Raw genomic sequence first — 61,973 nt, 5'->3', positions numbered from 1 at the left:
ACTCTCTATTTTCCCCTTAGCTTTTCTTTCTTCTGCCTCCCCGCGTATTTTTTTGTTTGTTTATTCCCTTCTATGACATCTTTTTCTTTTCTTCCTGCTACTTAATATGTGGCAGAGACCCCCACAATTCTCTGGGACCCCGCTCAGCGTGCTTCGCCTGCCCGTGCTTTGACGGTTTTGCCAACCGCCCCATCCCGGTGCGGGGCAGGTCGGTGGGTGCTGGCGGCCTTACAGAGCCTTGGGCAACTGGCCAGGGTGGGAGGGAAGGGGCCTCCTCTCTGCTACCTGCACCTGCATCACCGCCGACCAGCACCCTTGGTATGACACTGGTTTAGATAATAAGCCTCCACGTGGAAAATCCCTTTTACTTCTGCAAGACGAAGTTACACTGGCATAAGCACATCTGACCGTGCGAGCCCGCTCCTGCATCTGTGGGGGAGAGCACCCAGAAACACCAAGAACTATGGACGCAACCACAAGCACCATGGCCGGTCGCTTAGCTAAGCCACAGAAACTAAACAGGTTAAACCCCTCCATTTAGACCAACTCCAATTGCGGTGTGCATGGCTAGAAAAAACAGAGGAACCCCAGGAGTACAGCAGTAACCCCAGATGTGGGGTTTTGGGGTGAGGGAGGCAGGGTGTCGCTGGGAGGAGAGCGCAGGAGGCACAGTTACCTCATCTTCACCCATCTTCCACCTTCCGCCTCAACTTTCTCCTTGTGGATGCCCGAAACCTCATGCATCCGCTGTGCCTCTTCTCCCATGCTGAGTAGTGGGTTTGCCATCCCCATGCGATGCTCCACAGCCTCTCTGCATCCCCTTGCTCTGCCCCACACAGGCACTCGGTGGGTTACAAACCACCACCTCCGCCCCACCAAGTCAGACCCAGCTACCCAGAACGGGTGCAAAATATCCAGTGTGGGAAGAGCTGCTTTTGGCATTTTTTTGCTGTCCTCGTTTCCCAGTTTGATGCTTCCTCCCAGCTGAGGAGCTGCACTTCTGCCCAAGCAGGCAGTGTCACAAATTATAACTCTCACCTAAGAAGAACCTTAATGATGGGGACTGTTTCCACTTTATAGGATGACACAAAACCAGTGGGCCTGGAATCCCAAGATTCCAGTTTGGGACAACACTTAAGAAGATAAATAAGGAGGCTAATTGTCTTAATCTATTCCATAATTATTTTAATTATTAATCACTTCCTCCTTTGTTGCCTATTACCAGGTCTAGAGGTGGGAGTGTTCCCAAGTCCTGAAGGCAGGCTCTGCCCCCGGCACGCTCCTGTGACTCACCAGGTTCATCTTTATCTCTTCCCATACCTTTCATAACAAGACTTTCTTGAAGCTGCATCATTGCTTCTGGGGATACAGTAAATAGGCTACTGCTACGCACACCAAAGTTGACTCACTTGGGAGAAGAGGTCTTGTTCCTTCTACATCGTTCCCTCCGCAGACGGTTTTGGAGGACGAGAAGGCCAGCTCCGCTAAAACTGGCGGGAGGCTGTTGGGTCAGCGAATGAGTTTGGCTTTTCAGGTGGAGAGTTTTTCCAGCCGTCATATATGAGTTTAAGAAAGGCGCCATAAGGGTTTTTACGCAAGATATTCGCTCTTTGCTGACCTGGCCAAAGGTGATCACATAAAACTTGGGACCTGTTAAGGCAGACCCAGGCTCGGGCTGTGCCACAGGGCACCGCACAGCACTGTCAAGCTGCACCATGGCACATGCTACCGCCCCACTGGTCACCCGTGGTGGCTCCTTGGCAGGCACCCGTCCTGACGATGCTGAGATTCCCCACCCTGGTTTCTGTACGCGGGTATGATGCATTCACAAATAATTTTCCAGGGGAGGTGCCGCTACCAGGCGGTGTGACAGGCGGAGGGAAGGGAAATCAGCCAGGAGGAGAGGAGCAGGGCTGAACGCGCGGAGGCAACGGGAGCCGTGTCGCGGCATCACTGGCACGTGGGAAAGGGGGGGACCGAGAGGGAAGCGCTGACTACAGCGCGAGCAGAGGAAAGGCATGGCAAGAAGCAAAGCAGGGAAGAAGGAGAAGACAGGCAAGGCAGCCGGTGCTCATTCAGCAAGAATTTGCAGCAGGGAGGCCTGTTTGTACGTATTAGCCGGGAACAGTGTGATGCGACTGTGACCTCCATTTTACACCCCACAGCCCTTCTCTGCCTCCTCCTGTCACCCGCAGGCAGGCAGGCAGGCAGTGTCCCAGTGATGGTTTCAGCATCAATAATAGTCACCCTTTTTCTAAGACTAGAAGTATGTAGCAAATAGTAATAATAATAAAAAAACCCCAACAAACAAGAGGAAGGAGTTCAGAACTAGAGATTGTGTAAGTTAAGTGTTGACTATGACAAATGGTAAATGAGGCAGAAACACGCTCTGGGTGGAGATAGGAACGATGTGTGTCAGAGGGGGATGACTGCCTGTGGGACTCTTCTGTTTGGATACAAATCAGATCCTGTGGTCCTCAAAGCTCAATTTGTGACATTTCGCTAATTACAAAAAAAAAAAAAAAAAAAAAAAAAAAAAAAAGAGATTGTAGCGCCAAACTGCAGAAACAGAAAAAAAAAATAAAATTCTCGCTTTGCTCTATGAACAGCAAGCAACTCCAAGTGCCACAGCTAGAGAGGGTGGACAGAAATATGAATTTTACTGGGATGGTGGTGTCCTCTGCCACGCACGTCCCTGGGCTCTGCCTCAGTTCTGCCCCTCTTACGGACAGCAGGACCACGTGGGGCAGAGCGGTGAAGCAGCCGCCCTTTCCTGGTAGCAGGACTAAGCACTGACCAAGAGGCTCTTTGTTGGGGACACAAACAGTAGATATGATTTTTACCCCTGAAAACACAGACAACCTCAAATTGTGGTTCGCTCCCCATTCTTCTACATCTTTTTTCTTTTCTTTTTTTTTTTTTTTTTTAATCTGCTTCTATTTTCAGCTCAGAACGTTAAACAGTGCTGGGTTTTGGCTCCCTAAATAGGCACAGGGGAACTGCAGTGAGCTAGAAAGCCGAATTTTCTCTTTCGCTCTCTGAGGCTGAGTGTGCTTTAGCTTCATGTATTGTGTTGTCAGTATCTCACTGGTATCCTTTAACCTGACAGCAAAAAACTTGCGAGTCTGTGTCTGTTCCTGATGAGGGAAATGCAAAGAGACAAATAAATGCAGACTAATCTTTTTACTTCATAGGGGATCAACAAAGGAAATGTTTCCCTTTTCCCTTTTTATTTCATTTTTACAAGGCTTTCAGCTATTAACATAAGCAGTGTATGCGTACTATAAAAAACTAACATCAGGGCTGCCCTTTAAATAATTACGAGCAAAATGATTGCAACTGAAGAGTTGTAGCATATCTTGTTACTCTACATGAATTATTATGTATATTATCCTGGTTATTCACACATCGTGATAAAGTGGGACTGTTCTCTGAAATTGTGATTTGTTAGCACTTACAGAGATACAAACATCTATAAAGTACGTTTGTTATAAATTAAGTTTACTGAGGTCAAACTAACATTTTGTTGAAAGTTTTCAATTTCCTGTCTCTAATCCAAGGGGCTTTTATATACACCAACTCTAAAACGGGTTCGTATTTAAAAGGCTGACAAAAAGCAGCTTACCAGATTTTCTATATATATTAGTCCCAATTTTTCTCACGCCTGAATGCATCGTGAGGATGACAGCAGTGAAAAGGCCTATGCCATCCCCCAGTCTCGAGTTCAAACTATGCAGAATAAAGGAAAAGGGATCTGCACACGCGTATCTTTCCCTGCTGTTTAAATCACGTGCCTCCTTATCTTGCCCCACTGAAGTGGTGCAGCATTTCTAGGAGAGGCTGATGCTCACCTCTTGTGGAGAGGTGGACTTTCTCATAAACTGGTCCTACAGCAGATTGAGAGCTGTAGTCACCCACAAGGTCGCCTGTGCCAGGACAAGGTATACTGCGGTGTCATAAGGGTTTGGTTTTTTTTTTTTTTTTTAAGTCCTGCTGCCACCCTCTACTGAAGGGATCAATTATAAAATTTTAAAAAGAAAATCTACCTCAGCTAATCGGAGGGACTTGATTCTTTAAGACATTAAGATTAACTGGAGCTGGAGGAGGTTGGGGCTTTGTCTTGTAATGCTCCTGTAATTTTCAAACAGTTGAAGGAATTTTGTGAAACAACTGTCACCGCAGGGAAAAAAAGTGTATGTCTTGAAACACAAATCATGGAAATGATTTTTTTTTTTTTTTTAATTTCTGTCCACCACCCAGAGCTGGTGGACAGAAATAATGAGAGGGAAGAAAATGTACTTCCTAACTGAAATCCTGTAAGAGGCAACAGTTGCAAAATAATTACTTTAAGGTGCGACTGTATGAAGTTTAAAGAGCGAGTCCCAGAAAGTGGATGAGGTTGGAGCAGGATGAAATTAGCAAAGGCTGCTCTCGTAATGATGCTGTGGGATATTACTGCTGCTAAACCATCGCTGTTTGCCTTGGTGATGGATTAACAGCAGTTAACAACGGTCACAGAAAGTCAGAAAACTCAGAAGAGAGAATACAATAAAAACCTATAATATATGCATTTTTTGTCTGATATTTCTTATCCATACACACACAAATACTAGATAAACAAAACTTAATTAACTTAATAAACAAAAACTATGTTTTCATACTTAGTGGACAGATGAGGTATAGGCTGGCAAGCTGAGCTTCTCACATGGTGTCAGGATTTTGTGTTATTACAGTGTCCATACATGTATGTTACGTGCTGATTTAGGGGGAGAGGATGTTACGCAAGCAGCTGTAAGGCTTAGCTGCACACCCCTTTATAGGACACAGCAGCCATTCGAACAATTTTAATTTCATCTGCTGCCTAAGCAATATTGCTATTTCCTCCGTATGTTATATATGTGTTTTCTTACCCATTTCAAATTATAGGCAGGATTATTAGTGCTGCTACCAATAGGGTCACCTCGTGTTTTCAGTACCTTAACACTTTGACAGATATTAACTGTTCACACCGAAATTTTTCAAGCCTGAAGCAGAATAATTTGAAAAAGTTCCAGGTAATACGATTTAGCCGTTTCTGAGAATATGATTTGAGAAATATGTTAGTTTTACTTGTATTAAACCAAAAATCTCACAACTATTTTATAGAGAAGCTCTTAAGATTGTCAGCTTTTAAACTAGGGCCTTGGAAATTTGGCTGAGATGGCATCAGCGGTGCACTTTTTGTCGCTCTTGTGAGTTTACCCAAATCAGAGCAAGTTGCAGTATTTAAAAAGCAGCATCAGTTAGCCGGTGCCGAGCGGAGGCATGCCGGTGCCGAGGTGCCGAATTCAGGCAGTGCCCTCTGCACTGCCTGGCCTCATCGGGACTTGCTCCACAGCTCTGACTCTCGGGTTTGGAGCACCAGGTGCTAGATCCACATACCAATAGTCTCCTATGTGCTCCTGGCTCTCAGCAGTCATAGAATCATAGAATTGTCTAGGTTGGAAGAGACCCTTGGGATCATCGAGTCCAACCATCTACCCTACTCTACAAAGTTCTCCCCTACACCATATCCCCCAACACCACATCTAAATGCCTCTTAAACACATCCAGGGATGGTGACTCAACCACCTCCCTGGGCAGTCTATTCCAATGCCCGACCAACCTTTTTGTGAAAAATTCTTTCCTTATGTTCAGTCTAAACCTACCCTGTTGGAGCTTGAAGCCATTCCCTCTTGTTCTGTCACTAATTACCTGTGAGAAGAGACCAGCACCAACCTCTCTACAGTGTCCTTTCAAATAGTTGTAGAGAGTGATGAGGTCTCCCCTCAACCTCCTCCTCCTCAAACTAAACAGTCCCAGCTCCTTCAACCACTCTTCATATGCTAATAATGGGAGAAGACTGAAGGTGTTTTTACGTGCCCATCACTAGCAGTAGGAGTGGGATTTGGAAGTAGGTATCCAAGAGAAGGTACGTGCAGGCCTGCGGAGCGTCCCAGGACTCAGGAGGTAAGACAGCATGAAGGAACAAGAATGAGGAGAGACTGGAGCAAGGAGGTGATATGGGAGAAAGGAGGCACGTGGGGTTAGGAGGGAAGAGATTCTCTTTGGCTGGGGAACGGGCAAGAGAGGCTTGTGCTGATCAGGTCCTTGCAGTACCTGGTCACGATTCCACGTTTTCAGCCTCCTCGCTCTTCGGCAAGCTCTGTTGCAGAGCTTATCTCTCCTTCCATGCTGGTGGCTGGTGAATACAGAGGGCCCCTGATGCTGCCCGCAGGTCTTGCAGCTCAAGGAGCTGCTCAGGTGTGTCTCTCACAGAACTAAAAGCTCAAACACTGCTTGGCCTGTTCGATAACACTTTTGTTCTTCCTTACACTTTCTTGATTTAAAAAATGACACACTCGAAATCCATCCTACATTAAAGGAATACGAACATTGCAAAATCTCGCTCTCGTCAGCGAGAAAAAAACAATAGAATATTGTCCACAGAAGTGCAATTTATCTTCTATGTGCCTAAACACAATGGTATAAAGTAATTTTTTTTCCCCGCTAACTCCTAAAGGCCTCATAACTAAAACTGATGGTAACGACAGTGAGATTTGATTAAAGACGTACACAATGCCTCCGGCCCCTCCCATGCAAGACTGGCAGATTTTTTTAATCTTAATTTTGAATATGCCTTTTTTTTTTTTTTTTCCTTTTTAAAGTAGGAATTGCACTTCGCTACAATGTCTGGAAAGCGATGAACAGATACAGAAAAGCTGATGAGGAACTACTTCATATTTACAGTTCTAACAGTGCGAAGGCACAGGGCTATGCATTGATTCACAAGGAGCAGACCACTGAGCCCTCACTAGGTACAAGACTAATCTAAACTGTGTCATAAATTCTGTATTTCCAAACTTCTCACTTCTTGAATTTGCTGTATTACTGATTTTTAACACAGTTACTAGTTACAACTTTCATATAAATCTCACACGGGTTTTCCCACTTTCTTGACCCCGTACACATTACTACACAATGATGCAATTCGGACTTTATAAGAGTGAGAACAAAGCTTAGGTAAATGGAGTGTTACCTAATATTAAAATATTTAAATACGAAAACAAGAAAACTCTTAACATGTTCAGCTCCTTTATAGAATGACATGGGAGGAAATGTCACAAGACAAAACAAACCCACCTGATTTTGGACACTCCAGAGATGAGGAAGCTCAGCTGGAGAAGGCCACAACTGCACCTCAGAGCGATGATTCCAAGCGCATTTCGATTTTTTGCTCTGCGTGTCAACAAACAATATATCCATACCACCTTCTTTATCATAAAAAAGCCCACAAAGCCCTAACTTTGCTGGGCTTTGATAGCCCACAAAGAAAGATTGACAACAAAACACTTTTAGCTCAGAGACAGACGCTAATTTCAAAACTGACCAAGATTCCTAAATATTCGGAGATACACAGGCAGAAGATTGATTACTCATTTGAGCTCCTTATGGATAACAACACTCCTACATCATATTGTGATCTTGCTAATTTTAACAATCCTAGTACTTTTAAGAAAGTAAATAATCCTTTAATAAAAGCATTATCGATTTGCCAAGATAAAAATTCCACGTGGCAGGCAGACATGGAAGACAGATTTATTGTGCTCGACAACTATGGAAATAGGGCAGATACCTGCTTTCTGGGGTTAGTTGATGGCTCTCATGGTGCGACAGCTGCAGAAACAGTTGCGGCAGAGCTTCCGCTTCTATTTCTCGACCAGCTTGCTCAAACGGATTCCTCCTACAAGAAGAGCAAGGACGAACAGCGAATTCTAGATTCTTTTGCCACAGTAATCAAGGCAGATTACAGGGAAAAAGAGAGGATTTTCTCCGACAAACCAGGCAACGCTAAGACTGACGGGACCAACGCTTGCGAATGGATTCACAAAGCGTACGCCAAGTCCTTTTGGAGAATGGACAGACTTTTACGACTAGGAAGGAATGAGGTTTCTAAAGTTCGCTGGAGCGGCTGTTCAGCAGTTACCTGTTTGGTGGAAAGAATCCCCAGTGAAGAGACAGACAGCACTGAGGAAGGAGAAAAACGTTCTGAAAACAACACACACGGTCCATCAACCAAGACAGCCAAAGGTGCTGTGGGGTTACTGCACATTGCTAATATAGGTATGTACATTCCACACCAGGACTTTTTTTTTTTTCTCCGCCCAATGAAAAGAGAAAAAAATAAGCTAATCTGGAGATTTGTGGGCAGTAGATATTTGGAGATAAAAACTTGCAATTGCTTTAACTTGACGCTGTGAAGGAAACATTATTGGTATCAGGCAGTAAGTATTAAGCTTCGCTAATAAGTACCTTCAATATGATATTTGAATTAAAGCAGTAAATTTACTAATGCAAAAGACACAGTTAAGAAACATTCCATAATACACAATGCATAGCAGATCTCTGTAAGAGCAGTAAGGACAATTTATTTATTTATTTTTTTAATCAAGAAGTTTAAGGTGTCATCATTTTCGGGCAGACAACCATAAATCTTCTGGTTTTAGATCTGATAAATCCCTTGTGTCGATGAAACATGCCTAAGATAGTCTCAGTGAAACAAATTAACAAAGAGAGTAAGTGCCACCACATTTTGCTACCAGCAAACTGAACACAAGATCTCTGGGGATCATCTAATTATCAATTTCTGAAATAGGAACCTGTCATTATTTACTGTTGTTATGGAAGATCTATTCAGACCTGTTTCCTTATGAAGGAAAACTCTGCTTTGCCTTTCTAGTGCAGAAAAATCAGTTATTAATTACAATCAGAAACAGCGATACATTCCTAACGCATCTCTACCCAGCCCTGCTGCAGGCAACACTAGACAAAGCTCTTGCAGTTTTTAGCGACTCTAGTCATCACTTCTTCCCTCTTGGTGATTTTTGTTACCAGTTAAGTTCTCCTGTGTAGGTAAGACAGCTCTAAGATTACAAGCCAACACGCTTGTTTTCCCATAAAGTACACAAGCAGAATTATATAAAAAAAGCTGCTGGGTGAATAGTTTCAAACGGGTTTGTGTCTACAGCTATTTTCTTCGCTGTCTTCCAGTCTCTGCTTGAAGCACATACCCAGCACTCTTAATACTTTTCTATCACCCTCCCTAGCATTAGTAAGGAATCTGCCAACAGTGCAGCTCTCCATCAACAGGAGCACTCTTTCCTCCTCAGATGAGCGTATTCACAAAACTTGTAAGACTTCCTACAAGATTTGACTGAAATGAATCAAGAGGGTCAAAAGATCAGTAGGAAAAGGGAAAACCATTTGAGAGACTTCATTTCTTCGGGACGCAACACTCCTCCCCCCCCCCCTCCCCCTCCCCCCCCCAAAAAAAGAACATAACAAACCACCAAAAACCAACCCAAAAACATATTCCACATTTGGAAAAATTGATCCCAGATTTAAAAAAAAAAAAAAAAAAAAAAAAAAAAAGTATTTTTGCTTAACAATAATCCTCTGCCATTCTGGGGAACACTATAAACCAACTTGAACGTGTACTGACACGGAAATAACTCTGGTCTACCCCCTCCCTTTCCTCTCCTCTATTCTTCCAATGCTTGTTGCTATATCCGTACTTTCTCTACCTCCAACAAGCATTTTTGCAGCTACCAGAACTTTACTGTTACTGGTATCAAAATTAGTAGCTTAGCACTAGCTCAGATATTCGTGCAGGAGACGCAGTCACGCCTTTAATGGAATACAGGAGTAACTCACACAAAAGCTGTAGTGTTTTCAGAGCTAACAAACACATTGTTTTCACCTTACTGGGGAAGAAACCCACTTTTATTACAATGAGCTTGAGAAGTAGGATTGAAGGTAAAAAATTTGGTAGAGAATTCATCCAACCTAAGTTTTCTCATTCTAGTTACCTGCCTCCATCCTTCCCTCCCAGATGAGGTTTTATGCTGGCTGCAATTAAAGATACTGTAAACTCAAGCTCTGATAATGAGTTAAGGCTTGAAGTTGATCAAAGATACTTGAAGTCTTTTATGATTAAAGTCCACATTTTTGAACCACTTCTAAATGCACATTTATTTAATCTAATACACTTAATTTTCCACCAAATGTATCACATCAAAGATTTGCACAACATCAAGCTTCGCTTTTCCCCCCAGAAATGTGTTCTTACAGCAGTATAGACATGTTCCTTCAGCACCAGGTAAGCAACTGAAGAGGATGGTCAGACATGTGGAGCAGGAGATGGTGGCATTGGCCAGCTTTGTCTTCTTCATTTAGTCCCACATTGATAGGTCAGCTAGTTTTTGTCGATTCTTTTGCCCTGTCTCTGGCTTGCAGGCAAGAGACTTGCATCCAAAAGCAACTAGATTTTACTCTTTCTTGCAGTGAAATTGTTCCACATGGGTTATATTATGCCCTTTGTTAGGCTTACAGCCGGTGGTCTTACTCCAAGGGTTCAAAGGAAATTTCAGTCAATCTTCCAGCTCTCCATGGAAATCAGGAGGAGGGAGCAAACATAGGGAAAAATTCACACAGTGTAACTTAAGGCATCTACATTCCGCAATCTATAAAAAAGGTGTCCCCTTCAGTTTGATATTCCGAATCACCTTCTAGAGAAATCTGCCTTCACACAGACTACACTTAGCTGTCTCCTACACTAGACACTGCCTGTACTGCCCAAGAAACACAACTACTGTATAAGCAGTGTCTACTTATAAACGCTTTTCAGAGATCTGTGCCCTAGTCTAGCCAGACGATATTAAAAATACAATATAAATGAACACACTGCCGTGTCTTGAAAGCTACCATCCCACTCAAGTTCCTGCTGTAAGACATCGCTTTTGCCCTTCTGCCAACACATGGGAGCAGACCAATCAGCTCCCTAACACAAAAAATGGTCATCTCCCAGATCAGCATAGCCACAGAGGATCTCAAACAATACATCACTTTGTTTCAGGGCTGCTTTCCTTTAGACTCTGCAGTCAAGTCTGAAAAGACTAGTCACGTGTAGTGTTGCAATTGCTAACATTTTTCATTCTCACCCTGCAGATTTCAGAAGTGTTGAGGGAAAGGTAAAGCACCTATTCCTGTTAAAGGAAAGAAGTTAGTCCACGACTTCTCATGCTGACTGTGAGAACTCTTGCTCCCTTGGGTCCCTTAATCAAGGAAGAGATTTAAGGCATCATGTTAGTACAGTGAACTGTAAATTCTATAGGATGTCCAATTTATTCTCAGGTACTATAAATTTTATACTGACAAAAATAGTCTGAACCTGAAACTTCTTTATGAGTTCATTCAGCCATAATATTTTGAAAGCACACTTTTTTCTGTAGGAGAGTTATTTGAGAAAAATATGCACTCTTGCCTAAAGAACATTCAAGGTGCAATATTTCTATCAGACTGCACTTTAAGCTGAATGAAATGTCACTTAAGACTCTTCATAAGAGTTTAGTTGGAGTCAGAAGAATAAGGTTCTAGAACAGTCTTCTGAATAATCGGAGGGAGAAAAAAAAAAACACAGAAGACTTTGCAGTAAAATAGAAGCAGATTCACTGATGGACATATTGTTGCCTGTGGCAGTAGATAATTGAACTATGACCTCAATTTTTTTCCCAGTTCTTAGCGAAAGGCTGTTAACATAACAGCAGTATCTTACAAAAAAAAAAAATCAGGATGCTATAATTTAAAATACTATCTTATTTCAATTTTAGGTAATGCACACGCAGTCTTATGTAAAAACGGAAAGAGTCACTGCCTCTCAAAAGAGCACAGCACTTCTAATGTAAGCGAGAGAAAACGCATACTTCAGAATGGTGGAAACATCAGCACTAAGGAACCAGATGGATTAGTAGAGGGCTACCTGAGAACTACAAGGGGTCTTGGCCATCACGGAGATCCTGTACTGAAAAGATCTGTTATACCTGTACCTCATACCATATCCGTCCCTATCGATGATACATGTCAGTTTCTTATTTTAGCTTCTAATGGGCTTTGGGAGGTTTTAGATTACAATGAAGTACTTGCATTAACTCTAACAACATTCACTCATTATTTGAGAAGGTATGAATGCGTTCAACAAAATGGAACTTCTCCATTAAAGTGTCAGTATTTGATGCCTCTCACTGAAGACAACTTAAATGACACAAAGGCTATTAAAGATCTGCAAGATGGAATAGAGATACTGTATTCCAATAAAGACATTTTTCTCACTGACTCAAAAGGCAACCTGAAACAAAATAAGCCAAAACATTCTAGGGGGAACTATTCACAAAGTGAAGATGGAGTTCCTAAGGAAACTGATGACCACAAAAATCAAGCTGATCCAGGACTGTCTCTTTTCAGTAACAATGAAGTAAGTTCACAGAATAGAGAGATAAACCAGTCAGATTCCAGCACACAAGGTGGCTCTGAAGAACCAAAACAGTTTGAGGACAGGAAAGTTTATCTATGTAACCGTTTTCAACTACAGACTGCAGTGCAAGAAGAAACAGACAGTGACACTTCTGGTGCAACAGGTCCAACTTGCACTCATAAACAGCCGCAAAAGGATGTACTGGCAATAGGGTCTAAAAACACAAAACAGCCCCCAAAAGACATAAAAGCGTGCCTATCTAATTGTGACTCAGGTCCACGACTGGCAGAAAACATGGACTCCAAGATATTTTGTGGCAAACTTGCAAGTTACGCTGGTCAAGAACTGCTAAAGAGTCTGTCACCAGTAGGTTCCCAACCACCACAGTGGGAAGATGACACAAAAACATACTTGTCCAGTTGCAAATCACAATCTGCAGGAGGAGGCAGAGTCACCTCTGAGACACTCTACGACAACGCAGCAAGCTACATTAGTGAACAACTGGTAAAGATTGCACTAGCTGCAGGTTCAAGAGACAATATTACTGTTTTGATTGTACTTCTAAATGGATGCGATAAAATACCCAATTACCTCAACATTTAAAAATTTATCATAGGATAACTGGAATGCCACGGTACATACAGTACAAGCTTATGTTTAGCTGTGTCATGTATTTACTTATAAACATCTTAAATGCTGACCCACACAGTAAATCAGACATTTTGACTAGAACTGTGCAAGTGCAATAAAACCTTCTGAAACTCTCAGTAAGAAACAGTAATCAAAAATCTTTTTTTTTTTTAAACCACTTTATTCAAACCTGAGCACCTCAATATAAAACTAAACACTGGTGAACTGTTATTTTCCTTGCTAAACCCAGATTACCGCAAATTTTAAATCTGCACAAGTAAGTTTCTGCTATCAGTTCAACATTTAAATAGACTAATTCATCTCTTCTGACACACTTGGTAGATTTCATATAATGAAAATAACTAAAAGAATTAGTGCAATATACTGGACAGATCAAAATAAAATGTACTTTGGAAAACAAAGTTGCAAAGTTCATTACTGACAGACAGCAGTACTTATGTTACAGATACAGGAGCATCATTTATTACTGTTCTAGCCATAAAGGAAGAACTTAGAACCCCCTTTGATTAGAGAGGAAAAAAGTTAGCCTTAAGTAACTGTACATTCTGTATACCTTTAAGCAACTTTTAAATATTACAGAAAGTATTAAACAAATGTAGACTACAATGCAGAGTACCTATTTACAGTACATTAATATCCAAATTTAAAACCAAGTCGGATGTACATAATCGTTAGTGCACTATTTTTTTTCCTTAGGGGAAAACCATAAACTGTAATGGCCAGCAATGATCAAAAACAAGAAAGAACTCACAGACACCAAGTTTGTTGTGGTTTTACTTGAAGAGCTCTTACAGTTTGTAGAAGACAAAAAAAAATCCTAAGTCATAAAGTTTAATTTACTGGTCTGTACCCTCTGAATAGATTAGAAATGAAGTTAAACTTGATTTATCACTAATTCCTTTAGATAACTAACTGGGTTGATATAATTTACATACAGTGTACCAACTAAAACTCCACTTTCCTCCAAGCATAGAATTCTTAAAATTGTTAATGCAAGTATTATTTGTGATTAAATTATTAAACTATGGAATGTATAACTAAACAGTAGACACCTGCAGAAACAACTGGTTGCATCAATACTGTGAATAAGTTTAAGTAATTTTTAGACCCTGGTTTCTAAAAAGGTTTTAAAGCACAATTGAGAATTATGAAAAGGCCCAATTCTATTTATTTTAACAGTAATCAGTAGTGAGGCTACAGGAACTGGCCAATTAGGTCCACAGAGAGTAGTTCTTCTACATCCCTAATGGTAAGTGATTTTTAAAACCTTTCAGCTGAAGGAAGTTTATTCCGATTCCATCTCTCCTCTACTGCTGAAACATTACAGCCAGTGGTGGAAACATGCATGTTAAAATTTTAGGTCAAAAGAAAACTCTGTATCATGAACTTGACTATTATCATAAGTCTCTTCGCTGTTCAGAAGCTGTACTGCGCCAGGTTAAGCACTCCAATTCCATGGTTATTAACAGTTAGGAAGCAGAATATTCAGAACAGTTTAAAGCAATTGATGTTTTAGTTACTACAACATTGACTCTTGGGTGATTGTGTGGGTTCAGTAAGGTCTACTCCTCTTCCTCTGGCAGAGTTGGCTCCTGCATTCTGTGGTTCATTCTTGGGCAATTTTTTTGCTATAAAATAAACAGGAAATAAGAGTTAAAACTGAGATGAACTAAGATTTCATGACCTGAGTACACAAGCAGTCAACACTTTATTACTCTATAAGCGTATCAATATAATCACTATAAAATCCAATTCGATTCAGTGTGTTGGTAATAAAAGAAGTTAAGACACTTAACTTCTTAATGATTGACTACCTTATCTATGATTTTCAAGACTGAAATGCATTAGTAACTTGAGCAGTAAAACGTGTCTGCACAGGTATGCTATGCCAGCAAATGATGGCTCCTGTGGGAATCCACCGACACAGGACAGGCTTTAAGATCAGGATGTTAGCGCAGAAAGATACAGAAAGAATAAACCAGGGACAAAACACAGACAGAAATGGATCAAACTACTGCCCAGCTATCTAGGCAGATTAAGCATTTGCAGAGAACATATAAAACAGCCCTCAGCACTAGATCAAGTCTCTCCTCTCTTTTTCAAGCTGTCTCTTCTCTTCAGCTTTTATTAGTCATTTGACTGTGGTAATTTCTTTGTTGTCCTTGTAGCTCCAACGTACCTTCTCAGACCTGACATGAAAAATAAGGGTGACAAATGATGCCCTTCTGAGCAGTAGCTCCTGCTAGCTTTCTTTCCATTAGAAAATTGCTAAGTTTGACATAAAAGGACTTCCATGGGGCTGTCCTGCATATGTTACTGGGACCCAACAACCTTCCCAATTCTACAGTTTGGCTGCATGCTTCGACCCCAAACTAAATTACTTTGGCTAGCTTTTAAAAGAACAAGTTTTCCTAAAACAAATGAAATGCAAGTATAACAGCCCGAAAACCAGCACAATACACATCAACAAGATGTCTTGTGGTACTAGAAGATGTCAGGGTGCTAGGTAACCTCATCTGGGGCCCCTTTCCAGTGAAAGGTTGGGACAGATGACATTCTGAGGTCCCTTCCAACCTGGGCTGTTCTATGATTCTGTGACAGAACCCAAGAGTTCACGTGATACTAAGCTGCTGAGTCAGTACAAAGCACCAGTAGAAAAATACTTTCAGAGCACTGTTGGTTTGGATTCTAGATACATTCCAGAACTGTAGATTAATATGAACTTTTTCAACTGGAAATTCCAAATGAGCTCTAAAGCAGTCAATTTACAAGCAGCTGTAGCTTTCATCCTATAATTCTGCCCATGTTCTATTTTTTCATTTTCTCCCATTTTTGAAGATCATTTTTACACATGGTCCTTAGAACTACATCCATATCCATGTTGTGCAAAAGGCCATTCCAAGTTCCATTCAATACTTATGTCCTTGTTAAGATTTCCTTTCAGGATCCATCGCTGCACAGATTTTGTTCTGATGCACCGAAAAAGCTGAATTTCGCCCATCAATGTGAAAGAATACTCACACAGACAACCAATCTTGCAGACAAAATACCCAGGTACTAAATGGGCATTGTTTTCTCAAATTTACTTTGTATACTTCATTAAAATATGGAGAGGTTAAAATTGCTGATACAACACATTACAATGAAATTATCAGACTTTGGGGATTCAAATTTATTTTTTTTTTTAAACAGGATGCAAACTGCACTTTTAAACAAATTAATTTTAAGATTTCACCAGAACAGTGTAATTGAGCATTTCTGTATCATTACATGTAGGCCTATCTTGAGCATCTATGAGAAAAATATACTTTGTACCCATAGTTATGTGTCGTCGTCCCTCCCCAAGTATTTATAGTTAATATGAAGAAAGTATTTGTTATAAAGTGTTGCTATAGTGATAATTTAATTTGCATCTGCTGGAAGTCTGAACCACACCACAAATTATCTTCTGCTTTACTGATTTGGAAAGCAAGAAGATAAGAGAAACATATAATTTTGACAGCAGTGCTGTTTTTGACAACAAGAAGTGGGATAGAGAGGTCACTGTAGTGCAAAATGCAAAACATTTAATAAGGTTACTTGACACTACACATTGCTACACAGAGCCACTACTGTGATTAAGGTTATTAATAAATAGGTTGGTGACCCACCTAAAAATGCATCGTTTCTTTTTCCTCCACTTTCAAATTGCTGATTAGATACAAAATTGTATTTCATTGCTATCAATGGAATTCACAAAATTTCTTCATAATTTATACTATTACATGTTAGCATCTTTACAGAAATCCCTAAGATTATGTTAGGGCTAAAAATATATTAGTAAATTTACTTTTCACACGAAGTGTCCTTTGCTTATACTTGGACACTGAATTTAAGCACACATTGTCACCTTTGGGACAACTTTTGGATAGCTCCATTTGGAATTCAAAGAAAATTTTAACACAAAAGTGTATTTAACAAATATTTTGTTTAGACTAAAACAAATACTTTTTTTAAGCAAGTTGGTTATCATTCTCCCATTTTGAAATGTTTCCAGCTTCAATTACCATTGTCTCATTCCAGGTTTTGCACCTATCCCAGGTAGACTGAAATCTACTGCAAACATACCATCAAAAGGCACACATTTACACACTTTCACTTACATTCTTATACTAATATGATTAACAAATGCCAAGTATATCTCATGATTAAGAAAAGCTGTGTAAAGCTTTTTTATGGTTACCTATACCACAGAAAAGTTTAGTTGTTATAAAAAAAAACCAAAGCTTGACTTTGCTTGAACTTGAAGCAGCACGAGTTTTGATCATGAAATCAAAACAAATACACAAAATATGCTGACAGAGTTCAAAAATAACCTATAGCTTAGCTATTCCAAGTTAATTCAAGTTTTTTGGCACTTGACAGAAGGTCGGTGCCATTGTGCTTCAAGTAAGTTTATCTGACTTCTGAACGTCAAAAAGGATCTGAAAGGACCTAAGGAAAACTTCAGCGCCAGAAATAATTTAGGTGAAAAACAAAGATCTTGGGCTAGGAAGATTGTGATGGTATGTATATCAGGAAAACCATTCCCTTAAATTCTCGGTTTGTTCACAAACTCACCAATTGCCATGAATATTTCATTTACGTTCATAGATGTTTTGGCAGATGTCTCCATGAACAATAAGCTGTTGTCATCTGCATAAGCCTGTGCTTCCTGAAAGTTAAAATAAGAATGCATTACTTCACTTAAAAAAAATAAAATTAAAAAAACACCCATTCATTACACATTGTACTTTTATTGCTACTAAGGGACAATTTCAAAACCATTTTTCAAAAGTTTGTTGAAACACTCCTGACAACGTATTATTCATCAGCTATGAAGAAGTAATGATTCCATCAGCCAGCTAAACATTTAGAAATGCAATCTTAAAAATCCTTATACATCTTAAAAATATCCAGATCAAAAGATCACAGGCAAAGCTAAATAATAAATAAAAATATTTATTAAAAAGACAACCCTGATCCAGAACAACAGCTGTGATAGCAAGAACGAATAAGCTCCAGAACGTGCCATCAAGTGTCAGAAAGTCTATTATTACCCTGGAAAGAAGGCAGTTTGTGAACTATCTTGACTCTTTCAACCTTTGAGGCAGATGGATCAGAACAGTTTTGTTATCCTGACAGAACTTCACAATTATAAAGTAAGTAAGCAGTATTAAGCATCTTGATGCATTATCTCCCTTTCCAGTCTGCATTTTCATCTGAAATACGTTGTTTATAAAGTTTCCTATTTTTGCCACGTCCTGTTAGCCAATTCAGCTGAGAATCTCCAGCTTCTTATGATTATGTAACTGCCTTTGCATTCCATTGGAAACCTGCAAAAAGCCAAACTACAGAACAACTATGATGAAAAAAAAAAAATCTACAGCGTTCTATATTCATTTAAGTAACATCTTCTAAGATCTATATAACTACATCTGAAATAACACATTAAGAAATAGCTAGAAATCTAAAACATGCTTTGCAGTGAGAAAAGATTGTCAAGCCTGCAAGAAGCCCCTCAACCCACATGAGCAAAAAATGAACATTTGAAAAATACCAAGACTGTAATCATATAAAAAATAAAGGTCGTTGGTAATTAAATTTTATTGAGTTTGACTGCACACATGTACAAAACTTTTTAACTACTGCAATTTTTCACAACACACAAAGGTCTTTTGAGACAAAGCTTTATGTTACAATGGACATGGAAGTAGAAAATTAGAAAACTGAGTTGTTGAATTATGGCAGAAAAATATCTAAAACACTGCTAACCTTCACAGTCTGACTCCTATAGTTACAAAAGGATTCATTACTATACACAGCAGTATCTCACCAAATACAGATTAAAACTGTAAGAATTAATTACTAATAAATACGACCTTCATTCAAATTCAACCAATCATGAATGGACCAGAACAGCCTGCAGTAAGTTGCATTTGTTTTGGAAACTATTTTCTGATGACTTTGTTAAAACTTTCTAGAAGATAAAATATTGGAGCGAGCACACAGATATATCCACTAAACTAAAGAGAACGCCATGAAAAGAACAATTAAAACCTGAACACTGCTTTAGCAGTATAGCCTAAGAAAGTCAAGCATATCAATCAGCTTTGTATCATATAATAATCAAAATTCTCCTGCTGACAAGTCAGAAAGAATGGTTTGCACTGAGAGTTACTGCTGTCTCATCCATTGAAACTCTAGTTACCGGTAATTTCAGGTAGAAGACAGGAAGAGGTCACATCAAAGAAGACATTCAATTAGCCTTAAAGGTATGCAAACAAATTAGTTATTCCTCAAAGCCAAACTTAATTATTCAAGAAAAGTCTACTGCTACATATCACTTGTACAGAAATAGATTTTTCACTAGCATGTATAATTTAATTAGTCTCAGCTGACGTTTATATTTAACACCATGACCTCTATAACAACTAGCTAGGCTATGCATACAAGCTCCTCATAGGTTTATTTACTTTCTATTCCAACAAAATACTATTTCTATAAACAGAAGTTATGTACATACCTGGAAATCCACAGCTCTTTTGTTAGCTAGATCAGCTTTGTTTCCTGCTAAAGCTATTACAATGTTAGGACTTGCTTGTCGCTGAAGTTCTTTGACCCAATTTTTCGCTCTGGCAAAGGACTCCTGTTAATGATTGCAAAATGATGCAACTGAGTTTTATCATCCTTTTGTACTTGCCTATTATCCCAATCTCTGTTATCTATACTTCAAGCAAAAGGCCAATGCAAGGCTGCTACCTTTGTCCAAAGGCACACTCCAACTTGCCAACTGAGCTTTTAAAATGAAACATCCCTTAGTTCTCAAATGTGCTTTAGTTGGGATAATGCTGAAGAAGTAAGTATAGAAAGATCTTTATGTAGACAGAGTAAGGAAAGATAAGTGGTTAAGAGAGTAAACGGGAATTTTAATTTCTCTTCTAGAAGAATAAAGTTTATGAACAGCTATATCGAAAGGGTCTCAAAACACTAATTACTGACCGCTGTTCATTATGGTACAGAGCTTCTGGGTTTTTTTGAAGGTTTTGGTTTTTAAGTCCCATTTTACCAAAACCAAGTGAAGCTTATCTGATCTAAGTTCAAATAAACAGAAATCAAATCACCTTAGGTTTTGGCTTGTGTTACTGTTCCAATCCTTACCCATAACTTGCAATAATACAATATGAGAAGAATGTCTTCACAATCAGAAATAAACTGCCACCAGCAACGCGGTGAGAGCAACAGCTCAATTCTGGTGAACTGATTTAAAGGTGGGTTTGAAACACTTCTACAATGGAATTCGCTTTCTTCCTCTTTCTTTTTTTTAATACAGTAAAAAAACCCTAGAAATGGTATTTTGGCAAGAAAAGTTTACAAAGACAATTTTACATTATGTAGTCCGAATGAAATGAGCAACCTGATCTAGTGAAAGATGCCCCTGCCCATGGCAGGGGGACTGGACTAGATGACCTTTAAAGGTCACTTCCAACCCAAACCACTCTAAAACGATGAATTGATTCAAACAAGTCAGCAAGAAAAATTAAGGAAAGATCAAGGCAAGACCGCTAACTTCTAAATCCCCCTTTTGCATCCCTAATATCGTACTTACCTCATTTGTAATGTCGTATACCACTATAGCTGCTTGTGCTCCTCTGTAGTACATAGGTGCTAAACTGTGGTACCGCTCTTGCCCAGCTGTATCCCAAATTTCAAATTTTACCGTTGTATCGTCGAGACATACAGTCTGGGTTAGAAAAGCAGCTACAAAAAAAATATAGGTGCTGAATCCAGAAGTCTGCTTATATCTCTATATTCACATAAAATTATGTTCACAGAGATACAAACATGATTTCCTTAAACAATTTAAGCCTGTTATTAAAATATAGCAGGTTTGAAGCAAGCATTAACTGATAGACTCTAACTCCAATCAACACAGAGCAGTTATTCGAACAACCAGTCTTTCCTCAAGTTAAAGACATAAGAAAGCAATAACTGGAAAGAATTCCCTTTGGATTTTTTGGGTTGTGTTTTTTTTTTTTTTGTAATAGTGAATCTGAGTAACCACAAGCCCTTTCTTAAGCCTTCTAGATACATCTCATCCTGCTTCAACAGACTCTACAGAGTACCAGCAATAGCATCCCATCATGCTATAATCCAACAGTTCAGGTATTTACAGTTCTACACATTTACATTACTTGAATAGTAGCTTAAAGCCTTGATTTTCAGCTCCTGACAACTCCACCTTAGCTAATGGGTATGGAAGAGAAAATCACTTCTCAAAAGCTCTTGTTCTTAAAGCAGCCATATTTTTGACTTTGCAGGTGATCTCAAGAATTAATTTTAGCATATTTCTGACAGCCTGCATTTTCAGGAAAGCTTGCATCCATTGCCACTACAGTTGAATGCATTACAATAAATAATGGTCTTCTAACTACAGAAAACAGTAAGTAACTTGATTCCAAGTCTTCAAACTGTTACTCCTAGTAAGGATTTTCCATTCAGATTAAGGTACATATTAGAAATATGGAAGTGAGCACCCAGACAATATAGAAACCCTTATTACAAAACTAAGCTAGAATTGCAAGAATTTCTTGCGGGGGAGAGGGAAGAACCCAAAACACTGAAAAGCAAGATCTCCTTCTACCGGGTTATTTTAACCCTTTGAGTTTTAACTCAGCCATCTGTTCTACCTTAGCTTTTGAAGTTTAAAAGTAAGTACACAACTATTACAGCGGTCTGACAAGCTGCCTTGATTACCTTCTCTAGAGTCATGTTGTTTGGCCAGTTATAGTACATACACAGCAGAAAATGCAACAATTCCAAGAATTTAGATGAAAGCTTGAGCAATCCAGCATAAATGCTTGGAGTTGTTTTTCCAGTCATGAAAGACATTTAGTGAAATACTGTGGACTGGCTTGCCCTTGCTCCTTCCACAAACAACAAAAAAATATTAAGACCTTCTGCTCGATGAAATGCTAAGGAAGCCCCCTACTTGGCTGAACCGGGGACTCTCATCACTAAGGATACTAACATATTGTGGCTGATTTAAATCAAACGTCTGAAGAGGCACTGACCCATAACCTTTGCATACCTAGGATGCTACCCTGTCCCACATGCTCCAAGACATCATAGCCTATGAATCATTCCAAAACTGCTGCAACTTTCAACTCATTACAGTAAACCAAAAGCAAATCAGTAAAGGACACTGTAACCAACACACAGGAGCTGACTAGTTAAGTTGTCAGGTTTTCTGCTTCAGGGGTATTAGCATCCATCACAGATGAGCAGGCAGGTTGGAAGTGGTACAGGTTTTGGTGTTCCAATGTTAACTCACCATAAATCTCTCTAAATGCTAAATATCCAAGCATTGGTAAAGCAGGCTCCTCTTGGTAGCTTCTTAAGCAGCCCAGAAACAAAATAAAGAGAAAAAAGCCATACATCCTGAATCAGACTAAAGGCTTCCTCCTTAGAACCAGCTCAATATTATATTTCTCCAGGGCAGAGACAACGTTAAACAAGTGGAACTTGAAGTTCATACAGGCATTATTCTGTTCAACAGAAGAATGTACCTACACTCCATAAGTGAAGGGATGTACTCAGAAGGAGAATGAAAACAAAGGTTTTATTCTATGACATCCTCCTGTTTTTGTTGAAAGGAACACTTCAACCAACGTAAAATGCCAGATAACTTCTGCAAACAAGGTAACTTTCTTCTATCTTGCAAGGCAAGACAATTAATTGACAATTAATCAGCTGTGTTAATTATCTGAAAGCCTATCACCTTTAACAGCCACACTTTTGTCTTAAGCAACTACCAGGCTTTACTACACTAGTCTGAAGTGGCAAAACCACACCACTACCATCCAACATGTCTGCCTTTAACTGCACTCTCTTTCAGATGTTTTTATTCAGATTCACAATGCACATAAGCCTCTCTTTGTTAAAAGGCCCTTTTGTATAAAAAAAAAAAGCCTTAGGCAACTACAAGCTACAGAGTTAGACAGCTTTCTCTATAGAAAACTTTTTCTGAATCCCAACATTGCGGCATTTAGTATCTCTTAGCTGTATTATATGGTATTTCCTTGTTTCCATTTTATATAGAAGAGACGCAAGCTAATACAGAGATTACACTAAATTCTATTTATCTGAACTTGAACTGAAGCTTTTGTTCAACCTTCGTATAGACGCTAAGACCTATCCTAAAGACATTATAAAACACACAAAGCCAAAAGTAAGCATTATTAAGACTGCTAAAGGAGAAAAGAGGTTCTCCACTTATGCTGACAGATATTACAAAATAAATACATGTAACAGCTAGAAATAGGGTAAAAACTAATACAATAAAGTTCAGCTTGTATTTATTTTTGTAAGCTTTGTAGATTTTTTACATTTCGACAATGTGTGTAAAGACACATACAGACCACTGAAAGGGCTTCAATACGTAAATATTACAATGAAACATGAAAACACTGATTCATGCAAGCAGCAACAGGGACTACTAGAGAATATTTACCAATCCATAAAATCCATATTTTGTTTGAATCTGTATGACTTTAGGTAGTTTTAGGATAAGTTTAAATTTATCCAAGGAGGAATACAGCTCAAAGCACAAACAACTTCAAAAGGGGGATAAAATCTGTTCACAGTTAAACAGATTTTTTTTTTTTTTTCAATTCTAGTAGCCAGCACCTGTTTTGTTTGAAGTCACAAAATGTAAGAACAGCACATTAAATTCTGCGATTATTAACAAAGAAAAGTATATTCAGAAATGTAGCAAGTTCTCTCAAACAAAAAGCAAAGCCAGGATGCACAAATAACAACACAACCTTTTTGGAAGATGCAGCACTTCTTTTTCATAGAAAATAAGTTCTTAATTCTTATTAAGCAGTTATTTCATGCATTAAGCATACAGTACAATTAAAATAGCCACACATCCACCCACAAACAAAATGTAACATCAAGCCCAGTTTTCAAGACTACGCAGTTCAAGTACACATTTGCTTTCTCACTTGACGTGGATGTTTACTACAGCCTTGTGCCAACTACAACTTTTACCTACCTATGTCTCAATTAGAGACATAGGGCTTAGATTTGATCCTTGCTGTCAATGACCCATTCTAGAAGTGCCGTTACATTCAAGGTTGTCAAGGGCAATATGAACTCAGCGTGAAACAAATCAACAGGGTAACTTTCTCACCTCCAATTGTACTTTCTTGAAACTCATGAAACTGTCCTTTTACAAAACGAAGCACCAAACTTGATTTGCCAACTGCAGACTCTCCTAAAAGTACTAGTTTGAACTGGCAAATTTTATTTCCAGCATTTGGCCCATTGGGTCTTGTTGCTCCTCGATTAGCCATGCCCAAATTAGAAAGAAGTCCTTTGTTTCAAGCTCTTGAAAGCAAGTTCCAGGATTCAGATCTCAGTGGTGCTTCTGCCAGTAACAATCTGTTTACGAAAAGACAGTGGGTGGTATTAGATTTACAAACCAAGTAAGAAAAATCTAATTCACTAATGCAACACGGATTACATATAACTTGTTCTAATATTTACCAAAGTCAATAGTCCAGAGTACAACTGTCATTGCTATTAAGATGTCAACTATAGACCAAATCTATAACAAATGAACGAGTTATCTTCTTCAATACCTCAACTTCCCATTAAAGTTTCAAATTAGGACATTGAAATCCAATTATGTTTCTTCTTGCAAGACTTCAGTCTCTTACTTAACATATCAAGACTGAAGTATAACACAACAGATTCAGACTTTCACAGAATTGGTGAAATATCAAGTGACAAGAAATAATTTTTTCCCCATAATGTTGCTATTGTTAAGCAATATTCCAAAGTCAGCGCTGCTAAAGTATGCTAAAAGATTGAGTAAACTGGGAAAACTCAATCACCACATCAAGTTTTTTTGCAAGTATACTTCATCAATTCACTTCAATCACATATGTCAAATGGAATTTCCTTAAATAAATGTACAGTAGATCTCGATGTACAAATCATTAATACTTTCTCTAGTTAACAACTGTTCTTTGCAAAGCAAAAATACAAAGCCTTCCATATGTAGAAAAATGGACTGTCCTGACTAGTAAGGATTCCAAATCACTTTGTGCAAGCCATCAGAGAACTATCATATGATGATAAATTGGTAATAGTAATACGTTCTTGCAGATCAATAGACACAATAGAGAATAAGTACGAACAGTGTATTCCTTAGTCTACATACTCTTCTTTCAAATGCCTTAAAAAAATAAATCATAGTATTTATTCATATGGACAGGGAAGCCGTCAGACTCCGCTGGTATCACTTCTGAGCCTAAGGTTTATGATTTTACTCTTAACAGTAGAGATTAAATTTTTCGGCAGGTAGACATTGCTGTATGAAAGACTGGAATAATTTTCTGTATTCTCTTTCCTCCCAGTTCCCAAAACAAAATTCCAAGTCAGTCCACAGGAAATACACTGAAGTGACTGGCACTCAGCTCTCAGCAAAAGAACTATCTGCTTCTGTACTTCTACTAAACAACAACAACAACAAAAAAAAACAAACCCCAAAACAGCCTATAACTTTGTCCTACTCCAGTTGATTATTTGCTTGAATTTTGCGCATGTGTTAGGGATACAGCTTTTCTAGCACCTAGAATGCAAGCAAGTTTGTTTGAAGCACATTCTCCTAATGCAGAAAATGGCTTTAATACATATGTTGCAAGTGGTAAGCAAACCTACTACTTTCACATGACTTCTTGCTCTTTCTTCCTCATAGTAAAGCAACTACATTTTAAACCAAGCACCAATCTTTAGCCATCTTCCCATTTCAAACCACTTGGCAGATATCAGGCACTTGAGCATTGCTGTTTAGTACACACCTAGCTCAGACACTAAGCCTTCATTCTCCTTCCTAACTCTCCTTTTTGTAAACTCAATGCAAGCCCTGATGAATCTTCTTTTCTGGAAAGTGCTTCTAGCACTCTAGCAGAACCCCATCCTCCACTAAGATACACCCTTACAAAGTAATTTCCATGCGATAAATGAGAAGGAAATCTCAGCATTATTTCCTCACAAACATAACAGTTGAAAAACTGATATTTTATTTCTCACTATAAACAGAACTTTACTATACGCCTTAGAAAAAAAAAAAAATATTTTCAACATCTTAATAACATTCCTGTTTGGACATGTTGCTTCTTTTCCCATACCTCTAAAAATAATTTGGGTTCTTCCAGGTAGGATATTCCAGTTCTGTATTCATCCCTTGCTACCCTGAGTTTGTGTCCTGTTTGACTACTATGATATCCTTAAATAAACTGATTTTTTTTTTATTTTAGTTGCACAATGTTATCTAATAAATATCTAATTTTAGATGTATGTTCTTACAAACATGTGAAAGAAAGTATATCACAGCAAAAGAATGTTTCTATGAAGCAGAAAAACCCCTGTCATTATTATTAAGTACTATTATAATTACATATTAAAATTCTTACTCATTAAATTAATTTTGGGTGAATATTTTAGAACACTGGAACAGATCCAGTGATTTTTAAAATACCAGACCTTTCATCCTTACAGCATAAAACAATTCATGCACAGCTAGTGTGTTGGTTCTCAAGCAAGACTCCCCACCTCCCCCCGTTGAACACGTGCTGCTGAAATATGCTTCAGAAGTTGAAGGGCAATTTGCATAAAAGTGGACCAGTAAGAACAGTTAATCTCTCCCTAATTATACAACAACAAAGAAAGCAGCAAGGCATAGCCAAAATATAGGTAGGTCAGAATACTGTCAGCCATTTGTTTACCTTTTCCTTTTGAAAAGTAATGAAGACAATTAGGTTATTTCTGTTTTAAAATCAAATAACTCTGTTTGCTGTAGCATTCTATTGTGTTTGGATAACCATGAAGTAATTTTAACCCTTTAATTTTAATTCATCCCATGTTTTTCTAGACTCTGCAGCATTAATAAAGTCATAGGGGCTACATCCAATGACCATGCTCTTTGGAGCAAGTGCTTCCAGATGACACACTGCGAGGAAATCAACCCACTACACTGGTTACTCACTATGACTACTTTTTTGCTTACTCTCTCCCATATTGAGAACAAAAGGAGGCATGATAAAAAAGCAGGCAAGATTGATTTAACTCACATAAAATCTATTTACTTCAACTGGCCATTTACAGCTTTTAGTTATTCAGATTTATATCACTTACAAAACAGTAAAAACTACCCCTTCCAAAACTCCTTCAGGACCCAAAGCTGAAACAGGTTGTCAAGAAAAATACCTAATTCAATTTTTATAAATACCCAAGCTACAAGAAGCCGCAGTTATCTCAGAACTTCAAAGTTTACACCCTTATAACCACCCTCCCCAGAAATTATTCTAGACACTCAGACACCATATACAAAAATAACCAGCTGTCAAGCTGGTAGAGATCATACTACCTGTGAGAAAGGCCATCAAGTCCCAGAAACATACTGCAAACATCATTCATTCAATAGTCACATCAATATATCTAATAATTTAATAGAAAAACCTGTCACAGTCATCACACCCACTTTTAAACAGCTCACAATAAAAAAATGCAAGACTGAAAACTTGATAGAGCACATCCAGATGATTTTGATATATTTGAAAAGTCACTAACACCTTCTATAAATGTAATGGAAATCATTTTTTGAAGTTTCAGATGATATTGAAACTGCTCAGTAAGTTCACAACATGGCAGTATACAAACATGGAAAACAAGGAAAAGATTTTCGCAACCTGAAGAGAAGCAGTTTGACATAGCCATTACAGAATGTTTTTGGCCTATTCTTTTCACATTTGTGTGTTGAACACGGTGCCTCAAAAGGATTTAAAATTAGAGTTCAAGGCTACAAACTCCACACATTCTCCATGTCTCAGGCCTCATTCATTCTCTGGTTCCATAGGTCATCTGTAAAATACTAGCCTTGAGAATCATACAAAAAGCACCACACAGAGGACAGGAATATAACACTCAGTACCCTACACACATACACTGTAAAATCCGTTTTTTGACAATTGGTTTCAAGACAATTCTGAACACTTACTTCAAGGACTTAGCAGCCATGCCTATTTCTTACCCTTAGCTTTGGTGAAATGTTCCAGGAAAAGACCCACTAACATGCTCCCCCCCCCCCCCCCCCCCTTTTTTGTATGCTAAGTAAAATTTGCAATCTATTGATATGTTTGGAACATGCAAAGAAAAAAAAAAACCTTGAAAACACATTTTCATTCATCTACACAAAAGCACATACATGACTTTGACTTGAACCAAGCTCTTAAACTGATACATGAAAGTTGTATAAGGGAAATACTTGTATAAAAATGTGCTGAGGAAAATACTCTGGAAGTTTCTTACATGGATGGCTTCATATGGATAGAAATGAAGGAGACTTTCTTACTTTTATGGAGTTTAACGTGAAAACTCCATCATATATAAAAAGGCAAGGCCCACTTTGCAGTCTTGGGCACTACAAATACATAGGTCCTTCTGATAAGTAGGAACTTTCACTTTCCTCATGAATATCCCCCAAAGGGACAGCAACTCCATGCTGAAATGCCAGAACAACAAAGTTTGGAGCATATTATTAGGACAGTAATTCAGTTAATCCTACCAAGCAATTTACCAGATGCTGGGTATTCTCATCACTTTAGAACAGAAACTTAGATGCTCCTAGATAGTCTTTGTTAATGGGTTTTATTTACAGAAGAGAAGAGTCGTAAGTATTTTAATAGATCACCACGCAAACTTTATTATGTTTGAGTCTGCGTACAAAATAACAAGTCACAAACTCACTCACAGTTTAATGGCATAACTCACAGTCATGTAAGTGTTCAGATCAGTGCCTATTTTAAACTACAAGAAAGCCAATACAGAAGTATCAAAATAACACTGGTGACAAAAGCCAGCCTACTAAAGAGATTAAGACAGCTAACACTGTTCCTACAATGAATGTGATTAAGTGCATTATCAAATAAATACAATAACAAAAATTCATGATAAATTTAAAGCCAGAACATTCCACCACTTTTATATTTCAGAACTAATGACAGTGCTTCTTACCATGAATACATTTACTGTTGTGGTAACTTCTAATAAACTTTCTCACACTTCATGAACTGAGACAGATTACTTAATACTGAGGTTGCAACCATTATCTACTTCAAATTTGTTTATACAGGACTATCTTGAATGTTTTAAAAAGCAGTATTTAAAAAGCCTTATTTATTAGGCAGTCCCACTAACCAAGTTTTTTGTTATTCCCTTCCAGGTTTGGCAGAACTAGTGTGGCATCTTACTGCAGTGTTCAAGACAGTGACATGCACAACTCTCAAAACATTTGTCATGTGTAAGCCAGTTTATATTGAAACATGAGACAATAAATTAAACAAGTAAATCAACACAGTCACAGCAAAAAAATCATAGCCTTTCAATTAAAGACAATAATCATCTTATAAGCTCATGTCAATGATGTGTAGTACCAATTGCTTTCAGATAAACTGATTTATCATACAGGAAATGTAAGTAATGATGACTGTACTACCATTGTCTTTAGCCACCACACTTCAACTAACATCTACCTTTTCATCTAACATTTCTTATTACAGGATAACAATACACACATGCAATCTAACCTGCCTGCAACTCTGAAAAGTCACTACCGAATTGGAAAAAAAAAAAAAATACACCATGCTTTTTATTTGGTCTGAATATTATGTGAAAGAAACTGCTTAATTACGGCTGCTTAATTAGCTGTTCAGCCTCTCTATCTCATCTCCTGGCTCCGAAAGAGGCATACGGTAGAAAAAAAAAAACAATCATCAAAAGGCTAGGAAAATCAGCCTTTCATGGCCCTATTGTTTGAAACATTTTGATAGCTCTTAAATAATTCAGCTCTCCTCTAAAACATAAGATAGCATAGGTTTGTCCCTCCACCATACTGTAGCTTTATGTCTAGTTCCAGTTAAGTCTTATATACAGCATACCCAATATGCTAGGCCTGTCGTGATCCCCCGGATGGCGACGTGTTTTCCGAGTATTTTACTTCCCACCTTACTCGCCGCAAGTGAAAGGGAAAGCGAGGGACCCATCTCCCAACCTCCCCTTCCATATCTCACAAGCAACTCGAAGGGAACAACCCTGCCCTTGCTCAGGTAACTCACTGCAGGAGAGCCCGCACGCAGGGGATGATCCCCGCTCTCTCCTTCTCGCCGCGGTCCCGGGCCCAACCTCTCCAACCCCCGCCGCCACCACCTCCCCTCCCCCGCGGCTCCCTTCCAGGCGCAGGAATAAGGGGAAGTGGGAAAATCGGGGGCGCCATTTTGAGACGGGAAGAGAGAGCCCAGCCTCTCCTGACGGCACGCCGGGCTGCCCACCCTCGGCAGCCCGCACCACGGCCCAGTGTTCCCGCAGGGCCCGGCGGCGGCGGCGCCCGGGGAGGCGGTGGCCGCCGGCAGGAAGCCGAACAACAGACGCCCGCCTCCCCCCATCCGCCTCGCCGCCGGGGCCCCCCCGCCCAGCCAGCGCGGCCCCCTCGGCCCGCCACCGCCTCCTCACCTGGCCGGGCCGCGGCGGCCGTGCGCGGAGGAGGCGAAGCCGGGCGGCAGCGGCGGCGCAGCTACGTCTGTCTGTCTGTCTGTCTGTCTGTCCGTCCGTCCGTCCGTCTCTACGGCCGGCCGGCGGGTGAGCCGGAGGAGGGGGAAGGGGGGGCGGCTCCTCGGCGGAGCGCGGGAGAGGGGTGGGGGCGAGGGGGGCGGGGGCGCAGCCGTACCTCACCCAGCCCGCCGCCGCCGACTTCCGCCGCCTCTGCCCCGACCAAAACACACACACACACACATACATACACGTACTTCCGCCGCTGCCGCCACGTCACGGCCCGCACGCGGCATGCGCTTCCGGTTCGCCCGCCTGTCACGTGACCCATTTTCCTTCTCACCTTCACCCCCCTCCTTTTGTTTCCTCTTCCGCCCTCCCTCTGCCTGGCCGTTACTATGGCAACGCGGGGGGGGGGCTGGAACCTTTTCCATACCCCCAACCGCCCTTCACCCCCCGCAACGGTCGCCACGTGCCAGCCCGCGCGGAGGCCTCTGGGAGAGGGGAGAGGCGCGAGGCGGGGGGAGGGGGCGCCGCCGGCGGCGGCCCGCGGCACCGGAGCGACGCGGGGCTTGAGGGAGAGAGGGCCGGTCCCGTCCCCGTCCCTGTCCCCGTGCGCCCCCAGCTTGCCTGGCTGTGTTTTGTAGCCGAGGAGCAACTAGAAAGGCGACCCCTCAGCAGGGTGGGAGCTGGTTCCGTTTGATCCGCCAGCTTTCCCGCTCCTCCTGCTTTTCCTCGACGGCGAGGAGAAGAGGTTGTGGGAGCGACCGAGCGCCTTCCGTGCCCGTCCTCGAGGGACTGTGGGTGCAGCGCAGCCTGAGGAAGCCGCTGAGGTGCCAGGGGTGGGAGCTGGGTATCGCGGGCAGAAGAGTCCTGGTTTTAATGCTTTAAAAGAACCAGTTTTCAAAGCTGTTAGTCAAATGAGTTGAAAAGAAGGAACTACACAGGAAAATCTGAATTACAGCTGGGAGTTTACCCAACTTTTTTAAAACTGAACAGCCGCTGATAAAGCCTTAGAGATAGGCTCGTTATTGGGAGAGCGCTAAAACTTAACAGGTTGCTAACAGAACAAGTCTCAGTGGCTTAGTAGGTGGATACAACCAATCTGACAATACGTGCAAATATTAAAAAATACGCCTTACTGTAGAGGTTGTTGGACATACATAATTGGTTTTCTGTGTTACTGGCATATTTTGTGAAGCCAGTGTAACCCTGTGTGCCTTTTTAATGTTGATAACTGAGGAATAATGCTGAAAAAATTAAGGATAATTCAGGGATGACCTTTAGGAACAGTTAAAAGACTAGAAAACTTGCCTCACAGTGGAAGATGCAAAGATCTGCTGACCTTGTCAGAAAGAAGGGTGAAGGTCACTTGGTCACAGACTATGAGTGGGCTCTATAGGAAACAAAACAGTGACGGTAACTGTTTCCTCAGTCTAGCAGATTTAACAAGGTCTAATAGCTGGTATTTGAGGAAATGAAAAATGGAACCAGTAAAGACATTTAAGTTTATCAATAATGGTATTTAATCATTGGTACAATTTAATGAAGATTGTTTAGATACTCCATCACTGGAAATACTGAATCAAGATGTGATGTTGCTGTCTTCTCAAAATATGCTTTAGTTCAACCACATGTATTTGAAGTAAAAATTGAGTTAGGGAAAGCCTATGGCCAGTGTTATACTAGAGCTGAGGCTCCATTATGCCATTCATTCATAAAATATATGACTTTAGCGTTGTCCAATCAATCCTCTTGCCAATGCAGGTTCATATTCTCCTGTTGTTGCTGCTACTTTAGAAATATGCTGAGAACAGAAAGGAAGGTATAATCAATCATGTCACAGCCTTTTTTTTATCATCTCCACTTTTTAGTGCTACTTTAGATATATGTCATTACTTGTATAACTATTGTAGCTGATGGCCTTGTAGAATGAGAGGAGAATTGACGAAATCTCATGTCTGCCTGGTTTTGTGTTTTCCTTTTTCTTTGTCTTTTTCTCCTTTCCTTAGAATGGACATATCAATACTTTAAAAATCACTGAAGTGAATGGAATAAAACCAAACTGTTCTTTTTCTTTTCGTCTTCTTCAATTCTTGTTTTCCATGTAGCTGAAGTATTGCTGTGTTATCAACACTGTTTTAGCCACAAATCCAAAACACAGCTCCGTATGGGCTGCTAGGAAGAAAATTAACTCCATGCCAGCCAGACACAGTATATACATGAACAGTTTTGGATGAAAAGAATGAAAATACGGCACTGTGAATCTTCAGAATGACTTGAATTTAAAGGCAGTTTAGAGATTAAATGCTCATGTCACACATGGCGTTTCATGTTTCACTTCATCTACTGAAATGAAGAGCCACTGACGGAAGGTATGATCCTAGTCCATTTCCATTTCCAGCTGCAAGCTTGCACCTCTTGAGTAACTTGTGATACCCTACAGCTGCAGAGTGAGTTGGATCAAGTGCTGATGTAATGCAAAAATTATTCACCAAAAGACATAGTTTTGTAGTGGCTTAGCTGACCGAACCAACTCAGCTGTGGCTGCAGGCTGACTGGATCTGGTGCAGATGAGAATAAAGGGGTACAAGTTCAGAGAAGACAAAGGGCCAAGAACCACCTGTTTGACAGTAAGCTTTGGTTAGGTGTAATGTGAAACCACATGCTCAGTTTACACAGGAAGAATGAGAGAAAATACAAAACATAGTGAGTGCAGCAACATTCAGAAAAGGAGAACCGTAACTTTCCATATGTAGGGATCATATATTCTATACTTTTAATATAAATAAATATATAAATACTTTGAAAAGTCAGAATACTCTTTCAGATTAGCAAATGTATCTGAAATTCAAGGCTGAATTGAATTTTTGGTGCAGGAATTATATTAATGTAATATAGTTGCACTAATAAAAAGGGGGGAAAAGTGGTAAAGAATGTATTACTTTCACATGAGAGATTAGAGATTTTTTTTTCTCTTCAAAATCCTTTGAGCAGACTTAAACTGCTAGCATGAATGCAAATCTCACATGTGTTTTGCCTGTTAAGTATATAGGCGTTTCATGTTTTGGATCATGTGATGGATACACTCTGGGACTTGGCTCCTATGACAGCAGGGCTACAATACTGGTGTGCTGCTAGAAAGCACGTTACACACTTTGGGTTCCTACTGGCTAACTCACTCCCTGACTGCAACTCGGAGCTATAGGATGTCTCTTTTGCTTTGTGAAACTCCCCAGTTGTTTATAGCTGGTTGATACTGACATACGGGGTCAGCAAACAGCAAAGATTCGCCGTAAATGTGTGAAATAGAGGCAGGAGAGCGTGCGGCAGTAATCAAATGACCAAGTTCCAGTTAACGGTATTTTGGGCTTGTCAGCTCTCTGTGAATGTTAGCGGTGAAGAAGAGTTTCTTCTATTGTAGTCTGGACAAACAGCTGTTTAAGAAAACTGCTGAAATTGCCTAGATAGCCATAGCAGTGATCATGTTTTCATATGTTATGTCATCTTGGGTCATGTGTCAAATACCAAAAGCGACACTGTGTTGGATGGTATAAACAAAAAAAATAATAATGTTAGTGGGTCATGATTTCACCAGATGGATGTTTATTTCAGCATTTCTCTGCATACTTTAATAATATGCTCTGTTCAGTCTTTTTGTGTTTAAATTTGACTCTAGATATGTAATAATAAATGGTAGTTGATTTTAGAGGATGTGCAGAATCTCTTTATTCTGTTTGAACTTCCCTTTTATGTGTCTTTCTGCTTTAATATCCTTTTTTTCTGTCTTTCGTCTATCTCTGATTGTGTTCATTTTCTCTGTACACCCATTGATTTGGTCATATCATAGCATTTAGAACGTGTGCAGCACAGAAAGCAGTAATTTTCTATCCATAAATGAGTTGAATAAAAACCATGAAAGTAACCAGGCAATAAAAACAGCAAAGTGTATCAGCATGGCTAATGTCCTTCAGGAGTTTCACAAAATTTGCAGCATTTTACATCAAGTTCTCTGGCCTTCAGAGACCTTAAGGAATTTACAAACTTGGTGCTTTTACTGCCATCTATGCCAGCACCATAGTCAGAATGAGAACTGTGTTGCAGAACATGGGGTCTTTGTGCTTCGTAAAGAAAGTAAAATGCAAGGTTTTAAGCAGTTTCCATTCCTCGGTTTTAGCCTGAACAAGACAGAAAAAGGCACTATATTGTGGGAATTGCATATCAGCAAATAGTGGTAACTTTCAAATGACAAGCACTGTTTAATAAAAAAGTACTGCTGTAGAAGGCAGTATTTTGTTCAGCTTTTTCCAAAACAGATTTCTCTAGAGATCTGATTTTTTTAACATAGGAGAGAACAAATTCATGCTGTAGTCAAGAAAGTGTTAATATTTTTTTCTAAAATAGACTTCAATTTTTTTGTTATTTCATCAGCATATCTTGGAAATGTACAGACCCTTCCTACCCTACAAATATTCTTCCTTTACACCAACTAACTTTGAATCTAAGAAGGAATCAACGTGACACTGATTCCTAAAATGAGCAGAATTTTAGGGAGGAGGGGCAGCTTTTTTGTTGGATACACCTCCATGGAACTTTGAGTTAACATTTGTATCTGCACTGTGGGCTTAAGAAAATACCTAGAAAACAGAGGTAAGAAAGTTGAGCTTTTACTACCCTTTCTCGTATTGTGTGTCTATCCGTAATATGCTCAGAATTCATTTAGCCTGGCTTTTACCAGGCTGAATCCTATCTGCTTTTAATGCGATTCATATGAAGGCAAAATCTTTCCAAATTCATCCACTACTATTTTAGTTTAATGTCTGCGACTTCAAGAGTCACATTTTAAAGAATATTATTTTTTTTCTGGTAGGGTGTGAAAACATGGATGCAGTTTGTACAGCTTAATAGTAGAGTATTTTTTATATAGGTGAAAGAAGTGTATTATTTTTTACCTTTTTACTGGCCAGTTTTCTACAGTATCTACACTGCGATTGTAATTTATAATAGAAGCAGCTCCTGCAGTTAAAAATGTTTTCCTACTTCTTTGGCACCTGGGTGCATCTCTCATGGAAAGCAGCCAGTGAGGCATTTCCTTCTTCCACAAAGAGGCGAGCAGATGAGAGCATTTCTAAGAGCAGGTTTTTGGTCTGAGGGGGGTTAGGGCCTGCTTCCAAGAGATGTGTGAAAGGTAGCTTAAAAGAAGCATGTATATTGCTAGTAGGTTTCAAATTGATTCACAGGGACCTACATCTCCACTGAAAAAAAACCCAGAGGGGCAAAACAGAGAAGGCTGAGGACTTCTGCTCTACTTGCTTCTGCAATAGTCATTCTTTTTACATGGCCAGGTCCTATTTTTGTACTTTGGAGACAACCCACGCCGTAGGGGCTGAGTGGATTCTTTCAATTAGCAAGTGTAGCCACCTGCTGGGGGAAAAAAAATGTAAAAATGAAATAAATCAGGAATAACAGAATGTACAAAAATGGTAATGCCTTGAGCACAGGTAGATAGCTAGCTAGAAATACAACAAACACAAGAATATTCAAGTCCCAGTTTCCTGTGCCCTGCTATTGCCATATAATTTTGGTGATACTATACTTTGTTCTTCTGTATAAATAGTTCCCTCTTCTGACAGCTTTATATTTACCCAGTTACTCCTCTCAATCAGATCAAATCCATCCCTGATTTCTAACACCTGCAGTTTTGTTCAAACCACGATTTAGCCTTTACTAGATAGAAATTATGCCAGACAGATCACAAGGGAAGACATAACTGATAATTTTATTTTATTTATTAAACTACCAACAACTATTGCTTTATTTAGCGGGAGCACTCTAAACTTTAAGTAACAACAAATATGACTGAAGTAATAATGAACTGAACATGTTAGGAGTTTATGAGAGCTTCTTTAATTCCCAAGTAGTCATGGATGTTCTGTATTAGGGGTGTTGTACAGCTGTGTCTGCAGTGGAAAAACACACCTGTTTTTGAAAAAGGATGCCAGCAACTGCCACAGGTAGATAATAGCTAAAGATGACATATGTTACCTGGGGAAGATTAAGCTATGTTCATACGTGCAAGAAGCTAGCTGACCATAGTGCTGATATGCACTGTCGATGCCTCCGACAGCTGTAGCAGGCAGTCAGGCACCACTACTGCCTGGTGGTCCAGTCATCAGAGAGCAATCATTGCCCAAACCTCTCATCTTCCATTTGTAGGAAAGGGTCACTGAGAATTCCGTTTTAATTTAGCTTCCTTAATTTTAAATCCTTATCCGACAAATGTTAGAGCCGAGAATAAAATGGCAACAGCTGGCAATGTTTGCTAATTAATTACAGGTAAGGTCTGTATGTTTATCTAAAATTGGTTTTGCCATGATAGGATTATAGAGAATGGAGCAAGATGTGACTAAATTTAGATGTTTTGCTGGGAAGAAGGGGAGCGTTTAATGAAATGTCACCTGAGAGTAGAAGTCTTTGTAAGAGCTGAGGGGCTTTTAAACAGCAGTGAAACTTTTTCAGCCTTACCCACGCTGCTTTTCTGAAATAATCCGCATCTGTTTCGAAGGGCAAATACAGTGGTTTAGATATATGATGTGTTGACTTATTTAAGAGGAACAGTAAGAGCGTTCACGTGTCCTGATCCATGGGTAGTGCTGACAGGCTTCTGCCACCCACCCTCTGTGCCGCTGCCTAGATGGGAGTTCCAGGTTTCTCTAGAGGAACTAGAGAAGTCTCAGTATAAAATATTTTATTAATATGTTTATATACATGACATTTGTGAAAGGGGCTGTATTTTTTATTAGAACAATTAATAAAGATTTAAAGTTCGAGCAGACTTTTGACTGTGTAAGACCTTCTTTCAAGCCAAAGATGACTCAACTCGCCTGTCTGAAAGCTGGTAGATTTTCAAGGGCTTTAGGTAATTGGTCTAGGAAACATACATCTGCAGTTGGACCTTCATTATTTTCTTAAAGCATGTCGGTTACAAAATAGCCTGAGTGCAATTTGTTTCCTTTCTCCAGGGCGGGGTGGGGGGAGTGGGGGTGGATGATGGGTGCGAGGGAGATGGCGGGAGGGCTGTGAAGGAGGGGAGGACAGTGGGTGCCTGGTGTGAGGGAAATGGGCAGGAGGACAGTGGATGATGGGTGTGAGGGAGACGGCGGGAGGGCTATGAGGGGGGTAGGAGGGTGGGTGCCGGATGCGAGGGAGATGGCGGAGGGTTATGAGGGCGGCGGCTACGCCGCCTGTCTTGAACGAGCGCTCCCATCGCTGCCTCCGCCGCCGTTATCGTGCGAGCGGGGCAAACGGCCGCCGCGGCCGCCTACCGCCATGGCGGGGCAGCTCCGGCCCGTCTACGAGGGGAGGTTCACCGACAGGTCTCCCGAGCTGTCGGCCGTGAGTGCCTCCGCCGAAGGGGTCTCACCGGTGCCGCAGCGCCCTTTGTGGGGCTGCGGTCCCGCCGTGGGCTGAGGGAAGAGGCGGGAGGAGGGGCATCACGTGGGGCAGGCGGGCAGGCCCATCTCGCTGCGGTCCCCTCTCTCCCCAAAAATGCCTTTCCCCTTGTATCAAAACGGGGACAGTTAGACAACATTTCGTGCCAGGTGTCTGATCCCAGTTTGATGAGTTGTGCTTATTAGTACAATGGGTTCGGTTATGCCTTGTTTTTTGATTGTATTGCTTAGGCTGGAAAGTTGCTTCCCACTGGCGATACAGCTGCGAGTTGCCTCACTGAGGTTTTACCCAGGGTGAGTTGGTTTTTCAGTCGCTCCTTGTGAAACTTTTGTAGTAATTTCCCATTAGTAATTGTGCTTTGAGACAGGCCCTAAAAGAACCCCAAACAAACAAAAAAGAAAATCAGGGAAACCTTGGTCGTTTTTTTTACATCCTTTCTCTTTAGGAACTTTTTTTTTTTTTTTCTTCAATGTTAGTTTTTGTCACATGGGATCATAGAGAATAACTCGTAGGATTGTAAAACGCTAGTGGCAGTTATTTTTCACACTGCACGTTTTACAAAATAAACCATGCTTGCTTAGATGGGACTAAACAGAATTGTTTTAGAAAGTTTTTCTCTCGTAATACAAGTATAGTGATTATTATTAGGAATTATTATTATTTCTGATGGAGGACCTTCTTCATTATCAAGGATGCACCTCAGAATTGTGCATCCCACTGGCCCTTCCCCATGCCCCTGAAGAGTCAGAGGGTACTGAGACACAAACGGATCCCTTAAATAGCAGCTCTCCCTTTAAATGGGTACTTAAAAAAAAAAAAACAACTTAACTGTGGTTAAAATAATTTCTGAAATTGCTTCATTGATGGTGGAATTGTGAATCAAGTTAAAGGTTTCTGAAGTTGATAAATGTAACATCCACTTTTCATGAAGTACATGTGAAGAAGCTATTATCCATCTTAAAAATGGAACCTGAGAGTTGAAACTTAGCAACTCTCTCGTTACTTCTGTTGCTCGTTTGATAAAATTTAGGCTGGGCTATGTTGACCTTATGCTCAGAATATCAGCATCTGCAGGAGTGTACGCATGTGTTACAGCCCTCAAACCTCCTCATGTTTTGTTTTTACCTCTGTGGAATCACACTGAAATGGCTGCAGTACATTTTCTTTTCATTAATATGTTGTGAAGATCTGGTGTAAAATTGTTTTTGCTTTGCCTTATATATAGCCCATTACTCCAATGACCGTGCGAAAGTTTCGAAATACAACAAATCCAGCTCCTGGTGTTGAAACAATATTCTACGGCAGAGCAGATGATCCTGACATTGCAGCTCACTTGACACATGGCATAGAGTCATGTTCTTCACTCAGTGTAAGAATGTGACTAATTTACTTTTGTTTAAGAATGGACAGCTTAAGAATGTCCTTAATAAGAGCAACTTCAAGAGCAATTTTGTCATAGTCAGGGATAAAGGTACATAGCCGAGTGATTTACACTGCGGCATTTCACCACTGTTGTAAATTATCTGAATTCTGAGGTCAGTTCATAGGATTTAATTAGCATGATTGAAATAGGAAAACACTTGAAGTTCAGTGACTTTTATTAAATAACTTTTGCAATGACTACTGAATTATTAATTTCAACTTTTAAGTTAATGAACAGTCTCCTACCCACAAATTTTGCTGCTTTCTTTTCTGGTTGCAGAGGTAAAGCCTGTTGAGCTCTTAGCAAGAGAACTGCTATCTGAGAACATGCGTATAGTTCAGTATAATTATTATGTATTCTTTCTTACCTTTGGGTTGAAACTGATTTTGTTAGCTAAAAAGTGACGTTTTGAATATGTCAGACTATTTTGTGTGTATTCTTTACTTTTGTAAAATTATTTTTGTAAGATGTAATCAAACAACTGAAGAGATCATTGGTGATTTTATCACATAGTTATCATTCAAATCTCTAAAGATACCAGTTGTATTAGCAAAATATACTTTTATGATGCATTTCATCAGCTGGGCTTGTAAATTAATAGTTTTCAATTTTACAGATGAAGAAGTTGAGGCAAAGAGGAGTTCAGGTCTCAAAAATAAGTCTTCAGGTTGAAACACCTAAGTCCTGATACTAGAGGATGTTGAGTAGGACATTTATTAGGCGTATCCAAAAAGAAAAAAATCAGGTTCTTGGTGTCCCTCCTCAGACGGTTTATGTTGAATGGGTTGATTTGTTTAGCCTGTACTATCTGTTGAAGACTGTTTCACTTTGCATTATTAATTAAATATTAAGTGGAGGAAGAGTTGGAATCCTAGGGTTTGGATCAACTGTATTTGCAACTACTGTTTTCAGTATTTCTTTATATAACATTCAAAAAGAGTCTAATAATAAACCCTCTCTAGAGTCCCCATTACTTTGATGGGTAGCCTGAAAAATCAGATTATTTGGGAAGATCAAAATACCCTGTTTTGACATTTTTGGAAACTTTTGGTTTTTTAGACACCCCCTGCTCCCCCCCTCCCCTTAAGTTGACCCGATTTTAGTAACATCTATTGACTCAAGACCAGTGTGTACACTGAGAAGAAAAATTGTCCAACCTAGTGCTAAGATTTGAAAACCCTGCCAAAGTAATTTCTGTCGGTGTGTCATTTTAGGATGCAATATTAGTGTATATCTTGAAATACTGTCTTTATATTCTCCATCAGCAGAATTGGGAGTAACTGTTTAGAGAACAGATAGCCTTAACTGCTACACAATGGATGTTTTTAATCAATAAGCACCAGGAGACTTCATTCCAAAGATGTTACAATCATTTTCACACTGAAGTTTTGGTCGTATTGTAATTTGATGGTAGTTTCTAATATACGTTAAGAACAGAAATGATGCAGTCTGAAATGTTGTAAATTATCAAGTGGAAAAACTTGCACAAAATAAAAAGTTCTGTCTCACAATATGTATTTTATTTAGCTGGAGATTTAGCATAGCATTGATTATTAGTGGTCTTCTTTCAAAATACAGTTTTTTTTAGCAAATTGGTAGATAAAATTATGTCATTGTAATCACATAAGATCTCATTAGAACACTTACAATCAAACTTTTATTCGTGTGTGAGGGGAATAGCCATATTGATGTGTGAAAGATGAAAATTTACTGGTTTTCCTGCCTCTTGTGTTCTTTGTGATGTCTTTAGGCAGCTTCACTGATAAATCCACTTCCAAAAACTAATTTTCAACAAAAAATACAAGACAGAAAAGAAGCAATCTACTTTAGTAATCGTCAAGCTCCCTTGGGCAGATCACATGATCAGTCTTCGATGTTACCTAAAGGCTTGGATGTAATTAATACTACATTTGGAACAAAAGTCATCCAAGGTAGGAAAATTTAGCATTAAAACATATTTCTTCTAAAAAGAAGATAATCTCCAATTTAGTATCTAGCACATATTCTATGCTTCCAACAATTCCAGCTTAATAGAAAAATTATTATTATAGCAGTTATTGAAAGGCATACAAATGTACTAGTCTTTTTTCAGTTATGATGAAGGAACAAGCAACTGAGAACATTTTGTAACTAGTAGGGGTTTTGGCTCTGTTCCAGATCTGTCTTTGTAGATTTCCTTGGAGAACTGTTTAGGTAGCTGACAACTTACCTTCCTGTTCCCAACTATTCTGATAGGTCTAATAAAAGATATTACCTTGACCTGTGAATCTTTCCTCCATAGGTTGGAGCAAATCACATATGTGTTGACCATGTAGCTCTCTTGCAACAGTTATGTTCATTTCAGTTTCTGTGATTATTTTTTTTTCCCTAGTCTCATGTCATTATACTGTAAGATTCCTATAGATTGACTAGAAATGTGGTAAGAAGTATCATTCTTCCACAGTATTAGCATCTTCTATAACAAGATATTGTTTAAAATTAAGAAACAACCAAACAAAACACCTATCCTTCACCTCCCCCAACCATATATTTATTCCTTACTTTCCAGACGTATCAGCCGGAGAGCTCATAAATCCACCAAAAACTTTTGAGGAAGTGGATAAAGACTCCAGAGAAGGACATGATCTGTACATTGTGTCCCACAATGATTATTATGTGGGTAAGTTCAAGGGCTGATAAGAAACCGCATGAAAAGTTCTAATATAAATAAAGGTTCTTGTTGTTCTTTGTGTCTTCAACACATTGTATGCTTTTTTTTGAGATATAAACTATTAACTTTTACTGCTGTATTAATTTAATGCATTAATGAAGGAGTTGGAAGCGTGATTTTTTTTTTTGGGTGCTGTTTGAAAAGCAAAGTATTTCCAGGAAACTAGAAACTCATAGATGCCCTGGTTGCTTATTGAGTTTGGTGTTTATGTCATTGAGAGCAATCAGGCTTAAAGCCACAGACTGTGAGCCCAGCCGATTCTAGTACTTTCACCTCTAGTTCCTCTCTTTTATCAGGATCCAAACTTACCTTCAGGGCAGCTAGACTTTCTGATGGGGAGCTCAGCATCAAGCTCTGGTTACAAGGAATTTCAGGCTGCTCTCTGGAATGCAGGTTCCTCAGGCTGTGAGTCTGTCCCACAGCCTCTGTCTCTGCCCTTCCAGTGGGCTGTTCCTCCACTGCTTCAGCCTCTGGGGCCTGTACTTGTGTGAAGTGGTCTGCTCAGGGATGGTTACCCTTTATCTTATGGGTCTGCACAGGAAGAGAGTGACAAAGAGCACTCTGAAATGAAATACATGTGTTACTTTTGCAGCCACTTCTATTTTCGCCAATTCCATCATTTCCACAGACTGTCTTGTATTGCTGCTCTATAAGACTAGTATTATAATAAAATTGCCTATTGCGCTAGTACCAACAATTTTATAGGTGTAGACCAAACAGATAAGAAACTGCAATACAGATATTTCAGTTGTAATAATATAAGTTTTGCATGGAGGAAGTTACGTCAAAGTGAAATTACACTACTGTGTACTCTCATTGAAAAATTCTACTGCAAGTACTATTGGTATGAATTTATACTATTGGTATAAATTGGTATAAACTTGTAATTTTATTTCCTCATTTCCCCACCTTCATTAGGTGTTTTAGTGGAATTATTCATTATCTGTTCCTGTCTCCTTTGTAACTTCTGTCCACAGGATCATGGAGAGGCCAAACCAAAACCAGACAGACAGCAAAAAAAAAAAAAAAAAAAAGTCAACTGTGTGGCCCAGTTTGAATAATAACGTAAAATTTCCAAGCTTCCATACAGTCAGAGGAAGCCCTTATTAGAAAGCAGGCATATTTTTTGAAAGTTCAAATTACCATTCGTTTCAAAAGGTGATTGAAAAGAGCAGGAAGAAACAGAATGGCATTTTTTTCTGTGACAAGAAATATGTGCTTGCAGCTCACACAGAGTTCTTATGTGATATTCTTTTATGTGAAACTTACGTTTTACAGGCAAGACTGGATTAATAGATTCATGAACAAGTAGGGTAATGTCTTGTTTACAGTGAAGTCAGTGGCAAAATTTCCATTGAAGTCAACATAGCCAAAGTATACCTGAAAGTGCAGCACCTCAAAACCCTTTATTTTCCTGTCAGCATTTTTTTTTTTTAACAAATAATAAATTAAATGGTATGTGTCTCTGCTGAGGTACAGACATTATAAAGTGATTTGTTTGCCTGACTCTCACTACTTAGGCTATCTGGTATTTTTTCGTTAATTCTGTTGAGCTTGTCTTTAGTCAGACATAAAAGGAGATCCAACTGTTCTACCACCGAAGCAGTTTTTGCTTTTTATTTAGCCTTTTATCTTCACTTTTGACAATGAGATTATTCCTAACTACTTAATAAACATGGGGAATGCAGATTAGTTATCTTTAATTGAACAGAATTGTTAATTAGTTATTTGATTTTGTTTCTTCATTTTTTTGGTCTTAAGAATGAAGATACTTAGTGCATTTTTCTTCCTGAGGTGTTTTATACCGTTTGAAATGCTTACTTTTTCCACAGGGGAAGCAATAAATAGGAAGTATGACTCGCCAAACTTCAGCAAGTCTTTTGTTTATGGAATAGAAACCCCTCACTTTGAAGATGGGCGAACTGTAGCCAAATCATTAAATTGGCTCTGTGATCTGCAATCGTAAGTTGCAATGAGCTAGCTAGTTAATTAGTGGTATGAGTTATCAAGAAGAATCTTCATTTTTAAGAATAATTTTACATCTTGCTGATCCCATTCCTAGCTATATTGAAATGAATAGAAAATGCAAGGAGTAATTTTCAGAATAGTTTATCCAAATCAGTTCTACCATACTATAACAGCACTTGGCATGTCTTTAGCATTACTTAAAGACATCTTTGATTTTAAAGAGCAAGATTTTTCAGTTACTAAATTTGTGTTTGTCTTGCAGAGGAGTTGCTGTTTCCTTCTAACATATAATAATATTTTTTAATACTACTGAATAATTGTTGAATATTGTTAAACAAATATGTGTGAGAGTTATTTTCATAATTTGCAGGAAGAGAGCAGCAAAAATTGTATCAAAACGGAGTGATGATTTCAAGGAAAAATTTCAGCCTCAGCTTGGAAAAGTCCTTGATCCGTAAGTAAGCACAGATACTGTCCAAGAACAAAATTCACTCACATTTGCAGAGTCTCCAATATCTTTTTCTGTCTTGGGTAAAAATTATAGTGTGCTTAGTGCTTCCGCTGCAGCACTCAATTACAGAAAGGCACTTTCTACTTGCCCTAATTAGGCTGATAAGCATGCAAGTTACTAATGAGGGCTGTATTGTGTCTATGTGGTAAAGTTAAATCTTACTGTTTAAATGGTCTATATCTGAATTGATCATATTTGCACCAAGCAAATTACAAGCACACTGTAACACTTCATTTTTTTTCCCCTGTCCTTTACAGTTAGGAAGATTTAACAGAACTGAAATGTCTCATCTATTGTTTGGAGATTTGATCATTTTACTTTGACACTATTTTTCGTCACCTTTATTACATTACCTGTATTCTCACTTTATTACTTCCTTGGAAAAGGACAGGGAACTAAACTGTGTTATTATCTACCAGCATATATCAATCTCAGTTGAATAATTACTATTTTTCGTAAACCTCAGGTGATCTGGAAGAGCTTTTTAATTTTACAAAACAGTGCTTAGAAGAGCTACAGTAGTCCTAAGGTACAGTGTGGTCAGGATCCAGCTGTGCTACAAATCTAGGGTTCCTCAATGTATGCAAAGACTCTCTTTGTAGATGCTCTAGATTTCTGCAAAATTGTATCTGAAGACTCAAACATTATTGACTTTGATAGCAAAATTTAATTTTAAGCTCAAGATCACAGGCTTAAGTGACTCTGGAGAACTATGCCCATAGTACCTGTAGGGAGTGAACACAAACGTGAGCCAGTTTCTCCTTTCCCATTCACTGCATCCTAGCTCACTGTGAAGGAGACCTGGAGTGTGAGCAACATGAGGCAGTACGATCCATCAGGGAATATGGGTTGCAGTGCAAGCTCAAACTGCGCACTAATATTACAAGACAGATAGAAGCGAACCTAATTTTATTTAGTGACTTTTACACCATCCACATCCTATGTGTAATATCAAAGTGATAAAATACACATAGTAGTTTTTAGATCACAGTGCTTCCATCTCTGTGTGGGGTTTTTTGTTTGTTTTGTATTTTAGAACAAAGCACTGATTCTCTTTTCAATTTTGATGGAGATCTCTGATTCACGTAACAGTTTTAGTTATTAAACATAGAGATAAAATTAACATTGCATCTTTTTCAAATTAAGAAATAAACAAACAGTTCTTTAATGTCACTGACAGCATCTTAATTTTCTAGTAAATAAAACTGGGCCAAGTTTTCCAGGTGGATATTGGCTTGGTTGCTGGTTTCGGTAAACAAAAAATTCCATGTTAAAAAGCATGTGAGATGTGATTCCATTTTCAACTTTAGCCAAAAGTAGTTTATTTGGAAACATTATATCAGTTGGAGATCTGGTTTGTCCCAAACATTCCTAGTATTTGACTAGTATGTTGTGAGGACTTTTCTCACTCGTGTCTGTCATTGTCTTAGAAAAAAAATATTTTAGCATAGAATGTTTTTCCTTTTAATGAGTATAAATGTTCAAAAAGTTAATGTTTACATTTGGTTGTGTTATATTAAGAACAGCAAATGTTTGAAACAGATTTCTAAAGAGATGCTTTTTTGTAATGGCAACTTTGAAGCAAAGTACTGATAAACAAATTTCAGGTGAGCGATGTTTATCATCTGTAATTACATAATAGATAATCATGTAATTTTATAATAATAGCATAGGGTTTATTAAACTATTTGACAATTAACAAAGAAATGTCCTTATTGACAGTATAGCAGAAACTATGAATGTTCCCCCAGGCCATACATTTGGAATGTTACTCCGTCCAGATGAATATGGTAAGTTCAGGGGCAGAATAAAATCTTATCTTGTTGATGAAACTATGCTGAAGTAATTACTGTTGGTTGCATAGTGTATAATTTTCCTAAAATCTTGAGGCAAAATACAAAAATGTAGCAGTGACAGTAAATTTTTTGGAGGAAAAAATTGAGAAGAACTGAAATTGCTAGTGGAAAAAAAGAAGAATTTCAGAAATAAAGAAACTAGTTTTTGGGTGATCATTTTTTTTTTTGTATCTTTGTTTTTATTTTTTTTAAAGCCTCTGCCTCTGAATGTAAACAAAATGGGACACATCAGAAAACTCACATTGACATCTAAGTGACAAGGTTAAAATGGCTATTTAAATATGTGTCTTTCCTCGCAATGATTTTTCCAGCACTTCTGTAAAAAGAGTAAAAATAACAAGCAATAAGTAAGAATAATAAATTTTGAAGGTAGCAGAGAGACAGAAAACAGACTGAAAATAAAAATTTATAAATTTTTATTATGACAAAATAGTCAACTCAAACAGCCGATGTTGGGATTGGCGGTGTTTTAATATTATGTTTAATGACTGTGGAATACAGTGCATAGTTAGGCAGCAAAAAATATAAGTGGTTCAAAGTTATTTAATTAGTCAAAACCACAGAAGGCTTGTTCAAATTCTGTATAAGCTTTTATACATGCTTTACTATGTAGGGTAATAAAGTTAAATATTTTAAATGTGTAGGTATGCTTGTCCTATATAAGGAACAGCAGAAGGAACCAAACAAAAAAAATCATTGTTAACAAGGAGAAAATAATGCATGTACATTGCTGTTAGAAGGGGATTAGATGAGCTACTGCTAGTTGTTGCTGGACTGTGAATGAACTTGCACTCTAGAAAGTGACCTTGGTGTCTTGGGGACTTGGATGAAGACTGTAGCTCAGCATACCACAGTGTTTAAAAATGCTAATAAAGTTAGGATATGAAGAGCAACACAAAAATGGTACACTGTCTTTCTAGAAATCAATGGTATATAATTATCTAAAATATTAAAATGACTTTTCCATTGGTTCTTGTAAGTATCTTGAAATACAACAGACCGGACGTGATAGATTAATAATACATGTTCTTTTGCTCTCAGCTATCTGGACATCAAGTAACTCTTACTGCTGTCAGAAGCTTTTGGAAGCAGTGGATAGATTTGTGAAGCTAAATTAAGATGTTTCAAAATTTTTTATATTAAGTGCATGTGCGTAGAGAAATCATCATACGGACCATTTGATCTTTTAATGAAATGGCCGTATCAGATGTTCAGCAGTGCTGAAATTCAGCATCTCGAAACCGAAATTCTCTTTTTCCTTAAGACTGTAAGCCATTTTTCAAAATGTCAATTTTCTGTATATGTGCAACTAATTGAGGAAATGTTTATTTTTATAGGAGTTGGGGATCTTCTTCACTGCCGGGTTCCATGTGAGTTCCTCCGTGGTAAAGACAAAGAGAGAGCTATCTTGGCAGCAGTTCGGCAAAGTTTGAAGAAAGCTAACTATGAGAATTTTGACATGTTGCTAGAAGCATTCAGGCATTACGATAAGGTTAGTGCTTTGAAAAAATAGAAATGTAAAGCAATGTGTGACATTAGCGCTCCTAATGAAGACATGAAGAAAAACAAGCATAGCAAGGCAAATACAGGTGAAGACTATAAAGACAAGGTAACTTCATAGTTATTGTATGTTTAATATACTGTGATATGCTATGGAATTAAATGCAACAATATTTGGAGCCTTTCACAACAGTATTTGGAGTATCCAAGTTAACAGCAAGCTATGGACTTGTGAGCAGGAATAATCTTAGCATTTTTTGCTCTTCAAAATTTGGTATTTCTTCTTAACAGAAATACCATTAAAGGGATTATGTTCATATTTCCTTCCAAGCTGTACTTTTTGACTGAGTCACCAACCATCAGAATTTGATATCTTTTCTTTTTTTCTCTGTGGAAGAAAATTTATAATTGACATTTCGTATATAACATTAGTTGCAATGAATACAGAATGATTGATACCTTACTTTCAAAAGAAATCTTGGCTTTGCCTCAACATTTATGATTAGATTGTTATCTGATCACAATACCCTGTCACACTAACTTTCTTTTAATCTCAAATCACTGTATTACTTGTTGAAAATTATTTATTGACACTTTTATATTCAGATATTTAATTTCTAAATTACTCAGGGTTTCTTTTTTTGCTCAGCATGTTACTCTTCTGAAATAATGTACATATGGGTATGTGTTCCTTGTGGTGGAGCCTTTTTATAATGGCTGTTCTAACAACTTTTTTGTTTTATTTATAACAGAATGGTGATGGAATGATAGACAAGGATGACCTGCGAAAGTCCTGTTTACAGCTTAATCTGAATCTAGATGATGAGCTTCTGGATTCCTTGTTTGACTATTGTGATTTGGATAAAGATGGTCTGATTAATTATCTGGAGTTTGCAAACTTTCTCAACTGGAAAGACAAAATGGCTGTTAAAGAATTTGAAGAAAAAATAATTACAAAAGGTAGATGGCTTATTACTGGGAAATTGTGGAGATGATCTTATTCTTACAACAGCTATTGAAAGGACTTTGCTGGTGTAAACTAGGTGCTCCTTTAGAAGGGTAGGATTTAGAGAGTGCATTTAGTACTTGCCTGCCACCAGCAGAGCCTCAGATACAAATGTATTTCAGAACCCTGGAGTTCTGGAGTTGTGTGTTGCATGTTGAAAATGTCCCATAAATCAGGAGAAAGTAAAAAATCTCATAGAATCATTATCACATATGAAGATTAATTATGTTATCTACTTTATAATTTTTCAAGGATTCAAGCAACATTTTTCACGTCTTAGTCTATAATGTGCTGATTATAAATCCTGGCTGTACCATAACTTTTGTTTATGGGGGAAAAACTAGGTGCTCCCATTCTGCCTGAAGACACAAAGACAAATGATGAGCCACTGCTGAAGCAGGAAGATCTTGTGTTAAAAGAACCGGGAAGCTCAGAAAAAACACCAAAAACGCTTACAAGATCAACAGATCATGTTGATCATGCAAATTATCAGACAACTTCTTCTCAGTATAATGCTGTAGTAGGTGGTCTCCCAACAACCTGTAAGTACAGTGGACTGTACTTCTCACTTCTGAACATTATTTAAGACAAAATCAGGAACAAATTTAAAAAGTATTGCTACAGGTTCTACTAATGTACAATAGTGAATGAATTTATCTAAAACAATTTTTTTAGGATTGTGGCTTGGAAGTTGGCATGGCTTGGATGTTTGGCATGCTTAATCCATTCAAACCAAGAAATTTAAACTAGGTGTCTGAGAAATTATGCTAGTAATTTTAGGAGAAAAATATCTTCTTGGAATCACCAAAAATGTTTTTAGCTGGAAGTACTGGATAAGTACTAGAATATTACTGCAAGATTTCCTGTTGTCCTGCTTCATGATGTAGCTGAAGCTAGGAATTCTAAAAACATGGAAAAAGAGATGAGGAATAAAATTATATAAGTTCTTATTGAACATATGTGAGATGAAGTATCACATTTTTTCTCATTTCACACAAAATGTTTTATCTTCCCTGGCACTATCTTTACATGCTGGCTTTTCCATGCTACCTGTTGATTGATTTCCACAGATTATCCAGTGTGTGGTGTTCCAACTATTCGTTCCGATCTTCCTGCTCCTCGAATTCGCCGCATCAGTGACAGAACTAATTATGGTGATGAGGGCAATGCTTATGCATTATTGTTCCCTTCTGTCTTCAGTCAAAAGGGAGTGTATGAAAGAGACTTTTTTAAAACAAGACCAAAGGCAGAGGTATAGCGCATTTCTTCAGAATATTCTACCAAGATAAATGTACCTCTAGCCATGCGGGAATGGAAAGTCATATTATCAAATAACAGGTTGTATAATTCATTGTTGCAACATCACCACCTTTCTTTACATCCATTCAACTATCTGAAAAATATGTACTGTTCACATTTATAATTATTCATAAAGGTGGCAGATATTAATTTTATTGAGATGCAACTTCAATAAGTAATATAAGGAAGTATGTCAAGTTGTTGCTACTCACATGCTTAAATGCTGTGTCAAATGAGGGTTGGTAATTAATCTAGGGCTTAAGGGTCTATGACTCATCATTTCTGCAGTGTGAGAAGAGCAAAGTAGTTGTGGAATTTCCATCCTTGCACGTATTCAAATTTCTGAGCAAGGTCCCAAGCAATATGATTTAACGGTAAAGTTAGCCCTGCTTTGATTACATGGTTGGATGGATGATCTCCAGAGATCTCTTCCAATCTAAGTTATTCTATGATTCTGTGAGTAAAAGTCTTAAAAAGCCCCACAAGAATATTTTACAGGTTTGTAAAACTAGTTTCTATCACAGAGGGATGTTCAGTGGAAAAATTTAACCAAGGTGTCTCTCCTAAAAAAAACTTGCAGGTTTTGCTAATAGCAAATTCAACAAACTGCTTGAATATACTTTTAAGCGCTTTGCTGAGTCGCAGACATAGGTTCAATTCTACAAAGGACTTGTATGGTGATAGAGGCTATAGGGAATCACACACCAATGCTGTGCCAACTCATATTTCTGAAGAGAAAGATAGGACATGAGACTGTAGAGACTTACATGGGGACTCCATGTTTTTTCTATCAGATATCTCTGGGGGCTGCTACCACTCTTTTATCTCACAACCCAGGGTTCCTCCCACATAAATACTAAAACAACTTTGCTGCTTCTTCAGTATTATTTACTCTTTTGCTTCTACATTTGTATGCATTTTCTAATGAAAAAATATTAAGAGATAACTTAATTGCCTGAAATACAATTTATGGGACAATTGTAACAAAACGTGAAATTCCAATCTAAAATGAAAAAGAAGCCTTGACAACCTCTATGTCTCTACTAGTCATTTTATTAAATATTCAGTCACATTTGGAAGTGGATCTGGAACTTGAGTGTATATTTTACAGAAAAGAATGTTGCTAATTAGTGGCTGGGGATGTAAAAGGTGTGGTGTCATGTTCTATACATATCCATAAAATGGCTTGTCAGAATGTTATGAACATTTACCATTTTATAATCTAGCTCTGAAGCAGGAAATGTGTGCATGCAGAATATAGGTAGCAGTAAATAGAATTCATGCTTCATTGAGAAGCCCATTATACCTGTCAAGCACTAGATAGAACTCTTCTCTGAAGTTATAATGTGGCCTGAGATGTCATACTCCATTGTAGACTATATAGGCTATACAGAGTTCAGTATAGAATCACCTCTGAGCTTGTTAAATCACCCTATAGTTATGAAATGGACTCTTTCAGTAATTTAGTGATGGTCTGATTTATTTTGAGACAAAGCATTAATATTTTCAAACATGTAATAGCTAATGAAACTATTATATGAGAGCCCAGAGTCATTTAATACTTCCAGTTTTTGTATAGGCCTATAGAAATGTATGCGAATTCTGACTATAAAGCAGTTTCATGAGGTGACTCTTCATGTTACAAAAGAACAAAATAGTTCTAGGGCCTGCTATTTTCTTCACTGGAATTTGTCCTATTCTATTGAAGAGAATAGAAGCTGTGTAACTGAATAATAGTGTGTAATTTATCTTCAACTGATAGGTAAGGGTCAGTTTAACCGCGTCTGCACACTTGATAGTCTGGAGTTTAGTCAATGATTATTTTATGGCTGTTGATGAGCCAGGACAGAGTTGTATTTTAATATGGTGAAGCCAAGTTATGTGAGCATGTAGTACTTTATGGTCTCTGCAGTGGTAAGCTGTAATGTAATATTGTGTTTAGTTTAACTTAAATTTCACTAGCTTGTTGAAGTCATTAGATCAAATCTGGTTTCTTTTCCTCATGAGTAATATTATTGATTTAACTGAAACAATACCTATGCTTAAAGAAACAAAAATTAGTCCATGTTTTCCTCCTGTAATTCCAGCTGGCATAAACTGTCATAGATTTATTGGCTAACATGAAGCTGCAGATTTGCTGTAGTGTGAATCAGGCCTATATTTATACAACAGACTGTTTTAGAGAAAGATGAGAAACAAGGTTGACTTGACTGTGTTAAAGGTCTTACTTTATCAAAGCATTTATTAAATCTCCAGAGCATAAATATAACACACATGCACACACACAATACAAGTGAAGAAGCCAAACGTTTACTAATACTAACAAAAGCTCAAGTCATGTCAATATTCTTCTAATACCACCTTCCTCTCATGAGTCAACAGGTCAGTGTAATGAGGCATGCAGTAGGAAGCATCCAAGTGAGAAATTACGGGGAAAAAATATTTCTGCTGAATTACTTTGGTGTAAAACTATAGCAAGACCCAGAGTTGATGTGAACCATTTCATTTTAGTCACTTCATCCATTTATCTATACCAATTTAAGATCTTGCATATAGTGTTGTTGCTGTGAAATGCAGACAATGATTTATGTCGATAACTGCAAACAGCAAAAATAAAGTGGATAAAAGAGGACTCAACTTCGGGCTTTAAAAAAACATTTACTTTTCTCTGCTTCTGTGTTTGATTTTTCCAATGTGGAAGTTGCATCAACATTACTTGATTAACTAAAGACAATTTTGTACACCACAGCTTTCATCCCAATAAGATTCAGATTTACTTAAATAGGAATTTCTTTGGTTAAGGATGCAGGATGTGGTCTGTAGATTTTATTTAAGAGTGGGAAAATATTCTTTGGCAAATAGAGACTGGTAATATATGCAAAAGCCAGAATCTATATAGTTTAAAGAAAATGCTGACCAGAATTACATGAATTGTATTATTTTGTAGATTGCACAAATTTTCCGCAACATTGGCGTGAACATTTCAGATGAGAGGTTTGAAGAGATATGGAAGCAAGCCTGTTTGGAACATCAGAAAGATGAGGTTTGTGTAGAATCCATCAGGAATGTACTGGATGAGAGACATGGATCACATACAAAAAACAGTTTCTAATTCTAGTCTTTGGGCATTGCATTTATTTAAATTGACATCAGTCATAATTCTGATGCTGAATACAATAAACATTTTCAATAATGTGTGTTTACTGAACTGGAACTCACTGGTCGTTGTCTTTTTGAATAGCGGATTCACCACAAATATATCAGTCTTACTGCTATCATTGCAGGTAGTAGGAACTGATGTCCATAGGAATAAAAGAGGATAAAGCATGTTTGTAAATGGAATGAAAATATTTATCTTACAGTCTTTATTTTATCTTTTTTATGGTGCTTCTGAGTCTAAATAATAATACTTTGAACATGGACACATTTTGCATTTTTGAATATTTTTTTTCACTTAAAGGGAAGGACACTTTTGAAAATACTTAAGATAATTTTTTCAGATATGCAAGGCCTCTTAAAGATTAATATCATACAATGGCATCTTGCCTTGCTTCTAATGTTCCATAATTTCTTGACAACAAGATGGTAGCTAACAGAGATCTGGTTGTGGTAAGTTATTTGTTTAAAAATTAATGTAAGAAAGTGCTTTATAGTAAGATGCTAAGGAAGCGACATAGTCATGGGTGTGGGATCTAAAGCGTTGTCATGAAATACACTCCATAAGAACCAATGGATTAAGAACTGCAAAAATAAATGCCCAATTGTGTGGCAGAGGGCTAATATTCTTTATGCCATCTTATGGCTATTAGGTAGTAGTAGTCAGTTTTCACAAACAAGAAAAAAGAATGGATATTTAGAGATGGATGTGCACGTTACATAAAAACACAGGCTAGTTAGTCAGAAAAGTTTGGGAGAGCTTTCAGAGAGCTAACTGTTCACCTGTGACCAATGCAACTTCTTGTGAAGAGGGGTCTTCATAAATGAAAAGCACTTGAGGATTATTATGAAAATCTCAATGAATATATATGAATTCATATAAGAATAAACAATAGAAAGCAAATAATACTAATTGTGAACTGGAATGTTCATGCTTAACTGACAGTACTGAGCTTGGTACAAAAAAAATGGAAATTCTTCGGTATTGACAGTGAGAATGATTACTATTAGACTTTTTCATATTAATTGAAAAGAAAAGCCCTTGCTCAATGTAATCTTAACATAAGGGATTTCAGGAAGGATATCACTTTGTAACCTATTGGTGCTTTAAATACCTTAGTAAGATTTGGAGGATGTGGTCAGCCAAAGGTTTTACTGAGTTCTACAACGTAAGTAAAGGTTCTACATATCTTAAATACTAGGTATGCATGTGTAATGCCAGCTTAAAATTTCATTGTAGCGCTTTACTCACATGATTGTTAAGATTCCTCTTTAGCCAGTGTTCTAGGAGCTTGTAATTTACTGGCTTGTTACATGAGATCCACAAGACAGACCCTTTTGTACATTATTGTTGTAGTGCTGATAGTAGCTGTCTCACATCAAGTAGAAAGAATTTGCTTTCTGGTATCTCCAGGGAGCAGGTGGTGGAAATGCTGCTTGATGAAGGCAGCTTCTTTCCTGCTGTGAATGAAAGTTGTTCTGCGCTGTTGTTGCCTTGCCTTCCCATCCTTCTGGAATGCAGTACGTGCACTGGGAAGCATGCAGGAAGCAGACTGTGACTGTCCCAAGTGAAATCATGACAGAAAGATAAATGTACTGCTAATTTCAATTGAATTTATTATGTCAGGATGTCACTACCTCCACTGAAATTCTCTGAAGCTCCTCTTCTGCTCATATAAGGTAGGAAGGAAGAATCCTTTACCTTTGTTGCTGTGTGCTTCCAAAAGCCTTGGGCAAATTCTCCGCAACATTGGTGTGAACATTTCAGATGAGAGGTTTGTATGTTTTTCTCCTTCAATAGAAAGTTTTAGATGAAAGATTTAAGCTCACTTCAGGGAAAAATAAAAAAAAAAAAATTACCAGATCTCTGTGTGTATATATATATATGAGATCTGTTGTGTTTGTTCAGCAGCTGGAAATTCTGTGTACCCTATGTTTTGAACCTACTGTAAAAATACCCACTTTCATTCCTCTGCTTTCAGTAGAATCTCTCCCTTTGTCAGTGAAATGGAATTAACATTATACTTGGACAGTCTGCTAAATAAATCCAGAATAAAGAGGACTGATAAATCATGCTTTAGGTTTTTTGCCAGCATGTTTCTAACCGCAGACTAAAGGTTTCCTTTTGAGCTTGGGTTTGAAACTGGAAGTGGTTTTCACCTAAACTTACCTCTTCTGAAGCTTTACAGGATTAATCACTGAACAGAGCTATGAATTCTACTTGTAGGTGCTTATTTTTTATCAAAATATACATAGGAGGCCCCTGAAAGATTTAATTGCTGTGACACAGACAGTTAATTCTGTGGAGTTTCCCAATATTTTTGTTTCCTTTTGTTAAATGCTTTATGCCCACAGAGTTTTGGTGCAAATTTTTGTGTTTCATTTCTTCCCAACATGTGTGAATTCAATGACATATTTATAGGCTTTAGAGCTGCAAGTTGCGTTCTGTGATTTTTATGGTTCCCTTAATGTATTCCAATTGACAGAAAATAAAAAGGTTGCTTTCTTCTATATTGCAGCATGATTACCTTTATTTAGGTACGGAGTGGATTTAACCGGGACAGCACACTACTTTCACTAACCTGTGGGCCGTATCCAAGGCAAAGTTTTCCAGAAAGGGTTAGCAAAACAGCCTTCACTATGACTCACAAGCCATGCATTCTAGGAGCAACGTACAAATTTAGTGCTTGAGTGAATTTACCTGTTAACTGTTATATTACAAAAACACAGAGATTGTAAATACGTTGACTGAGACTTTGTGGACAAAACTAGTAAACAGCAAATCCTGACGAAGGTAAATATTTTGGTAAAAGTCAGTGAGTTCTAGACATTTTGGGCCAAATTTTCTTCATAGAATTTTCATAAAAACAGACACTGGATAAAAAACACAGCGCATTCAGATATTTGCACATTATTTCTCCATTAATCTCTGTTTCACTACAACAATTATTCCAAAGAATAGCATATTTAATAATTATGAATTTTTAATTCCTTCTATCAAATGAATTGAACTCCTCTTGAGTTCATCTTAGAGCAGATGTATTGGTTTCCAGGGACAGAGCAGGGAGGTCTTTATTTCTACAGAGGTGGAGACCAGTGTTTTCTTCTGCCCAAAAGCCATGCCAGGGATCCCTGAGAACACTTACCTGTAAAAGATAAGGCTGAAGATTCGAATGTGGAAAAATATTTGTTATTCTTTCTGTATTTCTGGCTTTTAATCTTTAGAATGTGGATATTAGCGCAGAGAAGCGCACAGCTAATATGACTTATTTGGCAGTGGCTTGTGCTACGTAAAGCAGATGTTGGACACAATTTTTCTTTTTACTGTTGTCTAACGGAAAAATTCGTCTGTGCAATGACTTGTGTTTGAGATGCTGGAAGATCCAGGCCACTGTCTTCCATAGAAATGTATGTATAAATAAATGTAGACCTTGCCTTGATATGATTACTACATAACTTTAATATATGTCTTAAAAAGACTAAGTATGTTTTTTCAGTAAATTAAGAATTGCTGGTTTCAGCGATTTACCTGACTCAGGTAAATTTCCTCGTCCTGGAACTCATTCTTAGAAGAGAATGGCCAGTTTTATTTGTTTGGTTGTTTTGGTTTTTTTTTTTTTTTTAAACAACTGTATACAATTATTTGGGTGCTAAATAGAATGCTAATAACCCTTTATGCTAAGAAGAATACTTCAAATCGATGTCTAAACAGAAAAGGAGGTATTGGGGCACAGTGCCCAGAAATATGATTTAATTCTTCATCTTGCCAAAAGATATAAAGAGATAGGATGTTTTTGGAGTGGCTTATACGGCCTAATTAGTTGGTGTTTGCCATTAGGAGGTATTTCTTTGGAAACTGGTTATTTGCATTTGACAGTCTATCAGTGGGCACCATCTGCCTGTGTGGTTTCACCTTGCTGAATGGCCAGAATGCTTTTCTAGCAGATCGGTATGAGTTTAGGCATGCCAAAGAAACACTAAATTCTACGTGGTTGAGTAGTTCGGATAGGATCTATATTTCTTTGTTACTCTTTATATTAATTTTGAAAATGCCAATATAGATTACACAAACCTGGAGGAAAGATTTTGGCATCTTCGATCCGGGTTAATCTGCAAAGGGAAACGTAGTCAAAACAGCCTTCACTGCGTTCAGATTTGCTAAGACAGGTGCTTGTTGATTTCTGCCAAATGTGTGGGACCTCTCTGAGCAGACTGGAGTAGATGGAGAACTTGTGCATCCCAGGTCCACATTCCTGACTTCCAAATGTCATAACCATGGAAAATATATATTTCTCAGGACTCGAATATCTGCAGCTGTGTTCTGGAATTACACTCCAGGAGACTAAGTGGTAAGTTCTATAATACCTAAATAGTAAACCTTTGGTGCGTTCTGCATGTTTTCAAAGCTCACTCCTCATACCAGTGCCTAGATGTAAACAAAAATGGCAAAACGAAGACCTAATCTGAAAAAAAGGGAAGGGCCTGAGTATCACTGACAGATTTTATTCACGTGGCTTTTGTGCAGTATCTCTTCCTCTAGTAATAGGGATCATACATTCTGCATCTTAAAAAAAAAAAAAAAGAAAAGTAGTCTTGCATGTGGTGTATACTTACTAGGTAAGGTTCTACCACGCAATCAGATCAAAAGCAGAGAGAGCAGCTTAAGAACACATACTTCTAGAAGTAGCTTTTCTATAAGCCTTGAAATTTTCTGCAGATTCAGAATTTCTTTGAATGTGAGGTGGAACAAAGGACTGAAATAAGAGCAGAAGGGTTTCCAAATGGTACCAGTTAATCATGGGGTGATTTTGTTTTCCTGGCTGTTATAGAGACATATGCAATCCCATGCGAATACTCTACTAAAAGTGTGTGCCCCCAGTGAGCGACAAGGCTGAATGCATAACAAAATTTAGGGCTATATTATGTTAGTGAGCAATGAATATAACATAAGAATATAAAAAGTATCTGTACATGGCAGCCCAAAGGTTCTGCCTAGCCCAGTGTCCCATCTGGCAGTTGTCAAAAACATGATTAGGGAGAAGTAGCAGATCAGGGCAAACATTAGGATGTTTCTTCCTAGCAGTATCCCCGTGCTTCAACTACTTTGAACCACTTCAAGTGGTTGAAAGGAAGGAAGGACCTTTCTGAAATGCATGTATTTTCCTTATACTAGATGACCTTAAATTTTAAACACATTTCTCTACATGAACTTACCTAGACTGCCCTTGAAACTTTGTGATGCTCTGGCCTCTGCAACATCTTTTGGCAAGGAGTTCCATAGCTTTAGCAATGCACTGAACAGAAAAACTAGCTCCTTTGCTTGCTTTAAACCTTCTTTCTGATGGCTTATTGTGATGGAAGATAATTACTCTATTTGAAGAAACAACAAAGAAATCCACTCTAGATGCTGTTAGTGATACAGATATTTATAGACCTTTGTCACATCCCTCTTAAGTCCTGGCCAGGGACTATTTGCCTGGCTATTGCCTGCATAGAAATTATTCCAAAGTGTTCTTTTGGCATGTTACTTTTCTCTGAAGTTTTTCTGATTCTGCAGCACGTTTTCTGAGATACAGTGAACGTGGATTTAAAAGTGGCAGACGGGAGCTTTCTCTGTGCTGTCAGTTTATTTCCCCTAATAACCATATTAGGAATGATTACTGTATTTCAAACATGGAGGCAGGGGTAGTTTCAAAGATGTTTTATACAATTACAGGGCAGCTAGCACAGATTGAGTCAGTAAGGCATTGCTGAGTGCAGCAAACTTGTGATATATAGTTGTATGCTTAATGCAAACATAGTGCCCCATGACCTGCTTTGCTCTTATAAATACACTGAGTCAAGTGGATTTGATTCCAGTTTGCATGTTGTTGTGAGAACAGAATTTGGTTCAGTTTATACACCTGAACAGTCTACGTGTTTTCTTTCATAAAGTGCTTTGGAGGTGTTGGATGAAAGATGAAGCACCAGATGGAAATGGTTTTGCTTTAATAAATAGCGTTTCAATGCCACCATGGTACATATAGCAAAGTAAATTGTTAAGCTGCTAGTCAGAAATGTTTATTATACTGAGATGTAATTCTTCCTCTGCATAAATTCAGCACAGGGATCTAGCTACCTCTTACATCTATAATGGGCCTAGATTAGTGCACAAGCTCGTGCTAACCCTGTGAAAATTAAGATCAGATGCAATCTGTTAGCCTTCTTAAATGCCAGGTCTCTTGATCTAGGGCCAAAGTTGATGCTATCTGCCAGTGTTCTCTTCGCCGTTCAGTCGCAGTGGGAGTGTAGAATAATGCTATCTCTGTACTTACTGGTCTTATTCCAGTGGATTTATAGGGGTAACAAAACAGCACTCATACAATGATTCACTCAAAGTATGGTACCGCTGACAGCCAAACATGAATGGATTCCAGACTTCTGATCTCTCAATGAGCATCTCCTTTGAAGTCCTTATTTGCACCCTCTTTAGGATGGACAGCAATACAAAGAATTTCTGAGGAAAAAACAAACTAATGATTAATTACCTCATTTGAACTGGACTTAATTTACAGTTGAAATAGTAACATGATACGTAGGGCTTTTTTTTTTTTTTTTTTAAAGTCTGCTTTTGTCCTTATTCTACAGGCAGGGAAACAAAGAATCATATTGCTATTTTTTAGGACAAGTGTTAAATCTGTTTGTAGCTGTGCAGCCGTCTACTGAAGACAGTAGGCAACTGTCCCTGCATACATGCAGGCATATAATTGTCTGTCACAGACCTGCTTTTCTTTTCTAATTTAATCATGCAGGTGGTTAAGTAAGCCAGTTAACCCTTGTTAAACCACCAGTTAACCCTTGTTAAACCACCAGTTAACCCTTGTTAAACCATCCTCAATGTTTAATACATCCTTGCTTAAGACAGTACACGGTTCACCTCTAAAGTTGCTTTGACGTGAAACCTAGTACCAGTAGCAGAGGGACAAGATTGGGACCAAAAGCTTAAATATCATAACAAGTATTTCTAACTTGAATAACAGCCATTGTTTCTTAGAAATTTGTTGGGTGTTTTTTTGGTGTTTTCTTTTTTTTTTTTTTAATTGCTGGAAACAATAGGAGTAGCCTGAGTATGTTGTCACAGAAAGTGCTAGTACGTCGTTACTGACTCATTTTTTTTGCTTCAAGCCATTTCTCACCATTTATTGTGCTTATCAGCTTTTCAGTTCAGATGGTTTACTTAGGGATAATATTGAGGACAGTAGGAACACACAGCCTAATAATGTTTGCAGGTGGTCAGAGGTGTGCTAACAATGCTCCAGTGTCATGATTATTGGTCTTATTATTTGAGAACAAGAAGAACCGCGAGGTTATTGAATAAAATGCTGCATGACAAGCATTTGTTCATAAAACTAGGAATGGTTCAGATGAGTGATGATTGTTTCCCTTTCTACTGCTTCTTCACTGGAGAATTAGGCAAGCAGAGTGCTATCCCAAAAAGAGCTTTTCATGAACTGAAGGGCTTTGGGCCCTGGGGCTTGAAAGATGTCAGATGTCGCGTCAAATTCTCCCTCTGGTTAACCAGTTAACAGAAATGGTGGGGAAAAAAGACCCTGTTTGGAAGGAAAGGAAAAAACCCTAATATTTTGTAGGCTGTTACACAGTTTCTGTGTATTATTCCCTTAAATGAAAAAAAAAAAAAGGAGGTAGAAAAACACAGCCTGTCCTCTTTTTCTTTTTTTCCACTGAAGAAAGTAGAACAAACACAGTAAGATGAAAATTGCAGAAAGTGGGGAAATTAGAAATAAGTAAGGTATGAAAAGACACAATTTTTCTTTTCAAAGAGAAGAAAAACTTGCATCAAAATGACTCTGTTTGTTTGTTTTTCTTTGATAAGAAGAACAAAAGTCTGAAGGGACTTTTCAGTCGGCTCCATCCCTTTCTGCCAAAGAGCCTACACGGAAGAAAGCTGTGATTCTCTAAAGAGAAATGCCTGAAAGCACATTGACCCCTTCTTGGAATACGGCAGAGGGTCTGTGAAAAAGATGTATTGTACCTGTCTATAGAGTAGCAGTCATTCTTCAATATTAAAAGATGATTTGAAACGTCGAGAGAAATGTTGTGTATTAGATTGTACGACAGCAGTGTGCCGGGACAATGTGTGCCTGGCTCCCCAGTGTGTGCAATATGCAGCACCTTGTATGGAAAGACTTTTATACAGGATGGTTATACTACACATCATATTTGTGTCATGTCTAGCTAGACTTTTTAGGACTGTAAGTCCATTTATAAATTCCTGTAGTGAAACAGAAAATAAACATAAGAGTTTAGAAATATCTAGAGGTTATGGATGGGCTATTGCATATGTAATAATGAAATAATTTTAACAAATAACAAGTTACCCTGAAGCTCTCAAACTGAAAAGCAAGCCCTGGTCTTCTGCATAGCACTTTCAAATAGAAAGGGCTCATTTCTAACACAGAGGGCACATGAGAGATTCAGA

General features: G+C 38.4%; 3 protein-coding genes and 1 long non-coding RNA gene across 4 annotated transcripts; 2 read left to right on the top strand and 2 right to left on the bottom strand.

Moving 5' to 3' along the window:
• Window positions 1–7,121: 7,121 nt before the first annotated feature.
• PP2D1 (protein phosphatase 2C like domain containing 1) lies at window positions 7,122–13,018 on the top strand (the record flags this gene model as incomplete). Its single annotated transcript, XM_082479147.1, has 2 exons — window positions 7,122–8,142; window positions 11,688–13,018. 2 exons carry the CDS (start codon window positions 7,122–7,124, stop codon window positions 12,929–12,931), a joined length of 2,265 nt encoding a protein of 754 aa, XP_082335273.1. The 3' UTR covers window positions 12,932–13,018.
• On the bottom strand, window positions 7,170–11,042 carry LOC309668676. The gene is made up of 3 exons (XR_014268865.1): window positions 10,148–11,042; window positions 7,655–7,762; window positions 7,170–7,257 (listed from the first exon to the last, which is right to left on the bottom strand). It is a non-coding gene; the product is annotated as an uncharacterized lncRNA (long non-coding RNA).
• A 98-nt stretch (window positions 13,019–13,116) lies between the features above and the next one.
• On the bottom strand, window positions 13,117–30,816 carry RAB5A (RAB5A, member RAS oncogene family). The gene is made up of 6 exons (XM_082479875.1): window positions 30,578–30,816; window positions 24,195–24,445; window positions 20,607–20,758; window positions 19,524–19,646; window positions 17,579–17,672; window positions 13,117–14,607 (listed from the first exon to the last, which is right to left on the bottom strand). Exons 2-6 carry the CDS (start codon window positions 24,355–24,357, stop codon window positions 14,492–14,494), a joined length of 648 nt encoding a protein of 215 aa, XP_082336001.1. The 5' UTR covers window positions 24,358–24,445; window positions 30,578–30,816; the 3' UTR covers window positions 13,117–14,491.
• Window positions 30,817–37,942: 7,126 nt separating this feature from the next.
• EFHB (EF-hand domain family member B) lies at window positions 37,943–53,539 on the top strand (the record flags this gene model as incomplete). The annotated part of the gene is made up of 13 exons (XM_082479874.1): window positions 37,943–38,008; window positions 38,296–38,358; window positions 39,291–39,434; window positions 41,239–41,419; window positions 42,037–42,147; window positions 44,031–44,160; window positions 44,537–44,620; window positions 46,400–46,467; window positions 47,871–48,025; window positions 48,786–48,993; window positions 49,384–49,581; window positions 50,110–50,291; window positions 53,286–53,539. 13 exons carry the CDS (start codon window positions 37,943–37,945, stop codon window positions 53,448–53,450), a joined length of 1,755 nt encoding a protein of 584 aa, XP_082336000.1. The 3' UTR covers window positions 53,451–53,539.
• Window positions 53,540–61,973: the final 8,434 nt, after the last annotated feature.

This window comes from Vanellus vanellus (assembly GCF_965231255.1).
Source record: "Vanellus vanellus genome assembly, chromosome: 2".
In the NCBI taxonomy this organism is placed as follows: Eukaryota; Metazoa; Chordata; class Aves; order Charadriiformes; family Charadriidae; genus Vanellus; species Vanellus vanellus.
Note: the sequence above shows the minus strand (reverse complement) of the source record. Positions and strands in the feature narration are given on the sequence as shown.

Coding starts and splice junctions, on each gene's coding strand:
- RAB5A (XM_082479875.1), bottom strand. CDS start 24,357: ATGGCTAATCGAGGAGCAACAAGACCCAATGGGCCAAATGCTGGAAAT. Junction 17,673..19,523: donor AAAGAGCTGTGGATTTCCAG/GTATGTACATAA, acceptor TTTAACTTTCAG/GAAGCACAGGCTTATGCAGA. Junction 14,608..17,578: donor TGAAATATTCATGGCAATTG/GTGAGTTTGTGA, acceptor TTTATTTTATAG/CAAAAAAATTGCCCAAGAAT.